At 38.7% G+C, this 72089-nt stretch overlaps 1 protein-coding gene and 1 pseudogene across 1 annotated transcript; both read right to left on the bottom strand.

Moving 5' to 3' along the window:
- Positions 1-20089: 20089 nt before the first annotated feature.
- LOC140552043 (CBY1-interacting BAR domain-containing protein 1-like) lies at positions 20090-29598 on the bottom strand (annotated as a pseudogene).
- A 2747-nt stretch (positions 29599-32345) lies between these two features.
- On the bottom strand, positions 32346-40417 carry LOC140552044 (CBY1-interacting BAR domain-containing protein 1-like). The gene is made up of 9 exons (XM_072675970.1): positions 40275-40417; positions 39280-39514; positions 39098-39166; positions 38190-38291; positions 37698-37736; positions 37434-37538; positions 35532-35645; positions 34327-34446; positions 32346-32857 (listed from the first exon to the last, which is right to left on the bottom strand). The coding sequence occupies exons 1-9, from the start codon at positions 40301-40303 to the stop codon at positions 32732-32734; spliced, it is 939 nt and encodes a 312-aa protein (XP_072532071.1). The 5' UTR covers positions 40304-40417; the 3' UTR covers positions 32346-32731.
- Positions 40418-72089: the final 31672 nt, after the last annotated feature.

Below are 72089 nucleotides of genomic sequence, written 5' to 3'. Positions count from 1 at the left end.
CTAGTCTCAGGGTCTGCCCTGATAAGACCATACTTTTGGAGTCTGTCCAGATGGTGTAAAGCAGACGTTTATTGGCTTCAGATTTGATACTTTGAGAGCTCGACTGTTGAGAATTTATAGTTAAGGCTAAATCAACAGAATGTCTCCATGTCTGTATGCATCAGAATCAGAATCATTTTATTGGCAAAGCACACTCACAAGCATGAGGAATTTGTCTTGGTGGAATTGGTGAACAAATGGACGATATAGGATACAAATAGTAGGAAAAATAACACATACAGAGCCATAGCCACAGTGTATTACAACTAAACCTGCAGAATATCCATAGTACCACTACACAAACTATTTTCATGACGCTTGCAACAGTCTAGATCAGGTGAAGGATATGATATGCACAGTAGGACATCACAAATACCACATGCAAATGAATGCCATTCAAATGTTGAAATGTTATAAGTATAATTAGTATTATAATAAGTATAATGCTAACTTATATTAATAGTATAGATTAATACCAATGAGCCAAAACATTATGATCAACTGATGAAGCAACTAAACTATTGTTGTGGCACCCTGTATAGAGGGTATTTTTGCCTTCTGTCCAGTGTTTCCAGGTTGGAAGCTGGACCCACTGTGATCTGGACCAGGAAGAAGCAAAAAATAAGATGGAGGGATGGATGGATGAACCATTGTTTCCTGTAGCCAAAATATTGAATAAGGAGAAATGGACAGGCATGAAGACTTGAGTGATTCTGGCAAGAACCAATCTTTTTGGCCAGACAACAGAGTCGGATCTAAAACAGCAAGTCTTTGAGGTATTCAAACCAGAGTATACTGTTATTGGATCATATTCCAGGGCAACCAAATGTAATATTTTTGGTACTGACCCCATTCACCTTTTATGATTTACATTTAAATGTGCACCCTTCTCATGGTAATGTGCATGAACTGTACCTTATCTGAGGTGCATTTATGAACCTTATGAGCTACTGTTGAACCTTTGAGGGTGCATATACATTGGGGACAAACTTTCACCTTTCCAGCACTCTTTTTCCAGACAATGTTAAAGCTGTCCTGTTCCAAATTGCTCATGTCTCTACCATGGTCTCTCTTCTAACACATTTTAGTTAAGGGTGTCACTCTTATCTCTAAATCTGGCAAACTTCTACAACTATAGTCACAATTTATCTGTGGTCTTTTGTTAATCTCACAAAAAAAACAGATAGTAATACATCTGGAGATCCCTCGGCAGCGAGCAGCTTCAAAATCAGTGACTTCCTTTCACTCATCTTCACACAAAGGCACTTCAGAGGTTCAGGAGCACAGCAGCAAACAGACCTGATTCCCTCCAGATGTCCCTTCACATCCTGTCCTGCCCAAACAAAGCCTCACACTCAGGCAGGAGGACACAGAGCAGAGCTCTATGCTCTCCATTAGGCTCCTCTGTATCTCTACACTTCTCTCATCTCCTTTAGTGTCGGTGCCAACTGGTCTGTCGTGGCTCCAGCAAGACCATTGCTTGTTGGTAGAGCATGTTCATATATAGCCCTGTTTCCACCTCTCAGATTTATGCTGGGTGATGAAATGATCTCTGTGCTGTAAAGTTGCATTTTAATCATGATGGCTGAGGCCTAGCCAAACTGATAGCTTAAGAAAGGCTGATGCTGGAAGCCTAGTTAATAAACTTCAAGAGGAGGACATTAAGGCTGTTTGAATGAAAGGCTATAAAAGGCTGATGAGATTTGAAGTTCTTAATGTATACAGATACTTGATGTTTATTATGTCTAGTTGGGCTCATTTTTATAAATATAGTTTTACTGTATTTGATAGACTTTTGCATAAAACCACAAACAGAAAGAACAACTTTGAGACTATTACATTACAACCAGATGTAGATGTTTAAATAATAAAAGAAAACTGAGTTAGGAAAGTCAGTAGAATCTGACCACCACTATTCTTTTTCTCCCAACAATAAAATCATAAGCAAAGTTAGGCTTTCTTTCATCATGAATAGGCAATATTCCAAATGCTCAACAACTCAACTACTTTCAAGTATTTTCATCAAAGTATTTTCATTTTAGTCATGGAAACATAGAAAAAGTGTGAGGGCTGAGCGAGGGGTCTTCAGGAAGGGGAAAAAAACAACCAAACAAAAATGGAACACCTCTCTGGAAGAGTAAGGTCTTCCATGGTGTACATTAAGGGTTGGGAACTCCTGGTCTTGGGGTGCCGAATTCCTGCACAATTTGCCAAATTTCACTGCTCAAACACACCTGATTCAACTCAGCAGTAAGTTACCAGGTTTTGATGGTGTGGAACAGAGGAAACCCCCAACTGTGCAGCACTCTGGCCCTGACTCTCCCAGCCCTGGTATGTTATGTGATATAGGATGTTTTTGTTTCCAGTAAGCTACAATAACAACAACCAGGGGTGGAACACACATGTATAATGTTTGCACTATACTACTTACTACACTTAAATACATGTTCCCAGATGTATTACTAGGAAAGATTAGTACTTTTCTACACTAAACACTAAACGTATCACTAAAGCCCAATGTCTATAAGAAAATACATACTTTTTACTATCTCACATTAAGACCTTTAGAGAACTCAAAGTAAAAGTCCGAGGAATCTGGGAAATTCATGCATAGGAACCTATTGCTTTTATTGAAATAGCCGACTAATTTAAAGAGTGTAAACTGAACCTGCCCACAAATATGCTGGGTTGTGTTTGTGAGAGACTAGTCCCGCTGATTAGTCACCACTGACCACTTCATCGCACACCACTGCATCGCACACACTATTAAACAAAGAAAGATTTTATTTATTTGTGTGACCTCTTAAACTTTTTGTATAGTCTGAAGCCATTATTTAAAAATTACATGGAAATTTTCAGTCCTTGGAAAGGCTAGTGTGGAGCCACTGCTGTTTCCATAGAGCCGTGATTCCCAACCCTTAGTTGGGAACCCCTTTTAGTGTTTACCCTGCTCCCAACACACCTGATCCAGCTAATCAGCTCATTAACAAGCCCTTCCTGACTTGGTGTGTTAGTGGAGAAAGTCCCAAAAATGTTCAGGGAAAGGTGTTTTCCAGGACCAGGGTTAGGAACCTCTGCCATAGAGCATGTGTGCTTAAAAATTAAAAAATACATCTTATATTGTAAATATTATATATTTATTATACACTTCAATACGTTTAAATGTGGACATCTGACTTTAACTGAAGTAAACATTGTGCTCATACAGTCCACAGTTTGACACCGTACCACACTTTTACCTAAGTATAATTTACTCCTGTATATATATACATAGAGGCCCAAATCCTTTACTGTAAGTCAGTGTGGTTTGGAAAAGCTCAGACTGTGTAAAAACTACACGTTTGTAATTGTAAAGAAAACTGGAAAATCTCTGTAGTGCAATTCATGAAAAGAAGTTCAAACTGTACTCATTGGGGAAGTGAAAGGAACAAAAGGGCCTAATCATCCCTGGAAGCAACACTTGTGTGCTCTGTAATTTCAGAGGTAAATCCTGTGTGCTCTTTTATCACTGTCAGTTCTACACATGCAACCCTCACATACCCATGTCTGTACCGATAATTACCAGCACCGTAAAAATGAAAAGATAATTGGGTGTATGAGGAAACACTTTTCACTCTAAATCATTAAACGTGAAAGCTTTACTGGCTGTTCACAACACCTTTATTTGCTTTGAAGAAACATCTGTGATGTGAGGTCATGTAGTTTGGCTTCATAGGCAGTTAAACATGAATATGAATGAACTACAGCCTGTTTCGACCTGAGACTCTCATTAGACGGCAACATTCCTGTTCACCCACAGTCTGTGGGGTCTGATGCATTCATCACACAAGCAGCTAAAAGAACATTTTTACATTTCAAATTTCCAGCTTTTCAAAGGCTGCTCTGTTCGAGGGGAACTCTCTCTCAGTTGTGTGTGTTGGTTGTGAGACAAAAGGCAGAAATGGCAACATGACTCACAAGGCAAATGAGTTTAGCGGAATTTCCATCCTAAGTGGATAGTCTTCACTTGGCTCAGTGTCCAGCCAAAACATCATTTCGCTTTCTCAGCTTACAGACCACCCTTTAAATAAGCCTGCATGAGGGGTTTTTGAGGAAAAAAATGATTACAAAGAAAAGACATATTCTAGCACATCCTGAGGACTGACTTTCCATTGATTCATCAAAATGATGCATAAGCAAAGTCATTTAGGCTGGTTTCTGGTGAAATGGTGGAAAGAAACATATTGAGGTAATGATAGAAACCAGAGGTCACAATGCCTGTAACACAGAGATTTACTATCCAAAACCATTTGTAATCCTACACACAAGTTCAATATTTAATGTTGTTGATGATGATAATCGGAATCAGAATTCTGCATTTCAGGCCAAAAATCTGACCAAGTACCATGAATCAATATATCAGGCATAATGGATCAATGTATCATAACCATTTTGTGTAATAACATCCTGTGATGTAGCTTTTAAACACACTAAGGCAGCATTATGTGAGAATTGGTATTCGTGCTCCTGGGCTCCCCCTACAGCTGTTGAGTTGTGTAATTCACTTTTATACCAAAGTCGTAAATACAAATCATGCTTTCAGTTCACCTCATGGGCTGCTATAAACATGCATTTGTTGACAAGCTAAGAGATTTAGATCAAACATCCAAAGTGAAAGGAGAATGTGGACTGACATGGTACGGTAGAGTAATATTAAAGAAATCCTCGTTCATGTGAACTCCCCCATCACTTGCAATGCTCCCAACACTAGGAGGATAAAGACTGACAATGTCTCTACTGACACATGTAAAGCCAGCTATCACATGTAAGGCCAGCCATCATTTCTTTTCGATCTGCAGCACTGCTAGGCAGCCAGCACACTCTGAGGACATTGAGACACTGTTCGAAACACCTGAATTATTTTCAGTGTACCGTGAAAATGATCCTGAAGCTGTTGTTTTAAGGTGAAATTGCTACATAATGTTACCTGTAATGCTACAGTCTGTATCACCACCACTGGTTGGTGGTGAGCTTGTGTAGAATGAATCTTTCACTCTAAAGCACTCTGAATGACTTTGTTTACAGCTTAACCATTTTTTTATGCAGAAGCTTTTGAAAATCAGTGGGACTCCACTTTAACTAGCACGTTCACACAGTGACACAATCTTTGTTTGCTTTGTTATCTCTGTTCACCAGTATATTGGATTTTAAATGAAGCAATGACTATGAGGTTAAATAGCTGAATGTCAACTTAAGAGTATTTACATTAATGCAAACAATTTTGAAATTTCTGTGTTCAACAGGAGTGATGATTGTTGTGTTTCCCTCAATATAGAAGCAAAACACCTTAAATTAAAGCTAATATTCTGCACTTAACATCATAGCTCTCAAACCCAATATGCTACTGTATATAGATTTTTTACAAAGTAACTGTTTCCACAACTAACCTAAAAAAGCTCACAAGAACATGAGCTTAGCTGCTTAGCATTCTGCACTGATATGAACTGATGTTATTTTGTTATTTTCCTGATTTCTGTTAAATAACCTGAAAATCAATACCTAGCCTTGGCACAGCTTTTGAAATAGGCTTTGTGTATCATAGGTTGCTGTAGCAATGTATCAATCTGTTTCACTCCTGCTTTATTTGTGGAAACATTCAGCCCTTTCCAGATAAGCCAGATGCTGTGCAAGCTATCAGCCTGCCCCCATTCAGGCTCTATTTACCATGTTATGAATCATGTGACTGCTGCTCAATGGAACCCACTGGACGGTCAGTAAACGGTCAGTAAACAAGAGATTCTCAGTAGTCTACGTTCACGGTCGGATGCGCTTCTTATCATACACAAGCGGGCAACATCCTCTGGCCTTTGATAACGGTGTGTGTGTGTGGCACCTGTCTGTATGTGTGTGTGTATTTGCTCTCAGACATATTGACAAGAATTCAGCACCCCCCCCCCTTTGGCACTGAGGCCTAGTGTTTGTTCTCAGTAATGAGGTGGTGCGCAGACCATCCTGTGGAAAGCGTTGCGTTTGCCTTTGCATCCCTTGGCAGCTGTTTCCTTTGTCTTTCTTGTCTCCAGACTGTACTCAGTTGTTGTGTCAGCACAGGTGATAATCCCATGCAATTACACTATGTATGAACTTCCTCTAACCTTGCGCCGTAGCACATAGCTGTCATGTCCCGCAGGCCCTTGACACAGCACTGTTATGTACCAAACATAATAATCAAGTATTCTTAGGCTGGCTTCACATGGTGAAACCTCCATTCAACTAGTATCAGATTGCATGTCATTTTAGTACAAACGGACAGTTCTACAAAGCAGTTCAACTATTATCTGTAGTTCATGCAACACATTTGTTTATTGTACACATTGTTCTACAATCAACATGATTAACAGCTAGTATTTTCACATGTACCATTCTTATTTGCCACTGAAAAAAAAAATCAAATTTCTGCATAATTAATTAGTTACGATATGAACAGTCATTCGGAATGACTTCAAATGCTCAATTTGACAGAAATGTGAAGTCAGAATTGTTCATGTAATGGTGATGAACTAAAAACAAAAAAGAGAACAACCTACAATGATAGCCTTTTAAAGTTAACTCAACTTAGTTTGGCCAAAAGTCTAACCTTCCCTTTTTCCTTGTTTTAGCTCAACAAAAAATGTTTAGTTAAGCTAAAGCATTAAAAAAAAAACATGAAATACCCCCTCCTCAATCTGCATGTTAGGACTCCCCCTCCAGATGGGAGGTGGCCTTCCAGTTTTCTGCTGACCATAAAGACCTGTAGTGTTGATGGGATCCAAAATTCTCCTGTTTCTTGATGAGCTGGCAGTTTGACAGTTGTGCCACTCTAGAGCTGTAAAATCTAAGGGACACTTAAGGTAAATTTATTTAGAACTGTTTTTGTGTAGTGTATTTTCACAGCTCTAGAGTGGCACAACAGTCTAACTGTCTGCTTATCATGTGTGAAGAGATCTTAAGTTCAAATCCCAGCAAGGGCTCAGTGCTCCATTGTCAAAAGCCTCCCAGTCTGGTGACATCATGTGATAGGGGAAGTTCTAATCTGCAGGTGGGAATAAACAGCAAACAAACTGAGGGGAAAAGGACACTAATAACACAACTAAAATGTGAGTAAGGACAACTTGTAGCTAAACTAAGTGGAGCTAACTCTCTAATCAGGTAGATTACCATTTGTGATATACATATTTTTTAAGCACTCTTACAGATAGTTGGTAATTTTGTATGTGTGGGAAGTTGTAAGGCAAAACAGTCCCCATAGAAAAACTTGTTTTTGTGTTTTCAAATGTAACACTGTTTTGCTATTATTAACATTAATATTAAACTTTAAAGATGTGAACGTTCACTGGTATACATAATTAAACTGAAACATCTCATTCAATACAGAACAAATCCTGACACAAGGCACCATGTCATATATTAGCTGACTAGCAAAGTAGCTAGTAAAGTTACTTGGTAGACAGCAAGTAGAACACAATCTTTTTTAACCCCTTAAATAGCCTGTGGCCTAACTGGTGGGCTGAGAGTGTTACAACAACAACTTCAATTACCAAAGAACAGCCCCACCAGTTACTGAATAGTACACCTCGGAGTGTTAAGGGGTTAATGTTCTTGTCCATGACATGCAGATCGAAACTAGCTGGTTGAACAATATCATTTGACATGGTCATAGTAGTACGTTATTGGAATTTTGCTCGACCATTTCATAAAATCATAAAGACATTTGCAATGTTAACAGCTGAATGTCAAACAAGTTTCAACTAGAGTTGCAGGAGGATTAGCATTATGCAACACAGGCAAAATTCAGTTTCATGTAAGGTTAAAGTTGCTTGAACTGAAGTTGCTTGAGTTTTTCCCCATGTTAAGCTGGCCTTATACTAAAAAAACACTGTATGTCGCCACTGTTGCGCAAACATTTGGCAGGTGTTCTTTTTATCATATCAAAATTTCATGACGACTGGACCAATAGAAATGCTCTAAAATGACTTGTAATAAAAGCCTTTCACATTTTGCACAGGTTGCGAATTTGGAAATACAATGTTTTTCTGTGACAGCGACCATAGATACATAAAGAGATTTACAAATGTGAATGTTCTTGAAAAACCTACTTCTCCTCCTTCTCATATAAAATATGAAGTCTGACCTTCAGTTGTTCCTGCAAGTCTGCAGCCCTTACAGCAGTTAGCAATAGAGGAATGCATAAATGCACAGTACAGGTCTTTACAAGCCAAAATTCAGCTGCTGAGCGGGACCCATATTTCATATTAAATCCGATCTAGGCTATAAAGGTGGTGACCTTTACACGCCGGCACAGTGCAGCTTGTGATTATTTCGAAGAAGGAACTGGATCGTAAAAGTGGACCCTGTGAGTCAGAGCTAAATAACGAGCTTATAGCTGCAGTGGTTTTGCGAGACACGTCTTTAGTAACTTTCTTCGCCGTATTGCACAATCAGACCTTCAAATGCAAGTCTGTTGTGCAATTCAAGGAGATTTAAAGCAATGACATTAGTGGGAAAAAAGCAGTGACTGTATGCGCTTAACCCCCCCACCAACCCCTCCCCCCCTTCTCAGAAGGCTGCTATTTGCTTTGGGCAAATGGGCCAGTTGCACAACCGTTCTCACAATAACCTGCAGTAAACAGAGGTACAAAAGCAAGCAGAGCTGATTTACCACTCCCTCCTTGCCTCCAGACCCCCCTCAAAATGCTTGCATTACTCTTTCAGACACCAGAAGTCACATACCTCCTTCTAGGATGTAAACAGTACAGTCCTCCAAAAGTTACCTGAAATGTAAAGAGTCTGATTGTAAAACTTTAAAGAGACTGGAGCAACCTCTCAGCATACAGCTGCATTGCATCACTCAAATCCCTTACTTGTATAAGCTGTTTTTCTGTGGTATGATCTTATGATCTAATAAGGGGGATTTTAATGTGAAGGGATTTTACCAGTGAGCAGTTCTTCTACTGTATATTAAGCAGTCACTGTCAAAAAATGAATATCTATTAATATTTGTATATATTTTCAACTATTTTATACTACTATTTTGTGTTTTTTTAATCATTTTAAAAAAAATCATTGCGTAATTAAATAGCCATGATACACACATTTATTTAGATCAGTTTGAAATGCTTCATTCTACAGAAATGTAAAAAGTCAGGACTGTTCATAGTGGTGGTGAAGGGAGTTCATTGGTTGGTGTAAATGGTTACAAACACACTGCATGATGCCTGAGACATTGTTTAACAATAGTTGTGAGTAGTTTTGTGGTATAAAATATATTTTTGAAGTACACTCACAGCAAAGTGGTACACGTGGGAGGGATGCTGTACAGCAAAATAGCCTCCAAATAAATCTATTGTTTCAGATTTACCACATTATTAATAACATTACATATTAAAACTAAGATGACATGCTGGACTACTGGTCTTAGTATTTTAGATATTAAATATAATAGATATACTTATACTGAATTATGTGGGAAATTAGTAAAATATGCTTTGTTAGGCTAACATGGCAGAGCAAATCCTGGCATAATGTAAACATATTTTATTAAAAGTAATTTTGGACTGTTTAAATAGGCCCCTTCATTGTGAAATTTAAAAAATAGATAGATTTATAGATAGATAGAATAGATGTTTTTCTTCTAGTAAAGATATGTATGTAATGGCCAGGTACACCTACTCCTATTTTCATGTGTAAGAATGCTCTTTGTGGATATCAGCTCAGCTTTTAATGCAGTTATTCCCCAAAAACGGCTTCAAAAACTGAGCAACCTGGGCTTAGGCAGTTTATTGTGCACATGGATACAGCACTTCCTGAGCAACAGACCCTAGAATATCAGGATGGGAGATCATCCACATCATTCTCTCTCATCCTGAGCACTGGCACACCACAGGGGTGTGTCCTCAGCCCTCTTTTCTACTACCTCTTCACCCATGACTGCTCCCCCATTCACCCTACCAACACCGTTGTTAAATTTGCAGATGATACCACCATAATAGGACTGATATTGGGCAATAATGAGACAATGTGCATTTGAGAGAATGGTGCTGTCACAACGACCTGGACCTAAACTCTACAAAAAACAAGGAAATGATAGTAGATTTCAGGAAATCAAAGCCCACTGAGAGCTCTCATCAGAGAGGGTAGAGAGCTCCTAAAGTACCTTGGTGTGCACATCTTGGCTGACCTTACCCAGACCACAAACATTTCCCATCAGGTGGGGAAGGCCCAACAGAGGCATTACTTCCTCAAGAAGTTGAGGCACGGCCATGTCCCTCGTCACCTGCTGATCAACTTCAACATTAAAGAGAGCAATAGAGACACTCCTGTCCTAATGCTGCACAGTGTGATTCACCAGCTGCAAAGAAGAGAATAGGAAGGTCTTGCAGTGGGTAGTGATGGTGGCAGAGCATGCCATCAGCATGACACTACCCTACCTCAAAGACATCCACACTGGCTGACTCCAAAAGAAAGCCAGCTGAATTGTAACATCGCCCACTCACCCTGGACATCACCTGTTCTCCCCCTGTCCCCTGGAAAGAGATACTGATCACTGACAGCCGAAACTAACAGATTAAAACACAGCTTCTTCCCCCAGGCAGTCAAATGCATGGCCCCGCCTTCCATCCCACCCCTCCCAAAGACTTAGGTGTAATGAATAAGCCCTACTCCAAGAACTAGAAGTGCATTAAGTTCCTGACACTTTTATTTTTGCACTATATATTATTTTTATTTTGCACTCTTACTTCTGGACATTGTACACACCTATGGCTTTTTGAATTCTCTATTTTTAATTTTGCTGACAACTCTACAGCTGCTAAATTGTAAACTATTTTCAAACAATGACATTAAATATTTATTCTGTTCTCAGACACACTCAAACATGCTTGCAAAATAAGTCAATGTCCAGGTTGGAATCAGTTGATCAGTTCTTTGTTTCTCTCTCTCTCTCTCTCTCTCTCTCTCTCTCTCTTTCTGGAATGGAGCTCATATGTAACTGCCTGCGATTGAAGGGATTTGTGGAATACCTGCTCTAGCTCTGTGTGCTCAGTGTGGCCCCTTGTGAAATTCCTGCAAGTATAAATAGACAGACTCACAGCTTTTCGAATGGCTCACAACGCTGCTGAGAATTTCAGTGATTTTCACAAGAACACAATTGTCGTTTCCCATGAAGCCTGGGAGGCGTGAGGGATCAGTGGCTTCGGCCTTGTCTGTGTGAAAACCTAGAACATTATTAGCCCACAAAAGGCCCTTTATCATTGCTTCTCATGTTGACTGAGCAAGCCATCTAAGGACAGGAACTGCAGAAACCATAAACATAAATAGAGGCATGTTCCGGTTGATGAGGCCACCGCGCAGCCAGTGGGGAAAGTGTTGTGCAATCAATGGGCTTGGCTAATTACATGGGATCAAATAGTGGCTCCATGGCAACCTCTCCACATTTTCCAAAACAGACTGGAGCTGCTGCGTGACTCCCCCATCCGCTGCTCTGACACGGCCACTTCTCCTGTGCCGTCGAGATGATTAGCCTGCTCTGTTTATTTCTGATGACACAACCCAGCGGCCCATGTTTGGAGCCTTGTGCTGCTGGATATCGCTTGGCATGCTCAAAGCAGTTCCAGTATAACCTTGACTGCTGCCAGCATACAGCAGAGCAAAGTCACCAGCTTTTATTGCTAGTTAGGTATGCTGGGAATTCACAACTCAACGCCTGACTATCAGCAAAGAATGAAGAATGATGGCGTAGAAGCGTTTCTTCTTCCTTGGATGGAAAGCGTTGGGCATCCAGGGAAACGGTGAAAGTGCACTTTGGCTGTGCAATGTGTGGCCATAAGAGGTTGAGACACATTCCACGCTGCTCTACAAATCCTGTGGGATTTTCCCAATTAGTGCCCACTTCCTAGCCAGTGGTGAAACCACAGGCCTGTCATAATAAAACCCCAGATGCTGGTTTTATGGATTGCTTTTTCATTGCAAGCTGCACTTGGGCTCGCTGTGTTTTGGCATGTTGGGCGAGTGCACAGTGGGAGGATCACATAATGGACAGTTGGGTTCAGTGCTGAGGTCTGTAAGGTTAGGAGGACTTTGGGAATAGACTTCCTCTCTTCTGCTCTGGCCTCATGAGATGTTCTTGTCTTGTGTATGTGCACACTTAAACACCAGTGATTGAACGAGCATACATTTTCGGAGATACAGCCCATGCAAAAAGCTGTGTCTATTGACTTTCTGTATAAATTGCAAGTGATAAAATAATAAATGATAGATGAAGATTTTAAACACAATGACAACCATTTTAATCTCTAGAAGCTTGTTTTCATCAAGCTGATTTTGCCAATAGAAATATAACTTGTGTGAAGAGCCTTTTTAAAAAAACTTAATGTAAAGATTCTAGACTATTTCTTACAAAACCCTACATACAAGCCAAGAGCTATTAAAGAACTTTTATTTAAAGATGTGAGGCTGCGGGCACAGATTTAGCATGGCGTGTGCACAAGACTTCCTGCACTGCTCAATGTGCATACCTCTTGCAGCACTGTCCATGGTGACCACATGCTTTGATGCCACTTTGATGCCATTTTTGATGACCCATAAAAAAAACTTGCAGGTAGTTGTTGCCAATTGTTGTTGATCAGTGAAGAAGATGAGCTTTTGTTGAAACTGGCTCACTGATTAAAAAGGCAGTGGCCTGCATAAATGTAATCAATAAACAATCAAGGCATGTATGCGTCACCACACAGACTGTCTGCGTTGTTTGAATTTTCGAATGGTATGCGTCCACGCAGTTTTTCTACAATTGCGTCACTGTGGCTGCACTACCTTCTGATCAAGTCCACGTCCTCCGTAGGCGTGAACCAGCCTTTACTTACTTTGAAAACTGAAGGCTAAAGATTTTTCACAAAAAGGCACTGTTAGTATTTGGACAGCTTTTGATGTTTTGCTTCAGTGGCACAGCGTGTCCTTGTTAACGGTACACCCCATAATCATTACCAGTTAATTTCACCCAGTTAACCAGTGAATGGAGAACATTTGATTGAGCATAGATTGAGTACTAGAGAGGAATCCCTGACTGTGTTGCTGGGAATTATCAGATATAGATGGCCTTCCATCACACATTTTACTGCTTCCCCTGCCCTAAGGCACCTGATTCGAAGATCATTAAAATGAGATATGTAAGAGCAGAGCTGTTAAGCACTGTAACCTTTCAGAAATTGAGCGTTCTAATCCTGCAATAAAAACACTGTGACACAGATGCTTGTCAGGACAAGCAGCAGATGCATGGAGAAAAAGTCTGAACACTCTTAAGAATAACACATGCCTAATACTACTGAATTACCACAGCTCATAGTGAGCACCAACTGATGTGAAACCATGACCATGAACCTCCACTTTCAGGTCATCTTGACCAGACTTAAATGAGCCAATAAAAAGACATTGTTAGACTATTGAGCTACAGTTCTGACCAAAATATAAGTGCTAGCTAATTGACACCCTCTCCACAACCCACCCACTTCACAAAAAATTAGCTGCAAAAGGGTTCTCTGAGCAATACCACAGAACAGCCATTCTTGGCTTCATTAAGAACCTTTCAAATGGTAAATTACCAATTTACATTCACTTCTTCAAACCTTTGAAAGGTTCTTTACAAATATATAAAAAATGTTCCTTTATAGAACAGAAAAATCTTCTTCTATGGCATCACTTAAAGAACTTGTTGTAGCATCTTCTTTTTTAGAAGTATAGGTGCTACGTCTACAAATTAAGAACTTCTTGACAAAGTCATGTTACTCATCGTTTACACATTGTTTGTGCTCACTGGGATAGTTCTAGCTAAGGATCATTACTTTTATTTGTATCAGATGTTTTTTTTATATATATATAGGCCTGGGTATTGAACAGCCTGTGTGAATGCACACCTCTTAGACTTTAAAATGCTTGGAAAGAAAGTCTTGTTACATCAGGCTGCAGCTCTTTTATGGATACACATTATGGGTCACCTTGTTTTTACTGTGCAGAGAGATACAAGGACAACCTGCAGGTGTGAGGAGTTTTAGAACGATATATCAAATAAAAAATCCATCACTTTATGGGCTTGTTTTTCTGAGTGGTGTCACGGAGATGAAGCTTATCAGTAAACCAGCCCAAAATAGAAAACAAGTAAACAAGCAAACACAAAACATGTTGTTTTTAGGGGACATTGTTGTTTGAATGTGAAGACTACACTGCAAGGACACTGACCTGAGTGTTATGAAACTGAATCAATTTCTGCTCTTGAAGCATTTCACAAATATACAAAAACGTATCTTACAAAAGTGCTTCTGTTCTACCGAAGCTATACTGAAGTTTTTCAGTCTAAATCAGCTGAACGCTGACACAAGAAATCGTTCGTCCATCGTTAAGACAGAGTTCAGACAGAGTGTCAGTTGAGAGCTTCCTGCATTTTCTCCAGCTGAGGTAATTCTCTCGCAGGTCGTTGCCACCTTTTCGTTTTCTCGTCATTTCTCAGACCTCATGAAACCCTGGTGGGTTCCTGCTGGTTATCCAGCCCTTATTTTGTGGTTTTAGATGTCAGTTTTGGTATTACATTACAGCTCGGGTCTCTCTTTGCTCATGCCCTTCTCTGAGAACCAGAGCCCCTGGCTTTTGCCTCCTAAGTGGGAGCTGCATGCATGTGCTGAATGCCATACATCGTGCTTCTCCAGTGACTTAGTTTGACAAAGATAATCCAGCGTCTTAAGCAGATAAACATGAAAGGATAAGGGGTCTGTGTGTGCCAAGCAAACACTTCACAGCTACGAGTGAAAACTCTCCGGCTGTCTGTCAGACACACGTGCTTCTGAGCTGCTGCTGCTGTACAGCTGGATGGGTCACGGCCAACGCAAGCAGATGCCCAGATCGTCTCGTCTGCCAAGAGCGAGCTTATGACCCCAAGGCCTCACTGACAGATTGTATCAGATAAGCACTTGCGCAACATTCTCTGTGGCGCAGCCGCTCTGCCTTTGGAGGTGAGTGTCGAAACCATTAACAAAAACAACCACTGGGTGACAGAGATTGGCAACTGTGGCATGAGAACTACCCTTATTATAGAATCTGCCTCCTCAGATCATGTCAAATATATTACCATGTAAAACATATATAAAAAAGTAAAATGTAGTAAAACATAGAAAGCATTGTTACCATTTCAAAATATTTAATTCAGTGCATTCACTGTTTCACTGTATTGATTTGGTTAAAAAAGAGTGCATTTACATATGGATAAAAGTATCGGGACGCCTGCTCATTCAATGTTTCTTCTGAATCAGGGATCTTACAAAGCGTCTATCCTGCATTGTGCAATAGGTATATGCATATCTGTTCCAGAGAGTCCTATTCTTTTGGCAATACTTCTCTACAGAGACTAGACAAGTTGTGTGGGTGCATACGCACAATTGTGTCAGCAATGGGTGCTACTTAAAGTAGCTGAATACATTCATTAGAAGGGGTGTCCACAAACATTTGGACATATAAAGTAGTCAGAGGCTTCCAAGATATAATACAATTGAAGGGAATTCCAAAGATTTCGGTCAGAAATGCTTCAGTGTTCACTGTCTTGATTTTCTTTATGGTGGGTACTAATAAGAACAAAATCTGCAACAGAAATTTCGTGACAAGCTAAAGTTTCAGAGAGTCCTATTCTATTGGCAGGACTTCTATACAGGGACTAGACAAGCTGTGTGTGCATTTGTGTGTCAGCAATGGGTGCAAAAGTAGCTGAACGCATCCATTAGAAGTGGTGTCCACGAATGTTTACATACAATAATATATAGTGTATAGTGGGTTCCCAAAGGGTTCTATCCTAGGGTCTATAAAACTGTTATTACAACAGTTATGGTAGTCATGTCTTCCTTGTCTTTTTACAATTGCTTGTTTATGTCCAACATTTTGGGTCACTGAAAGGCCATTTAGGTCAATTCTACTCCTCTGAAACCTGATCTACCCAAAACAAGTACCTCACCTCACATTGCTTTTTATCCCCATGTAATGCAACATGCTGGCATTTTGCTTATGAAGTTACACAACCAGCAGATGGGAGCAGATTTGTTCCTGTAATGACAGTAGTAGCACCCATGTGTCTGCCAGTGAAGAGGAGTGAGCCTGAGTGCAGAGAGTGTGTATAGAGTGTTCTCTCTTTAGTCAGTGACTCAGGGGGACACTCCCCAGCACTTTTTTGTTTTTTTTATATAGAGAGAGAAACCACAGATTAGTTTCTAAGACTGCTTCTGTAAAGATGAGTCACAGGGTGAGAAAGGAATTTCTGCCTTGGACTTTGTTGACCTAACTGAAAACCATTAAGCTGATGGAGTAATATGCATGCAGGTGCATCTGTCACAAAAAGGCTGGTCTAAAAATAGATCTCTAAGACATAAACCCATATAGAGCACTGTCACTCTACCAGAGACCAGAAGGCCTGGTTCACGTATAGCCTACAATTTTATTTCAGCTGCAGATGTTTACAGTCAGAAGTTCTTTTCTAAACCCAGAGGATTGCTAATTCACACAAGAACCCTCTGGATTGTACCCTGCAGTACCCCCACATGATAGGAACGATTCACTGAGAGTACCTCAAGCCAGCAGTTAAGAGCAGTTGGAGAGTTTTGCTCATTTTTGTTGCTTGAGCTTATGCATCAACACACACTGTATGTCCACAGGTTTGAAGACACATGCGCCGCCAGAGTCTTTTGGAGACTTTTGGAATCAAGGGAGTTTGTAATTCACTCTACTGCGAAGGCTTTACATTTACAGGATTTGATGGCATTCAGCCACAGTGTTAAACAATATATGTTCCTCAAGGAACTTTTAAGGGTTTTTCAATTTGAAACTGTGGAAGAACCTTAAAAAAAATGTTTTCTTCTAAAAATGTGTTCTTGATAGCACCTTAAGAGGTACCTTTACAGTTTCTCACTGAAGAACCTCCAAAGGCTTCTCATGGAACTTATACTTTTACCAGCGCATGAGAGCATTAGGAAGGTCAGGTACTGATAATGGATGATTAGTTATAGGTCAAAAATGCCACTCGAGTGTGGTGCTGCAGGGGTTTGCACACCTATATCTTCAGGTGGCATTGGGCATGGTACTTTAGACTCATGTGTGGCTGCTCCAGAGAGTCCTGTTATTTTGGCAAAGCTTTTCTATTGTGTTTTAACAAACTGTGTGTGCTCAACCAAATGCCTGTGTCAGTAATGGTTGCACCGTAAAGTAGCTACTTTTGTACATAAAGTGTACGTAAGCACTCGAAAAAAAAATACAGCCAAGATTTTCATAACATAAAACAGTAACACACTTTAAAATAAAAGAGCCAAAAATGAATTTATTAAAAACGTTATTTGGAATGAATGCCATAGATAAACCAATGCATAGTTCTTTAAGAACCTTTATTTATGCAATTTTGCATGAGGGTAAAGATGCACATAATGTAAAGGTTCAAACACCAAGGTTCTTAAGGTCATCTTTCCATTTAGACCTATGAATATTGAAAGAATCACATGAAAGTAAGTTAATTGTTCTTTGCTTGGTTCATATAACCTTTACAAAGGGTTCTACACAGCCTTTAAAAGGGTTACAGTACAGAACATTACAGTATCTGTCAAATAACCCCCTTTGTTTGGAGTGTATAAAACATTTACATTATGTGAAGGTTCATCGCCCACGCATTCACGCCCATGCATCTCATTCATACAAATAGTTCTTTAGGGAACCAAAAGTGCTTCTTTGGCATCTTTATTTTTTAAGGGTGTGTTTGCTAATGTTTTGGATGTGTTTTGCAACACTTAGCTTCATGGTGCTTCCATGGTATGTAAAGCAGATTTCACCTAATCATGATTTGACAGCACTCCTTTCCAAACCAACATTTACAGCACATATTGAACCGCTTTTGGTCCAAAGGTTGTTTTAAACATTTTAAAGTGTGTTGACGAGTGCTGACATAAAAACTGTGAGGGCTGAGATAATATGTGTGGACTTTGGTGTTATTTCCCAAGGACTGTCACATATTCACACCTGTGATTTTGTTTCTCTTACAATAAATCTCACTGATTTAAAATATAACCACAATACGACAAAGAAAATGCAAATGTGTATTAAACTAAGCATTCCCAATTTCCCAGGTGAGCTTTTGGCAGCAAGGGTTTCCTCTATGCTTACTTCTCATAAAAATCAATCATATGCAGTTTCTTTCTGATTGTAGATGCTGTACTATGACATTAGCTGTGGGTAGAGCTATTTGTAGGTCCCGTGATGAGTTTTTAGGATTGCTGGAGACTTCTTTACTCCTCTTGCGGTCTGCTCTTGGGCTGAATTTGCTACGATTGCCTGACCTGTACATGCTGGCAGTTGTTTTCAATGTTACATACTTGTAAATTATTTTGCAGACAGTGGAACAGCTAATTTTTTGCATCTATGTTTTTTTTTTTGCATCTACAATGCCTTCTTTCTGAAGGCCCCAGAGCTCTTTTTGGATCTTGCTATGGTGATACCCCTCACTTCAACATTTCTTCAGTGTATTTGTTGAGTTGTATTACCTCCATCTTTTAATATTGTTAAGTAGTATGCATTGTGTGAGAAGTGGCATTTCTCCTTCTCCTAGAATCGGGAAGTGTAAATCATGCTTTGAGCTACCCCTAAAAGAATGTGCTTTTCTGAACATGCTGAGAAATACAGAACTGTTACTGAAAGTCAAAGGAGTTCCCTAGCACAATTGATTAGCAGCATGCTGAGCCAGGCATGGCACTAAGAGCAATGTTATTCTCTTAATTACAAGTCAGTGGAGCATCACAATGAAGCATTTTTGGGTAAAATGCTACATAGATTTGCTTCCAAATGAAGATTTTAACTATGTTTAAATATGTTGAAAATGACAAAGGTTCTTATGGGCTGTACCATTTTCCTTATATAACTGTACTGACATTATATACTACAGTATCATCACAGGTGTTAATAACTGTTACCCGAACTGACCAAAATTGAACCCTCTTGCTTGCACCTGTCTGCAACAGCCTGTCCAATCTGACCACCAATCATTCTCTGAAATACCTAATGCAGCCTGTAGGGCAGTATTTGATGGGCAGACTTCAGTGACTCATTCAGTCGATCACTCGCAGCCTCTCACATACACATGTAGTGTGGATGACTCACTGCATCAAAGGTCGGCCTTTCTTTGTCTGTCTTTCCTCCTCTCGCACGCACGTTTCAACATGCATATTTCACTTCACAATAAGCCACTGACATGAAGGACCTTACTACAGCACACAGCGTTACATAGATTAAGCCCAAAGCACAGTGGGAGCAGGGTTACCGCAGCAACTGTAAGGGCTGTGAAAAATACACATATAGGCTATATTAGAAATCAGAATTCTATAGATGTGTAAAGTTTTATCTATAATTCTGCACAGAATTTACAAAACCTCCAATGAATTCTGTGGTTCTGTACATTCTGTGGTTCTGTGTGGTTGTGTCACAGGGAAGGGCATGAAAGGGGAGAGCACATCCTGATTTCACCAGCAGCTCTGGATAGCAGTGCCTGACTAATGCATGACTGACATGAAAGTCATGACACAATGACGCACAGCTCCAGGGGTGGGTCAGGCTCCACTGTGGCGACAGTGAGTATCGTCACTATATTGTTCATGGCTATATTGACATTGAGGCTTTTCTGTGTTACTCATGTTCTGCAGACAAATACATTATCTGTCCCTCTCCCTCTGAGTAATAGATCAGCATGTAGGGCATGCAGGAGCTGATATAAGATGACGAAGCTGTTCTGAAAAAAAAAAATCCATAAAATTCAGTTTCATTAAATAGAATCTCATCAAGACATTTCATACGGCATTAAGTTCACAATAATGAATTTGAACACTGTCCAACATGGCATGGCGAGACATTAACCCTTGTTAACAGCATACAGTGTACAGAAAAAAAATCCAGAACGTTGCTCCCTTTCACACGAGCAGTGTGTAAATGTATGCAGAATTATTTTTAAATGTTTACAAAAACTTTACCAGTATTACCAGTATTACACTGAGTTTATACTAATTGTAATTACTGCTGGTTGTACAAACATACACTGTTTATTGAATCATTTAATTGCAGATCACTGGATAATTTTAAAAATATTAATTACAACACTATTAAACACTGTGGCACAGAGTCTGCTCAGTCTAATTCTCATCATCTGCAACATCCTCTAAATCATCGTCCTCTGCCACATCATCCTCAGTGTCCTTATTCTCATCTTCACCATCCTTTTTCCCCCTGTGACGCTGGTGTCCTTGACAGAAAACAGAAAATATATAGGCATACAGAATAAAATTAGGACACCCATGAAAAACCTGAATTGCATGAAAAAAATGCAATTGTCTTGTGAGAATAAAGTTAGGTCATCCCCACAGTCATCCCCACAGTCATTACACATTTCATTTACACTTATCCAGAGCGGCTTACAAGGTTACTCGTATTACAGATGTGGGCCAATGTAGTGTTAGGAGTCTTGCCCAAGGACATGGCAGCATAGCCACCCAAACCGGAAATTAAACCCCAGTCTCCCACATGGTGTGGTAGCTCACTGGTTAGAAGCACTACACCAACCACATGTCACATCACATCAGCTGGTTAGTGAAGGTTGTGGAGGAGCCTGTCTTCTTTACACCCCAGAGCTTTAGTTTGCTTTAGTTTAGACTGTTGGTTTTGATGGATTGATGATTGGGGCTGCTTATCTGCAGAAGGGCCTGGCAAGCTCTTCATCTTAGAATCCACTATGAATTGGGTGTCCTAATGTTTTATCTTGCAAGAAAATAGCTTTTCTATTTATTAAGTGATTTCTAACAGACATTTCTTTAGTTATACGTGTTTAATTATTATTATATTACTAATAACCTATCTCCATCAAATGTTCAGATGTTTAAATATGTTAAGAAAAACAAAGGATTTCATGAGACCTAACATTTTCGCATGACTGTAAGTATGTTGTTTCAGAGGAACCAGCTTATCACTTGGTTATTCTTAGTGAGTAACCTGCTGTAGTACAAGGTTGGAAGTCCCCATGATAGATGTATTTACTGAGCATCATCAGGCAAACATTCTCTTTGTATTTGGCAGAGCATTTCAGGTCAAACAACTTCACCACCAGCCACACTAAAACATTTTCTCTATGAGGAAACTCACATGAAGAGAACATCCAAAGAGTGGGCCTGCTCTATCTCAGGCTAAATCAGGAACTGCCGTTCTGTACACCTACTGTATGTTCCTGTTGTTACACTGACTACCTGACTCACCTATGACTGATTTTTCTATCCTACTTTAATGAATGGCACATTGATAAGCATGACAACTGAAATCAACCTATAATAAGTCATATCATTATACTACTGACAATTGAACTACTTTTAACACTGACCAAAGCAGCACTCATGGCCACACTGGGCAGGACAGGTGCATTCACCAAGCTCTCTATTAGCAATAACAGTCATATGAGATGTAACTGAACTTCTGGTAATCCTGTATGAATATAAAAGCAGTAACTGCACTGATTACAGGAAGCTTTCCAGCATGAATGCATGAGTACTTTATGAGAAGCAATGGGTCTAAAAGTGTAAACAGCAATAAAACTATGAAATATCTGTTTCATAAAAACAAACAAAAAGTAAAAATACATTGAATAATAAGAAACAGAGTTCCTGCAAAACTTCTATATATGTAAAATATTTGAAATGCACTTACCTGCAACGTCCCTGATTTGGCCATGGATGTTCCAGTTCGATTCAAGGATGTTTTGGAATTAGCACAGACTATGTCTAAGCGGGACTGATAGTCAGGAGGGTGCAGCGAGCTCCTGAATACCTGCAAAGACAATAAAGGCAGTTACAGACTATTGTTCACTTAGAGAAAACTAAAGAAATACTAACATCTCATTTTATAATGAAAAAAAAACAAAGAGGATGTCAGTCTGGGTCAATGGAAAAAATAATGTCTTAAATAAATATATACAGTGCTTTTCAGTCTAATCTATACTTTCCCTATCGGTAGCGTACTATCTTACTTACCACATTAAACACAGACTTCTATTACAAATGTGTTTGGAGTTCTTTTACAAACTACAGGAAAACACATAAACACTAAAGATATAGAGACTTGGCTGAATGGACAATGCTTAGAACCAAACAGTAAACCGATCGAGACGTGATACAGACAGTTTAAGTATTTGGACAGTGAGAAAAGTTCTGTCATTTTGCCATGATGTGACTGAAGTGTAGACTGCAGGCTTTAATGCATGGAGTTTGACAAAAATAGGCTCTTCTACATTTTACTAAAAAGTAACTGGAAAGACTAATGATTATAAATATAAGGAGTATTTTGAAACATCTTGTAAAAGTATATGCTTACTTACATGAGTGTTCTTGACATGAATTTTTTAAACTAAGGAAAGTATTCAGCGATCATCTATTTTAGTGGCATTTAGTGCCCTGCTTCTTTTTCCAAATGTACCAAATAGTTGATTTGGTTACTCCTAAAGTTTGTGCTTTGTCTCTGATTGGCTTGTCCTGTTTTCTTAACCAGATGATCAACCTGTTTATTATTTAATTGTCTGTGCCTGTGAAAACGGCTGTAATATGGTTCATTCAATAGTTTTGATAACCAACTTGAATTAAAGCTGAAAGTCTAAACTTAAATCAGGTCTCGGCTGTTTCACTATTTCCACTGAGATGCTGTACAGAGGCAAAATGACAAAAAAGAACGAGCCAATGTCTAAGTATTTTTAGGCCTCATTAGTGATCCTCTGCAAAGTTCCTAATCAGTTATTTGAGTTATTATAGTCATTGCATTTATAAACCTCCCATGTCACTGTATCAAAATGCCACTTTATTAACTTGCAAAATATTACTGATTAGGGGTGCAACAAGTAATCAGCAAATTAGTCACTACTTTAATAGGAAATTAGTTGGTCATCACACATCAGCACATTTCTTGCGCTAACTAGGAAGGATTCTGGAAGTATGTGGATCTCAGATTAAACGTCAATGTTTTAACATAATATAACAGTGTGAAATAAGTTTCACAGTAATAATTCCCACAATCTGGATGCAGAGATGCAGTGAAAACAGATTTTAATAGAGATTGTGCCTGTGTGTCTGTCATGTGAATGGAGCATTTGGATAAAACGGTTAGAGAGGAATAAGGCAACACATCTGCAGTGACATCACTCAATGTGTCAATGGCGAGTACAGTTATATCTCTGAGGCGTGGGAGTCTCATATGAACACGGGCTAAGAGTAAAAAGGAGAACGTTTCAAGTAAATCAACCCGGTCATTGGTTGAAATATGAATGGGAGTTCTCGTAATGCTCAATGCATCTGTTTACTGATAAAGCCCCGCCAAAAAGAGCTAATTAACGTGGTGGTAATGGATACAGTCACGGCCTTTAACAAAAACAGCCAGTCAGCTTGCTGGTTTCAAGCGGGGGGGGCTTGACGATATTGAGGCTTCAGCCAGACCGTATCAAAATAAAAGTCACTAATACAAATAAAGCAGTAAAAAATTCTTTCAGGATGAAAGCTAAAATTATCATCTCGCATTTGTTCGAGATGATGATGGGAAAACTGATGTCTTTTTTATTGCTCCTACTTTGCACAGCCTCATTTTTAAAATTTTGACAGGAAAAAGATATTGGAGTTTTGTTCATATTTTACATTAACAGGAAAGTTCATTAAAACAGAATATCTTTATCTTTAGCAAATATTAGAAAAACACCTTTAACCTGATTGATAATCTGAATAATTAATTATTAGTTTAAATAATTGAAAGATAATTTGATATAAAATATGGCTATTAAAATTTTCTAATAAAAAGTTGTATATTCTTGCAGGAACCTCATGTTGTCAGAACCAGTCAAACGAGAACAAAGCTTGCTTTTGCAGGTCAGATCAAGAATTCATGAATAAGCCAAAGAGAAAATTCCAGCGCCAACTGTCAAGCCAAGCATGTTTTTCAAGATGCCTCTCAGATTACATAGCAAGGGCTATGAAAGGGACGGCATTCCAGGAAGCAGGACATTCGGTGTTGTAATGACATTTCTATTAGATAGAACCAGAGCAGAACAGAACAGACACGAGACAGTCTGTCAGGTCTGCTGAAGTGGTGAGCAAAGCCTGTGCAGCAGCGTTGAAAGTGAATGAGTGTATACCTCTAGATCGCCCTCCTCATCAACATTCTGGATGTGCTGATAGGCAGAAGTATATCTCCAAAGGTTTGGAGTGGAAGATCATCTCTATAGTCACAAAGTCCTTAAAGATTTTCTGTATATCAGAGAAGAAGGCAGCATGGTAATATTCATCTAGGTGAAACATCCATACAGCCATGCATCTCACTGAATGACCAATCTACCAAACTAAAAAGGATTGCTTTTAGAAAGCAGGCTACCTCCTAAAACTGTGCAATGCTTTCTCCACATATCAAGTAAATTATGTCTCAGAGACCTTGATATCTTGAATGTGCTGTTTTTTAAACACATCAATTGTCTACTCCAGTTGGCGAGTCGTGTGCGTAGCGTCCATTGTGGCTCTCTGGAGTTCACTCTCAGCCTGTCACGACACAAGTGAAACTCATGATGCAGAGAACAAACTGTTCAGAGCAGTCTGTTCATTTACTGTGGTACGTCGTAACGGGAAATCACCCCAGTGAGAAGTGTTAAGCTGCTGTCTTACAGTGATTACACACAACACGACTATCATACAGGCTCACTGTTGTGAATTCAGATGACCCACCTGTGACTTTAGCTATCTGTAAAGAAAGTATTTTTGTCTGCATTTTTATTGTAAATCTCTATTTAGAGAAACGTTTTCCTTCTTGACATTTCAAACCAGTTTCTGTGATTGAGCTGTGAGCAACAGTACAATGCTACTCTTGTATAACATCCTCCAGAACATGGTCTTTAGTGCTCAAACAATGTGTCTATATCTCTAGACTACCAACATTTGCAACCACCTGTGGATGTTTCATAGCTCAAATGTCCTTCCTGAGCTTATTAAAACAATGAAATCATGGAGAAAGTGATCTAAAAAGTCTAAAACAGGCTTAAAATCAACAGTCAAGAACATTCTAAACTATAATCTGTTATTCTTTTCTTCTAGCAATAATGAACAGGTAAGGGAAACCGATCCAAGTTGAAGTTTGTTGGAGAATGCTGGAGAATGGTGGGTCAGTGCAGCACAAGCCTAAACCTGCAAACTTCACAAAGGTGTAAACAAGACAAATTGAAGAAGAACAGAGAGCCGACAGTAAAGATACAATGATCTGCCTGTCTGAGGGGTTTCTCTGTCTCATTCTCTCCAGCTGCTGCATCTGCTTTGCCTCTCGGTTCCTAGCACTCTGGGTCAGCTTCAGGTCCGCCTGTGTGTTGGAGAAAAACATTGGAAGAAAGTTCTCATGTTCATGCACAGGATGAAAAAGCTTTAAACAAAGACAAGACAGTGCTGCTCTCTGTGTACTGAGGTGTACAAAAATAAATAAATAATGGAAACACTAAACAAGTGCATTCTGTACAGCTCTTCACAAAATACACACTGCCTTCACACACATCTACACTGGACATATCGTTAAAAAAATTTAAAATATTGACCAATGTATGATTGTGTGCGTGTCATTAATTGGATTATTGCATTATTGACTGAACACTAGTAAAAAGAACATGAAGAATTTTGGTGAATTTTTAGTTTTAGCATTTGCTTTCACCTTTAAAGACAGAAACTATTGAAGGTTTTAGCTGATAAGGACAGAAAACTGACCACACATAATGAAGAAAAAGTTTAAGGCTTCATTCCCACGGCAGTTGAAGTGGCCCAAATCCGATTTTTTCAGCAATGTTTTTAAATGTGACTTATTGTGAATGTTCATCTGAACAGTTCATGCTCCTAAACTGACGTGCATGCCGAAAAATGTGATGCTTCATGTGAATTTTTGGTTTAATCTTCACCAGCAACACAGGACCTATCGAGCAGTTCCAGTGGCTGACAGCCATTAAAAGGGGCAGGTTATTCGGCTATGGTCATGTTTTTGGTTTGGGTCATTGGTTTCTTTAAACTTCATTTTTAATCTTTTGATTTCCCTTCCACACTGCAGCAGCGCCCTCTTGTGGCAGTGTTCTGACATTTCTTTAGAAAGTTATTTAAACAGGGAGCAGTTTTCTTCATGTGTCTCGATATGTACCTTTTTTTTTTTGTTCGAACAGAGACATCAACCCAAATATTTATGAGCTTGGTTACCTTGCTATCTCGCCACTGAAAACCTTGCTTACTGTTGTCGTTCATTGTCCCTTCTCCTCAGCGGACACTTATAATGATATTGCATGATTTTAATACTGCAGATGAACTGCCACACATATCTGTGTCATATATTTACCTGCTGTAGGAAAGTATCCCAAAACACCTACTGCTGAAAACTACAAAATCCTAAACTCAAAATACTGTTTTCTGACAGTTTGAAATATTCAAAATATTAAAGCAGAATACAAAATGGCACAAAGTTACCATGTTAACACAAACGATTAATCTGAAAACTTTATTGTGTTCATGGTTTCATTCATGGTTTCATTAGAAGAGGTAAGCTTAAAAGAGCAGCAAACTGTGTGATTGATTTTTTTAATCAACTGACAGCCCTAGAAATTTTCTTTAATGGCTTACGGACGAGTATCTCAATGAAAAACCTCTACTATAGTAAAATGAACAGTTAAATGTGGAGAAATAAGAAATGCTGGCATTTAGAAGCATCTCCTCCATCTGAAACCTGCATAAATAGTCTTTAGTGTTACTATTACTGTAACTGCACATATGCAAGACTTTAAAACTGCCTTATGATATAAGATATAATACAGTATTAAAGCAAAAAAGGCCTTCACTAAGTCAGACACATGTTAATGCGTTCTCCTTATATTACAAAACTTATTAGTCAGAATGTATTGCAGTTTTTAAGGCCCAGATCAGATCATTTTCGGGCAAAAGAGAAAAAATAGAAACAAACTTCTGCTCTCCACTGAAACACCAGATATGTGGCCACAATCAACCAATTACCATTGTAAAAAGAATGTGAACAATTGTGAATTTTTGGTTTTAACATTTGCTTTCACCTTTAAAGAAAGAACCTATTAAAGGTCTTAGCTGATAAAGACAGAAAACTGACCACACATAATGAAGGAAAATGTTAAGGCTTCATTCCCACAGCAGTTGAAGTGGCCCAAATCCGATTTTCTCAGCAATGTTTTTAAATGTGACTTATAGTGGACATTCATCTGAACAGTTCATGCTCCTAAACTGACATGCATGCCAAAAAATGTGATGCTTCATGTGAATTTTTGGTTTAATCTTCGCCTGCAACACAAGCATCTCCTCCTTCTGAAACCTGCATAGATAGTCTTTAGTGTTACTAACTGCACATATGCAAGACTTTAAAACTGCCTTACTTATTTGTATGCAAAGATATAATACAGTATTAAGACAAACACAGGCTTCACTAAGTCTATATATATATATATATAAGAGCCTGTAGTCACACATAAACTAAAAGCCACGGTATATGGTTGCAGGTTAGACCTGAAAACCAACAAAGACGATGGAAATATTCTGCTATTATTGGGTTGCAGACTGAATGCACTTCTGTAAAAGACAAATAGTTTTCCTGTAATTTCATTATCTGTCTCAATAGTTATGCTCACCTATACCAACTGATAAAAAATTTTTGGATGATATTGCCCCAGAAGTGATAAACAATACGTTTTGTCATTTGTCATTGTCATATATTGGTAATACAATAACATAATATTGCAATTATACAATTTTAAAGAGCCAAGAGAGAAAAAATAGGAGACGAACTTTGCTCTCCACTGAAACACCAGATATGTGGCCATAATCAATCAATTACCATTGTCATATGAAGTGATGGACCAATCCTTTTATGCTGTTAGTGGTGTTTACTAGCTCTGCTGTGTTCTGATGCTCACTATACTGGGCTGAGTGAAATACTCTGAATGTGTATATCAGGTTAGTGCTGTTAAACGTCTTTACAGCTGCTTCACCAAGAGAAACGTTTGAAAAGAGGCAGTGGTCCTTATCCTCCTGTCGTGGGCATCGCTAGTGTTAGGGGGAGCTACAAATGGGTGAGTTAGATTGGCAGCACTAATGGGAAAATGAAAACCAACCTAAATGGTAAAACCAACTGACAGGCATTGTTTCTATTAGAACGTGCATCGAAATCCAACACAGCTGCTGTGCATGAGGGCAGACACGGCTTTGCGGCCCTGAACCCTTCCGCAACGCTTGATGTTTCACAGTGGACGCAACATATGCTGGTCAGCTATACAATTATTTAAACAACACAGCAGAGCTGCAGGCCACCCAGGACTGTGAGCACATCATGAGTGTGAATATAAAGAAATGCTGCCCTCATGTGATCACTGTGAGTAACACAAGATTATTGACTATCTGTATTTGTTGCCTGTGTATTAAAAAGACATTAAGTGGACACATGCGTAAAATCCCTAAACTTACCCTTTTCATTTTCACAACAGTTCCATAGGCTTTCAACGGTTCAACCACTTTAGCTTCCAGTCTTTCCACCTGTGAGCAATGGTTACATATTAGAAATGTCTGATCTCATATAGAATACGAATTTATCCCACTAAATTGGCAGAACATTAACAGGAATAGTCCTGAATCTTAAAAAGCTGGTCTGCAATTTTTGTGTCCATTTTTTAAGTTTGGTGTTTCAGTGTCTGCATACAGGCTGACCTCTCTAACCAACAGGTCAGCTTTGTCCCTCAGTCGGGCAGTTTTACGCACATATCCCGCAAAGAGTTGAAACAAGTCTCTGAAGTGTTTCTCCACATGGGTGATGCTCTCCTGAATCTGCTTGGTTTGTGTGTCCCTTTACCAAACAGTAAATAAGCAACGAGGAATAGCATGATGTACAGTACGGTACAGTATTTAGAATAAGACACTGCTGTCTGAAATGAAATGTAGTGATAATCCCTTTGGTGTCCTTTTGGAAGAACTAGAAGAAAATAGCCGAATCGCATTGTATTTCATTAGCATATTTAAATATTTAAATAATCTGATACTGTTTCATTTATTGCGCATAGATTGCGCATCCCGTTTTGCACGTTATTTATTTTAGAAAAATATCTGCTATGAGTACCTGTGCTGCAATCCTACTTCCACTACTAAAGAAGAGAAGAGAAGGGGGAAAAGTTCCCTCATCGTGCTGTAGTAATACATGTGTAAAAATTTAATAAATAAATTTGAGGGAAAAAAAAAAAAACAAAAAACAAAAATATATATATATATATATATATATATATATATATATATATATTTTTTTTTTTTTTTTTTTTTTTTCTAAAGCTAACTAAACATGCACACAGTATTTGGTTTGAACGTCAGGTGTTGTTCCCAAACTGCCAAAATAGATAATAAAAATCCTTGACGAACGTATATATATATATATATATATACACTTGTTTTGCACAGAAAAAGGGAGCATGAACAACTTTGAACAACTTTGTAACTTTGTTACATGGACACACTTTCTCATTCAATGCGTTTTCTGTATTTTCATGACTATTTACATTGTAGATTCTCACTGAAGGCATCAAAACTATGAATGAACACATGTGGAGTTATGTACTTAACAAAAAAAGGTGAAAAAACTGAAAAAATCTTTTATATTCTAGTTTCTTCAAAATAGCCACCCTTTGCTCTGATTACTGCTTTGCACACTCTTGGCATTCTCTCAATGAGCTTCAAGAGGTAGTCACCTGAAATGGTTTTCCAACAGTCTTGAAGGAGTTCCCAGAGGTGTTTAGCACTTGTTGGCCCCTTTGCCATCACACTGCGGTCCAGCTCACCCCAAACCATCTCGATTGGGTTCAGGTCCGGTGACTGTGGAGGCCAAGTCATCTGCCGCAGCACTCCATCACTCTCCTTCTTGGTCAAATAGCCCTTACACAGCCTGGAGGTGTGTTTGGGGTCATTGTCCTGTGGAAAAATACGTTCCCTTTTTCTGTGCAAAACAAGTAATTCATGAGTAACTAAAACACTGATAACAGGGAAGAAGTTTTAAGATAGATTGTGCGACATTATGGCATTTAACGTTTATCACCTGTTCCTGTTATTAATGACCGTTTTTATATATCATATTTAACTGAACACATAAGGTTTGAAATGCACATAGGACTCATCCCCTGTGTTTGTGTCTGTTGTTTTAGCTACTGTCTAGATTATAGTCTTTTGAAATCAGCAGTAACATTTATTTTATTTCTGTTTTTTTTCTTTGTTTTATTTATTTGATTATTTTGTTTATGTTCTTAATATTAGCTGTAGACAGGTCTCTTTAGATACATTGGTCAAAGTCTTGAGAATAATGGCCTTTATGTCTTCAATCAAGAAGATCTTCGTACAGGTAAGTCAGGAAAGAATGGTGACAAATGTCGTAATGAGATGCCCAGCACTGTGTATTCAGGCACAGTGAATACACAGTGCATTCAGGAACCTCCTGCATAAAGAAATGCCTGCAACAGCTAATGTCTCTCTGCCAGGATTCCACAGAGATTCTTAATGTTGTGCAATTTTCTTGCACACTGCTTAAAATGCGTTTGTTCACTCTCAAATCTTAGCGTCCATAGACATATGTGAGAGCCCAAGGGGGACAATCAGCTCAGGATAATGACTGAGGTAATGATGCTTGGGTTTCAGTTGGTGTTTAGAAAGTACTTGGCATTGAGAATACAGATCATTCTTGATTACAACTCCTTAATAGGCTACTTGACCAGTACAAATAGCTGGTGCACATATGAGCTCAACAACTTTTAGTCAGAAAACCAGCCTCCATATTTCACTTGGATTACTGATTGTGTCTCTAATCAGGACTGGCAACATCCAAAGCTTACCCCAGTTCTGTACAGCATCCCCCTGCACTAACCTCACTGGGTTTGTTGTTACCATCATTACCCAAGAACTTGAATAGATTTATTTGTTGATTCAGTTCACTATCTGTGAATTGCTTACCCACTGTCCGAGTCAGATGACACAACCCCTTCAAAAAGGTTGTGGCCAAGACAAGATGGTAACCCTGGTTGACAGACATCCAGCTCATTAAACACAGAGTCAAATTTGACGCCACCACTGAAACTGCTTGGTGAGGAAGAAGGGATAACAGGAACAGCTAGGTGGAGGGATAGTGTTCTATTGCAAAGACTGAGGAGCATCGGTTCAGGGATCTGGTCTGTCGCTTCAAAGATCTGTTTGTGGATCTATTCCTGCGCTTCTACACACAAATCCCGAATCAGTTTACTAATAAATTGGTTAGAAACTCACTTCTCATCTTTTACTATTTATGTTTTTTCAGAAGGTGAAACTAAACAGTTACACAAGAACACAAGAACATAGGATGCAGTAGACGAGTCAAAGTTTATAACATAACTATTTCAACTTAAAATGACAAAATCAATTTAATATTGATCATTACTTAAAATCACTTGCTAATGTGAGTAATATTTTCTGGTATGTTATTTTTTTGATTGAGAAAACTGGATTAAAGTGATAGTCTGCAAGTTTAGGAGATTTGGGGATTTAGAGGCCTCTCTGGTAAGAATGTGTAATTGCACCGAACTCGCGGATGAGTACTTTCAGAGTGGATGAGTCTGATTATTAAGAGTTCATGTTCACTCAGTCAGTGGGCTAGTTCAGAGTGGAGTGTATTTTGGTTTTAAAAAATGTTTCACAGACTTGTTGCAACGGTTACTATTACAGGCCGACTGCATGGCTAGGTGCTTGATTTTTATACACCTGTGGCAATGGGATTGAATGAAACACCTGGGGGTGTTTTAGCAGACATTTAATCAATGCAGGTACAATATTTAGCAGCTATTCATACTAAATAAGTTGACCCTGCCTCTGTCCTGTATCAGGACAGGCAGAAGCCCTGTCTATACCCGTCCCCTTGTCACAGCCCTACTGCTGACTGAAGAAGGAGGTGAGCAGCGCTGTGTTGAATGACTTGCCATTTGGAAGCACACCCTTTCATGCTGGTCTAGTGGTGGTGTTCAGCTAGTTTAGGGCATTGCATGCTATCTAGCTAATTGTGAAGTCTCACTGAGATTAGCATGCAAGAGCTGACTTAAGATAACAAAGCAGTTCCATACATCTGTTAACCAAAACAAACAAACAAACAAACAAACAGAACATAAACAGAAATCCATAAAATCACATTCATTAAAAAGAATCTGTTTATTTGGTCACTTGACATTTCATAAGGCATTAAGTTCCCCATATTGAATTTTAACACTGTCCAACATTGCATGGCAAGACATTAACCTTGTTAACACTCCGTTAACAACATACAGTTTACACAATAATAAAAAAAAAATGTTCCAAGCAATTACTCAAATACACTCCCTTTCAAAAGGGCAGTGTGATGTATGCAAAATTATATTCTACAGGTTTCATATTAAAATGTTTACAAAAACAAGCTTTACCAGTATTATACTGCATTAATAACACTTGTAATTACGGCTGGTTGTACAAACATACACTGTTTATTAATTCAGTTGAATTACTGATCACTGGATAATTTAGAAATATTAATTACAACACTGTTAAATACTGTGGCACAGAGTTTAATTCTCGTCATCTGTAACATCCTCTAAATCATCGTCCTCGTCTTCATCATCTTCCTCATCATCATCATCATCGTCGTCTTCATCTTCGTCATGCCTTTTCGCCTGCGACGCTGGAGTCCTTGACTGTTTCAGAAAATGTACAGCCATGTGGGAAAAATTAGGACACCCCATGAAAAAAATCCATTGTTGTTATTTAACATGTCCAAATGTTTGTGGACACCCCTTCTGATGAATGCATTTAGTTATTTCAGGTTGAACCCGCTGCTGACATGGACGTGCAAAAGTACACACACAGCTCACACAGCTATAGAGAGGTATTGCCAACAGAATAGGACTCTCTGGACCAGACAGACATAACCCTATTGGCACCATGCCTAATGCCGGATGTTTTGTGTACCACGCTTTGTGTTTGCTTTATTGATCTTAGACTTGACTTGGTCTTGTATTTTCTGAATGTGAACATCTCTGCACTGAGATACCACTGCAAATGTATTTTATCTAAACAAATAAAATGTAAGACATTTCTTAAAAATTGATCCATTTAGGATCAATTGTTTGATGATTGGGGCTGCTTTTCTGCTGCAGGGCCTGGGAAGCTCTCTATTTTAGAATCCACTAAGAATTCTTTGTTGTATTAATAGGGTTAGAGATGTACAAATGTGAAAATATTTGTTCGAAAAGAAGCTAAAGTGAAGGAGGATCATGCAACATGACAATGACCTAAAACATTTCAGTAAATTCACTAAGGAATGGTTTAAAAGAAAGGAATGTGTTCTGAAATGGCTAAGTTAAAGCTGGATCTTAATCCTATTGAGACGCTGTGGGGTTATCTAAAACTGATTGTGCATGTAAGAAACACTTTACACAGTCGATGTCACAGATGTCGACCAGTCGATGTGGTAGACAGTTATAGGAAATGTCTAATTCAGGTTATTACTATTATTATTCAGCCAAAGGGGGAAATACCAGCTATTAGGACATAGGATGTCCTAACTTCTTACTCAGAAGAAAACTGCATTTCTATTAACTACAAGACAAGACAAGGGTAGTTATGCTATGATGTTATGTATTTATGTTGTTTATACCCACTTATCACTTATTCTTAGTGAGTAACCTGCTGTAGTACAAGGTTGGAAGTCTCTTTGTATTTGGCAGAGCATTTCAGGTAGATCAACTTCACCGCCAGCCACACAAAATCATATAAGGAACCTCGCATAAAGAGAACTTAGACATGAGAAGTGGACCTGCACTCAGGCTAAATCAAGAACTGCCGTTCTGTACACATGCAATATGTTCCTGACTTATTTTGGGATCCTATAGGTTTTATTCAGTTATAATGAAAGGATTCATGACAACTGAAATAAACCTATATACAGTTAATCATTGATTTGATCACTGATTGTTCTGAACTTCTGGTAATACTGTATGAATATGACTATAAAATACACTATACTAAAAGCAGTAACTGCACTGATTACAGGAAGTTAGGAAGGAGTGCTTTATGATAATCAATGGGTCTAAAGGCAATAAAACTATAAAATACCTGTTTTATAAAAAGTGAAAAATATGTGCAAGATTTAAAATGCACTTACCTGCAACGTCCCTGATTTGGCCATGGATGTTCCAGTTCGATTCAAGGATGTTTTGGAATTAGCACGGACTATGTCTAAGCGGGACTGATAGTCAGGAGGGTGCAGCGAGCTCCTGAATACCTGCAGACAATTAAGGCAGTTACAGACTATTGTTCACTTAGAGAAAACTAAAGAAATACTAAAATCTCATTTTATAATTAAAAGAAACAAAGAATTTCTATTACAAGACTTTTCTATTTTCTACTTTTCTATTCAAAGACTTCTATTACAAATGTGTTTAGAGTTCTTTTACAAACTACAGGAAAACACTACAGATATAAAGACCTGGCTGAATGGACAGTGCGAGAACCAAACAGTAAACCGATCGTGACATGATATACAGTTTTTGTCCCTTTCGCCTCTGTTCACCACCACAGTAGATTTTAAAAGAAGCAACCACAACGTGACTGAAGTGTAGACTTTCAGCTTTAATGCATTGGGTTTAACAAAAATAAGCTCTTCCACTTTTTGAATAAAATTAACTGGACAGACTACCAATTATAAATATAAGGAGTATTTTTAATACTTGGATGCAAATTGAAGTCTGGAACCCACAGACATTTCCAAATGCTGAGAATGCTAAGAAACCTCCCTTGTTATGCTTTGCCAGGCCTTTACTGCAGCAGTCTTTAGGTGCTGCTTATTTCAGCCTTCAGTAAGAGATGATATGAAGAACATTCACACATCTCTTATACAAACATATGGTTCTTTGTGGAACCAAAAGTGGTTCTTCTATGGCACTGCTCAATGTATGCATGGTGTAGTATGCATACATACTTAAGTGTTTTTGACTTGTTTAGTTGTGGTTGTCTTTTTAAACAAAGGACAGAATTCAGCAATCATCTATTTTAGTGGTCTTTCAGGCCTTTGGTTTTGCCTAGCTCACCGATGCATTGCTTCTTTTTCTTTTCTTTTTTATTTTTTTCACCATATTGTTTATTTTGTCACTCCTAAATGTTCTGCTATTACATATGATAGGCTTGTTTTGCTTTTTTTTTTACCTGATGATCAATTTGAAACTGCTTATTGTGTAAGCACTTCTGAGCCTTTTAAAATGGAGGGATTATGTGAGAGAACAGCTGTATTACAATATATTTGTTAAACCACTTGAATTACAGCTAAAGATCCAAACTTAAATCAGCAGCGTTAAAACAGAATGTGTGTACCTCTAGATCGCCCTCCTCGTCAACATTCTGGATGTGCTGATAGGCAGTAGTATACATCTCCAAAGCTTTGGAGTGGAAGATCATCTCTATAGTCACAAAGTCCTTAAAGATTTTCTGTATATCAGAGAAGAAGGCAGCAGTGGTAATATTCATCTAGGTGAAACATCCATACAGCCATGCATCTCACTGAATGACCAATCTACCAAACTAATAAGGATTGCTTTTAGAAAGCAGGCTACCTCCTAAAACTGTGCAATGCTTTTTCCACATACAGTGGGGAGAACAAGTATTTGATACACTGCTGATTTTTCAGGTTTTCCCACTTGCAAAGCATGTAGAAGACTGTAATTTTTATCATAGGTACTCTTCAACTGTGAGTGATGGAATCTAAAACAAAAATCCAGAAAAATACATTGTATGATTTTTAAATAATTAATTTCCATTTTATTGTGGGAAATAAGTATTTGATACACCAGAAAAAGAAACTTAATATTTGGTACAGAAACCTTTGTTTGCAATTACAGAGATGAGACGTTTCCTGTAGTTCTTGACAAGGTTTGCACACACTGCAGCAGGGATTTTGGCCCACTCCTCCATACAGATCTCCTCCAGAGCCTTCAGGTTTCGTGGCTGTCGCTGGGCCACACGGACTTTAAGCTCCCTCCAAAGATTTTCTATTGGATTCAGGTCTGGAGACTGGCTAGGCCACTCCAGGACCTTAAGATGTTTCCTACGGAGCCACTCTTTAGTTGCCCTGGCTGTGTGTTTTGGGTCGTTATCATGCTGGAAGACCCAGCCACGACCCATCTTCAGTGCTCTTACTGAGGGAAGGAGGTTGTTGGCCAAAATCTCACGATACATGGCTTCATCCATCCTTCCCACAATACGGTGCAGTCGTCCTGTCCCCTTTGCAGAAAAGCATCCCCAAAGAATGATGTTTCCACCGCCATGCTTCACGGTTGGGATGGTGTTCTTGGGGTTGTACTCATCATTCTTCTTCCTCCAAACATGACGAGTGGAGTTTAAACCAAAAAGTTCTATTTTTGTCTCATCAGACCACATGACCTTCTCCCATTCCTCCTCTGGATCATTCAGATGGTCATTTGCAAACTTCAGATGGGCTTTGACATGCGATGGCTTGAGGAAGGGCACCTTGCGTGCACTGCAGGATTTTAATCCTTGACGGCGTAGAGTGTTACTGATTGTTTTCTTTGAGACTGTGGTCCCAGCTCTATTCAGGTCATTGACCAGGTCCTGCCGTGTAATTCTGGGCTCATTCCTCACCTTCCTCAAGATCATTGATGCTCCACGAGGTGAGATCTTGCATGGCGCCCCAGACCGAGGGAGATTATCCGTTATTTTGCATTTCTTCCATTTTCTAATAATTGCACCAACAGTTGTTGCCTTCTCACCAAGCTGCTTGCCTATTGTCCTGTAGCCCATCCCAGCCTTGTGCAGGTCTACAATTTTATCCCTGATGTCCTTACAAAGCTCTCTGGTCTTGGGCATTGTGGAGATGCTGGAGTCTGACTGATTGAGTGTGTGGACAGGTGTCTTTTATACAGGTAACGAGTTCAAACAGGTGCAGTTAATACAGGTAATGAGTGGAGAACAGGAGGGCTTCTTAAAGAAGAAGTAACATGTCTTTGAGAGCCAAAATTCTTACTGGTTGATAGATGATCAAATACTTATTTCCCACAATAAAATGGAAATTAATTATTTAAAAATCATACAATGTATTTTTCTGGATTTTTGTTTTAGATTCCATTACTCACAGTTGAAGAGTACCTATGATAAAAATTACAGTCTTCTACATGCTTTGCAAGTGGGAAAACCTGAAAAATCAGCAGTGTATCAAATACTTGTTCTCCCCACTGTATCTAGTAAATTACACTCAGAGACCTTGATATCTTGAATTTTCTGCCTTTCAAACACGTCAATTGTCTCCTCCAGTTGGCGAGTCGTGCGCGTAGCGTCCATTGTGGCTCTCTGGAGTTCACTCTCAGCCTGTCACGATACAAGTGAAACTCATGATGCAGAGAACAAACTGTTCAGAGCAGTCTGTTCATTTACTGTGGTACGTCGTAATGGGAAATCACCCCAGTGAGAAGTGTTAAGCTGCTGTCTTACAGTGATTACACACAACGGATTGTCATACAGACTCACTGTTCTGAAGAAATGTAGATTTGGATGACCCACCTGTGACTGTAACTAACTGTTAAGGAAGTATTTTTGTCTGCATTTTCACTGTGAATCTCTATTTACAGAAACATTTACAAAACTACTGTAGTGCAAACACAGCAGACACTTAAAACCAGTTTCTGTAACTGAGCTGTGAGTATCGGTACAATGCTACTCTTGGCCTTCAGAGCTCAAACAATAAGTCCATATTTCTAGTTTGTAAGGAAACTGTTATGCAAAACCGAACTAAAGCCCTACAAATGTCTCGCCTACCAACATTTCATACCACCTGCAAATGTTTCATAGCTCAAATGTCCTTCCTGAGCTCATTAAAACATTATGGAGAAAAAAAATCATGGAGAAACTGATCCAAGTCTAAAAGAGGCTTAAAATCAACAGTCAAGAACATTCTAAACTATAATCGGACATTGCTATTCTTTTCTTCTAGCAATAACAGAAAACTGACAGTAAGGATACAATGATCTGCCTGTCTGAGGGGTTTCTCTGTCTCATTTTCTCCAGCTGCTGCATCTGCTTTGCCTCTCGGTTCCTAGCACTCTGGGTCAGCTTCAGGTCCGCCTGTGAGTTGAAGGAAAACATTGGAAGTTTTTTTTTTTTTACTTTTTTTTTTAAGCTTTTCATTTTCTTATGACACTGCAGCAGCGCCATCCTGTGGCCACATTCGGACAATTATTTAGAAAGTTCTTCAAACAGGGAGTGCCTGCCTGTGTGTCTCGATATGCAAGACTTTAAAACTGTCTTACTTATTTGTATGTCTTACTTATTTGTACCTTGAGTGCTCAGTTATAATGAAATGGGTGGAATATGCTGCATATGGTTGCAGGTTAGGTCTGAAAAAACATGACATGAAATATTCTGTTATTATTTAGGGAAACTATGATAATTTTCCTAAAGTTTATGTTATCTTTATTTTATTTATTTATTTTTTTTACAACATTAGTAGCCCTGTATTGTGATACACATTGTATTACCAGGTTCTTGCCAATACACAGCCCTAGAAGAGTGGGCATCACAGTAGTCTCTTCCGGTTTAAATTATCTTAGCATTGTTAGCAATGTGAAAACCATTTTGGTAATACAATCTCTAGAAGCAAACACCCTATGTCAGCAACACGCCAGAACAGGCCTTAAGTCTTTGATTTATTAAATGTATATTGTATAATACAATTATACAACTACTTCCATCATTTGAACAGAGAAAATAACACAGCAGAGCTGCAGGCCACCCAGGACTGTGAGCACATCATGAGAATGAATATAAAGAAATGCTGCCCTCATGTGATCACTGTGAGTAACACAAGATTATTGTTGCCTGTGTATTAAAAAGACATTAAGTGGACACATGCGTAAAATCCCTAAACTTACCCTTTTCATTTTCACAACAGTTCCATAGGCTTTCAACGGTTCAACCACTTTAGCTTCCAGTCTTTCCACCTGTGAGCAATGGTTACATATTAGAAATGTTCGCATTCCCATTTCCAAATAAGTTATTCTAACGTACAAAGAAAATTAACATTAACAAGCTCAAAGATCTAACTAAACATTACCTCTGCTTGGCGATAGTCCTGAATCTTGGCAAGCTGGTCTGCAAAATTCTTCAGTCCTCTTTTCAAGTTTGGTGTTTCGGTGTCTGCATACAGGCTGACCTCTCGAACCAACAGGTCAGCTTTGTCCCTCAGACGGGCAGTTTTTCGCACATATCCCGCAAAGAGTTGACACAAGTCTCCGAAGTGTTTCTCCACATGGGTGATGCTCTCCTGAATCTGCTTGGTCTGTGTGTCCCTTTACCAAACAGTAAATGAAAAAGAAGCAGCATGAGGAACATCTGTAAGAATTAGACACTGCTGTAGTCATGCACTGAGGGAAGTACCAGAAGAAAATGTAATCTGTACGGGTTTAGGCAGGTTTGTAGGACATTCTTTAAGCATAGAGTAGCACTGAATTTCATAAACATGGCCCATAACTACTTATAAACTTTTAAGCCTCATAACGTTACTGAAATTTAGGAGACTACTAAAGTTAACATGCTTTATCGTTGGTTAGCTAGATGGTTTTGTAAACATTCTTCATCTTAAATTGTTAAACGAATAGCTAACTACTATCAGTACATTTACTATAAAGAATAGGTTTAGCAAGCTTTTTAAGTAGCACGGCTTTCTCAAATCACTACAATATTAATAGCTCATTTTAAGAGTCTTAAGAGTAAGAGTAGCTAAAGAACTCAGCAGCTGCTAAACACAGGTCTGGAAGTGTTAGAAAACCCTGACAGCCTTTATTTCAGCTTGGCGCAATCATCTAACTGCGTGCTTCATTTGTTTCTGGTTATTCTGTCAGTATGAAAATGTGTGTTAATTTAAGTGAGATTTGATACTGCTGTAGTTAAAGTCACAGGTCGTTTAGCGTGTAGTGTAGTTCTCGCTGTGATTTGCCCGCTGGCTGCTGCGGCTTCTTAGCTAGCAAGAACACTAGCACTAGCTAGCTAGCTAACATTAGCATCGCTCACTTCGCTTTTCACTGCTTTGACTTCCTTACAAAACATTACCTTGCTCTTACGTCGGGTGTGCGACTCATGGTCACTCCTCGCAGATCACCAGCTGGCTGTGTATTTCTATTTTTCTTGCCGGTGCGTCTCTGTGTGATGCTTTAGCTTTGAGGGAAGTGAACGCTGCCTGCCGTTTCCATGGAATTGGAGGTACGACCACTTCCGGTGGTGCAAAATAAATAAATAAATAAATAAATAAATAAATAAATAAATAAATACCCTTTTGTAAAATTCCTTGCAAAATGACACATGTTGTAAATAAAATAAGTTCTCGTTATCAACAGAGACACATTTTGAAACATCATTGCTTAACTGAACATATTTTGAAATAAATAAATAGAATAATTAAGTTAGTTGATGTGGTGTGTGCAAAAGAAATGCCACGTTAAATTATTAAATACGTTATGTTTTATTGTGTCCCCAATATTGAATTGATATATATATATATTTTTCCAATTCAATTCATATTGGGGACACAATAAAACATAACGTATTTAATAATTTAACGTGGCATATATATATATACACACACACACACACACACACACACACACACACACACACATATATATATATATATATATATATATATATATATATATATACACACACACATACACACACACACACACACACTCAATATTAGGCAGGTGGTACCAATGTTATGGCTTACATTGGTGGAATCTGGCAGTTTTCTTTTTATCTCTATTTTATTTATTTAAAACCATTCATAAAACTATGAATTTATTTTTCTATACAGTTTTAGATGTAATTTTCAGGTAAGTGAGATTAACCTGCACCATTCCCATTCTCATAAATATACTGGCGCACTTATATTACTTTTGTAACGTTGCCAAAAGCCATCGTGATCATTGACATTAATGGGAATTCATTGTGATGCACTATGTTTCAAATGCATGAATGTCACCAGCTGTTCTGTCTGTCTCTGTGGAGAATGTCCAAAAACCTTAATTATCATGCTTAATCAGCCATGGAATTGAAACAGGGGAGATTCCACTGTAACAGATTGTGTAAAACACGGCCATTGCATTTAGTTTTCTGGAATCTCGTCTAGGGTGCCAGTATCTGCCCCGGGTACAGGAGAGGAGGACAGCATTCAGGTCATTGTGTTTTAGTTGTTGCCTGAGAGCTGCTTGATATTATTATTGCTCATTATTATTGCTTATTGTTATTGCTCTTTTAATTCTTATTTATATTGTGTATATAGTGTAAATTATTTATCCAAATCTTTGTAACTGAGTGTCTTGCTATCCCTTTCTGCTGTTACACTGGGAATTTCCCCACTGCGGGACTAATAAAGGACTATCTTATCTTATCTTATCTTAATACAAATTTTATTGAATAATGAAGGACATATTCATATATTTAAATGGATGCTTAATAATATTATTATTAAGGACTAATGAATACGGCTGTGTTGGAATATTTACACTGTGCAAAAGTACTACATGTTCTCCAGTGTGTTGTGGAGTGGAGTAAAATGTGTACCACTGGGTGGCAAACTACCTCTTTCCTTTGCCCCTTCAGCTTCAAACTGTTCACTGATCCTACTCTCATAAAATATGTGAAGTTTGTATTGTCTGTGGTTTTAGGAAGATTGTATTTCAAAGATCACAAAGACACAGATGTTTGCAAGGTTTATTTTTTTAAGATTTCATCTGCTCGAAATATTTCTTCAGATTTTAGTCTTCAAACTGCAGTTGAAGCTTAGCCTTTTTGAGAAATTATCCATCTGCAACTTCCAAATATTCACCAGTAGATTCTTTCATGGTGTGAGAACAGACATGGTGCATTTGATTGCATTCATGCTGCAGCAGGATAGTGCATTTCCTCTACGGCTTGGCTTTGTAGATCTCAGTCTGTTTTGCTGTGCAGCAGCTAAGGAGTGATGCATTGTTCGTTTGGTGCATAAATTTATTCTGTAAGAGTGTGTCTTCCTGGAGACAGAGTCTGACTTTCTTAAAGAACAGATGGTGTTATTACAAAAACACCAATTAGCAGGAAGTGGGTTGCATCCTCGCAGCTCGCAGAGCTTTGTGTTGGTGGCCGTCTGCGCATGACTGACAGGTTATGTCAGAGAGAAGCGCTCCTGCTGAACAGATTGGGAGTGACATATGTCAGGAGCCGGGGCGGCGGGCCCGATGAGAGCACCGCTGAGGCCTGTGAGCATCGCTCTCTCGCCTGCAGGTGAAAGACCTCATCAGTACCGGGGCCCACGAGGGCCCTCAAGCCATATCCTCCACATCCTCCATCTCCCAAAGCCCACCAATCACCAGTGGCCTCCTTCCCTATCCGTCTGTCTGTCTGCCTGCTGCTGTCTTTATACGCTCTGTGGCGCCTGTCAGCGGGTGCACACAATAAAGATTCCTTAATGCCTCTTGGCTCGGGTGTACCATTCAGACAGCATATATTTTAACTGACCTGTCCATGCCCTGACCACAAATACAGTTTTGCTTGGTTTGGACAAGTGGCAAAAATCCTATTTGTCTAAATAAAGAGTTAGAGTTTGGATTTGCTGCAGTGTGTTGAGATTTGTTGTCACTGTGCTCAACAAAAAAAGCTACAGCAGATCTGTGCTAAATGTGCAACTCTTACACACACAAGCACACAAATAATACACTTAATGGTTTTATATTTTGACATAGAATATTTTAAATGTTGTGCTCTAGAATTATTATTATTTTTATTGGGCTGAGCTAGAATTTTCCCAAAATTGTCTTTACACTCTATAAAACATTGTAATTTTCCTAATGAACCATGTTTATTAAAGTATAAAGTATAGAGTATAAAGTAAATAGTATAAAGAATGTTTTTAAAGTTTAACCCATTCCACCTAGAAGACCTGGACTGAGTTGCAATGACAAGAAAAAGTATGTGAACCCTTTGGAATTTTATGTTTTTCTGGATTAATTTGTGTTTTAACAAATATAATGTGCATAAAATAATAATACAAAAAATTATATATAGTGGACTTTTTTATTTGCTTAACGGCAGCATTAGCTAAGAAAATGGACAGAAATTGTCACAGCCTGAACAGTATGTCTTTGTGGATAATAAATTAATTTGTCATAAAATATCTTTGTATAATCAGAAATAGGGTTAGGCTAAAAAAATAAAACTGGGGCAAACACGTGACAAAAAATTTAATATTAGCAGTCAATTTCTGTATGGACTTTTGCGTCTTATATATAACAGGTTATGTCTGATATAGTGTTATGCCTTTTGGATTATACAGAAAAACAGAAACACATACTTTATATATATTTGCCTAAAGTTACCTATAATTGCTCTTATGTACATTTCTTAGGACCTCAAGTGTGGCAAACATATTTCTCAAACCTGTTCCTTTTCTGGAAGATGATTCAGGGCAGTTAAAACTGTAACCAGCAAATTATTAATGTAAAGTCACTATCTAGATGTACATTTTTTTCTTTTAATGTGTTTAATATATGTTTTGCTAAAGGATGATTTTGATTCTGATATGCCAATAAAAAATGACACTTCAGTTTTAGTCTTACACTTTATTATATGCCCAACTAAATTAGCCTAGCCTGAATTAGCCTACAGTTAGTGATTGCAACTGGTTTTGCCCCTTTTCAAGACTTTTAACCCCCCCCCCCCACGTTCTCCCATCCAATTCCATTCTTATGTGTAATCTACCTTAAAGCTCTCTTCACTGAAGTGTTATGGATTCTTCAATTATTTATCAGCGATTTAATATTAATAGGAATCTTAACTGCAATTGACCATTCTTTTCACCATATTTGTGCATTAACCCTTAATGCATCTCTGAGCTCTGTTATGCTGCCAGACAACTATTAGCCAGCACAAATAGCCGAGTGCATCTTTAATGCCCATTAACCTCCACACTATAAAAGGCTGCCCTCCTAAGCACACAATATCTATGCCTTCCCTGGAGAGGCCATTCTGGACGTGCTCCAGCATTGCTGATCATATGGCCTAATTGAAGATGACTTCAGACTACAGAAGCATGTGTAGTTTAAAGGCACATGTGAACTGGTGAAGCTGTGTAACAGAGCACAGGAACGATGGAGGAGTGAGCATGAGTAAACGTGTTTTTGTGAGATGAACTGCAAGACACAATTTGCAAGATATTTCACCATAGCCCCGCAAGAACTGTCCTTGTGTCATCAATATGCAAATGGCTGAAACCGCTAAGAGTGCAGCCGTGGATCCCCGAAGTGCATTCATTAGAAACTGTTAGCATAATTGATTCCCAGCACTGCAGTAAAACTGGTCACTTTGTGAGCGGCTTGGGTCCCAAGGGATGCAGAGAGAGGTCACGGACTAACTTCCAGAATAAATCACTGAGCAGTGCCATTGGCCGATGGATGGTGTTCTTTCCCCTGAGGCATGCAGCAGTATTCCTGTCACTGATGTCTGTGTCATAGTGGTGTTATGGAGAGAAACTGGCTCCAATCAAAAGTCTTGAGTCTGGCTTTACAACTGCTAAAAAGTGGCAAATATTATACATAGCATATTTGAATACACTGAGCAATATGAATTTTAATACTTTTGTAAGATTACCTGACAATGATAACACAAACAGCATTATGCCAATATTGGTATATTTGCTCCCCCTAGAGGTGTGAAGAGTAACTCCCTCTTTAGCTTCCTCTTATGGACAGCTGTAAACGTGCATTTGTTGACAAGCTAAATAATACAGAACCAATATCTGGTTAATATAAAGCCCACTTCACTGAAGTGTTATGGATTGTTCAATTATTCATCGTCAATTTAAAATTAATAGGAATTTTAACTGTAAATTATTACTCTGATGTGGTAGAGCCATATTTAGGATTCCACACAAATATGACTCAGGTCTCACAAAAGATCTCTTGCAGCTCCACCAAAGTCATATAGTGCAGTATGTAAGTTGCAGTTGCAGGCCCTGAATGGCATTGACAGAGATGCTATTCTCCCTATTACAATACAGTGTCCCAACGAAATGATTTCAAAGATGTTATTTTAAGGTAAAATTGCCATACAGTGCTACTTTTTTAAGGTTCTTCTCTATGATGGTAAACCACTGTCAGTTTCGTAATGGTGTAATGCCTTTTGTATGTCTAGAAATCCAACAAGTAACTTCCAGTAAAAGGCATCACTGTGTTGTGAAATCCTTTTTAGATCAAAGCAGTAGATGCAACCACTTAAAACATCCATACATAACCACTTATTGCTCAGTAAACCCACTATACCTTATCATACACTTAAAAGGAATACTCAAAATATTTTCTTTGCTTTCCTAACATACATGACGGTTCTAAATGAATATGTGTGTGTTTTACATATTATGTGTTGTAGAATCAGACAAATGTGATATAGTAGGGTATAACCCTTTCATTAATGGGTAATACACATTATACATTATAAATAATTAATCAAAGAAGGATTTTAATGGGCACAAATCCTAAACCTGCAGAATCCAATTGGCTTTTTAAGGTATTTATAACAAGTGCACCCTTAGAAATACAGGCGCTACAAAGGGTTTCTTGAGTGATGCCACAGAAAAAAAATTGATTCCATGAAGAACCCTTTTTGTAAAAGAAATGTCAGTCTAAATAACCTTTCAATTAGTAAAGCCAGTCAACTACACTGACTTCTTTAGACCTTTAAAAGGTTCTTCACACATGCATTTAAAGAACCAAAACGGCTCCTTCCCGGCATCACTCAAAGAACCCTTTGTAGCAGCTTTATTTTAAGACTTATTTACATTTAGAGGGCTTAAGCAGATGAAAGCAAAGTCAAAAAGTCAGTGTGTGTGTATTGTTTTTTTCCCTACTGCCCACAACTGAGAACAAGTGTGGGGAGATGGGGGGTCCCACCAAAGCCCATCCTTTATTTTCTAATTAAAACCCTCCAGTTTGTGTGCGGGCGCTTGGAAGCACCTCGGCGCAGACTGGAGAGGGAAATTCATGATGTATTGCCACCTCACAAATAAAAACGGATCCATCACCTCCACCAGCCATAACCCAGATGGCCAGAAAATTGGCTTTGTGTAGAGACGTGGATTCAGGCATGAATATTAATAGAAGACAGATGTAAACGCATATTAATACCCTTTCACTTTTAGCACTGCCTGAAATTATAATGCACCCACTTAGGAGAGCGACGGAGTTGTGCCCGATAAAGCCATTCACCTCTAATGAGATGACAGCTTAGTGGCTTGTGTGTACTTGTCTGTGTGTGTGTGTATGTGCGTGTGCATGCATGCATGTGTGTATATGTGAAATTGTGTATTGACGTGTGTGTGTGTGTGTGTGCGTGTGTGGATGTGTGTAGAGTGTTAAGTGCTCTCAGAGAGCCACAGGGCTTATCTGCATTTGTAACACAGGTTATATTCATCCTATTTATCAGGTGTGGCTGCAGATAAAAGCTGACATATCACTGCACCACGGAAGAGGGACCAGCAGTGCAGGCTTCATGTGTTCCTGGTTGATTTCAGTTGCACATTTCTGAGTCATTTGAACATTTCCAAATGACCAGCAAAACAACCAAACACAATAGTGATCTTACAACAGTGTAACAATAATAAATATCAGACAATATTTAGACAATATTAGTTATTTTTATTTCACTTGACAAGATATCATTGCAGCATAAATCACTCAAAATAACAAAGTGCTGTAAAATAACAATAACCATTTTCAACAGTATTATCCTGAAATAGCCCTTTTTTGTTAACAGTAGTATCCTGAGATAGCCCTTTTAAAAGTATTATCCTGAAATCTCCATTTATCAACAATATTATACTGAAATCTCCATTTATCAACAGTATTATACTGAAATCTCCATTTATCAACAGTATTATACTGAAATTGACATTTTTCAACAGAATTATACTGAAATCTCCATTCATCAACAGTATTATACTGAAATAGTCATTTATCAACAGTATCATACTGTTGTTCCTAAAAACAGCTCTCTCTGGGAAAATTCATTTTGGCACTATCAAGTCCTGTTAAGGAATTAGCTCTACCCTTTACATGCTGTGTAGCCCTGGAGGGGTGTGTTTAAGAGGTCTGCAGCAGCAAAAGACTCTGGGAAGGTGGATTTACTTACACTCAGTCCTGTGGTATGCTAGTTATTGTAATTTGTAAGTGACTGTAATGTGTGCTGCGTGTTTTTGTATCTGTAGGTGCCACTGAGCACAGAGTTTACAGATACTTTTGTAATCAAGGGACTTTCACAATAAGGGTTGTGAACAATTACCAGCACCTTTGGTTTAATACAGTTAAAAGGAATCTTTGGCAGGGTGGCAGGGTGGCCCAGCTCTGGGACCTGGGGTTGTGAGTTCAGTCCATGCTCTGGTTTCTGCCTGTGAGGAGTTTGTGGTTGGAGTGGGTTCCATGTGCTCTGGGGATTCTTCCAGGTTCTCTGGTTTCCTCCCACCTTTTAAAAACCTATGGTAGGTGAATTGTCTATGCTAAATGGATGTGTTTGGCATCCTATTATGAAATGGTGACCTGTCCAGGGAGTAATTCTGCCTGTCCATCTGATGAATCTTGGTAGACTTGGTGGAGGAAGCAGAGAAAGAACATGGAGGAAATCTTGGATGCCTGAAGTACTTCTCATTTCTGACTATACTGATCATTTGGGTCATGGGAGTCCATAAGATCTGATCAGCAATCAGAGCAATAATTTGTCAGGGTTTACTGAGCACTTTACTTATGTGTATGTTAATTTTTAAACAATTACAATATTTGTATGTAATCTACATGCATAAGAATAAATGTGTTTCGAATGGTTAGTTCTTAGAGCAATGCTATAAAAATAACCACTGTTGGTTCTATGAAGAACCATGTTTGTAATAGACATGTATGAGTGCCTCTAAAGGTCTAACGAACACTTGATGTAAAGGTGGAAAAACTTTTTCACTTTTTTTTTTTTTACCAATGGCATTGCTCAAATAACCAATTAAAGTACCTTAGTATCTTAGTTTGAAGAGTGTATGGGGGCTTCCATAGTGTGACTGGAATATCTACACTGAAAAGAGCATTTACATGATTTGTAATGTGTCAGTCGGTTACATGTTCATATGAATATAATTGTTTTAGTGTGGTTAATATAAAATTGGTTGATCTATCTATGCCCCATCCCCTAACTCTGCAAAGTATTTGAATTAGTAAAACAAAGCTGCTGCAATCTGCTTCTTTAGAAGAAACTAAGCAGGGTATGTGTGTTTACTGTAGGGCGTACAGTTTTGTTTTTTACCTAACTTCAGAAACACACCTGAGAGTGAAGAGACTAAGACAGAGGAACACCATTTCTCTATTGTGAAGAAAAGTCAGGATATAGAATTAGTTCAATGTCACAACTCAGTGCTGTTCAGAATTCCACAAGATGGCAGTAGTGCTCCCTTCTTAAGAATGGTCCAACTCTCTGCTAGATGATTTTTGTGCTTTTTTGATTGCTTTTATGAGAAGCATATGTTTCAGTTTCATTTAATGGCACAGAATTATGACAGTCATCGCTTATCATAAGGAGTCATCCATTTGTCTGTAGGTTCCCTTCACATTCTGATAACTGTAGGCCAGACTCGTTACGATGCTTAGCAGGCATGCTAGCTAGGGTGTTTGCTGTGCGTGTGTGCATGTGCATCAAAGCCATTCTTCATCGATGTTACACTGCTGTCGTTAAAACAGCCCTGTAATGCCCGTAAATACAGAGCGTGCCTATGAACTGCTCAGCTGGAATATGGCCCTCTTTGCGCTGGCGTGCCAATATGATGAACTAAAGGGCCTTAATAAAGAACGGTGCTAAATCAAGCCCCATAAATGTCGGAGGGCTCTATGAGAATAGGGGGTGGTGGCGGGTTGAACACGAGAGGACTGAATTATCATGTTAATTTAATTCCCACCCTCAAATGAACCAGAAGGCCCAATAAAGGTCAATTAAGCGGCTAGCCTCCCATTTCCTTAGTGGTTTTATGACCATATCTACATCACAGCTCTGATGGGATGAGTGCGATACAGATAAAATCCTTTAGAAATGTTCTGATATTAGGCCTCTCCAGCTTATCTGAAGTAATGATAAACAATCATGCTTTATTGTTCATGCCCTTCTTTTCTGAACAGTGATCAGTTTCCCTTATGGTAAAAAACCCTGTTTTTATTGATTAAGCATTTTAAATCAGAGGAATATCCTGCAGTAGTCTGATGCAATTTTGTTTATCCCAGTTCCTGAAAAGATGTATTTCTAGATGACCGAAGAGCTTCACCCTGTTCATTCCAATTCATGTTAATCATAACATGAAAATTAGTGGTTTACTCTCTGCAAAGCAGGAATACCCTGTGCACAGGGCACCAGTACATCACAGGATACTGCACATGACCATTCACTTACAACTCATAATTGCGTTGTAATTAATAACAGTAATAGTGCAGTTTTGGTGGGTTAGTACACACAATAGTAACTTACTCATCTGTTTTGTTAATACAGGAAGAGATGAAGCATTGCCATGCCAACATTCATTGGTGCATGTTCTCCTGCTGCCTTCACTGCTGCACTTGCATAATTGTCTCCCATTTTTAATTCCAGATGAGAGTAGTTCCTCTCTTTCTTATTACCTTATTAGTGTGCAGTACAGAATTGGAAAGCAGTCTTAGAATGTGTTCTGGCTATGTTGTACTTGGAGACATAGTTATAGATTCTATGATTTTCTATTTCTATTATTCAGCGTCTATGATATGATGGTGTTTTTTAAATGAATTGGTTCAAATGTAGTCTGTAATAAAACAATACCCCAAATTTCAGCATCAGATCTCTTAGGCAGTGCCCTTGAGGGCAGACTGGATATGTATTGATTTAGTATTATTGTCACTTGTGTTGAACTTGTGGATTGGCGCAGCATGATTCAAGGCAGGTTCATGAATAAGCGATGGTGTCTCAGTCATTGCAATCGAGATAAATGAATTTAAAGGTTTAATTAGGGGTGACCCTTTGTCCACTGCCAATCTATATAGTGCAGTCTCATTGTCATTCAAGGAACCGGTCTCATTCTTTATAATCCATACTTGGTTCGTGTGGCATCTGCTTGTGCTTAGCAGAATTTCACTCAGAGCAATAAAAACATAATGCTGGAATTTTAGCAATAAATGTATGCGTACCTAAATCAGTGAGAAGCCTTAGTCCTTAGGAGGCTCGTTTTTCTTAGCTGTAACAAAACATCCCTATATAGTTCACTGGAATTAATGATGACACTTCTTCTGATGGTCAATTTAATGTTCTGCGTCTAATCTACTCTGTAGTCTATGTGTAGGCTATGCATAGCTGAGTACCCTATATTGTAGCCTGATGCGCAACTTCCCCTAAATGTAACTACGCGTTGCAGCAATGAAAATGGCAGAAACTATAATAGGTGCACTTGGTAGCTTTGTATTTCCACCTTCATCACCATTTTTAAATTGAGTTGGACGAACATGGGGAATAAATTGTGTGTAAACTGATATGGGATAAATGATTGCAAATAATAAACCAAATCATCAACTTTACCTGCATTTCTTCATCATTGCTCTCAGTGGCCACACAAGCACAGAATATTCATCCTCCTCAACAGCCATCAATGGACCATCTCCTCTGACGTCTTCACCCTCTTTCATTTCAGATATTTTAGTAAAAGTAAAGAGAGTAAACACAATGGCAAGAACCCCCCTCGCTAGACTAGTTGTTTGGCTGCAGAGCGATGCAGACACATCTATGCACAAGTATACATGCTCACAATAGTGTGGGCCACCACAGACTCTGCGCTGATTCAACGCAGAAGTATAAATCGGCCATAAGAGCTAAATACTGAAGATAAGACTAGTGCCAACTGCACATTTGGGTTTGAGTCATAGGCCCTCCATATTGCTTCCATATGCTTCAGCCTAGCTCTAAACCAGACCGTTACTTGTAAGAGTCAATGATAATGGCATGATTGTTGCTCTGAAGCTCTTCAGCCTTCTTAGGATGCCATCTTTGATATAAGCACATGACACAAAAATGGGTGTGCACTGATTCAATATGCATCACTTTCCGTCAGGCAAACAGCTCTGGTGGTGAGACTGCATTCTAGACCTTAAAACATGCCACAGCTGGACAACGTCTGGGTAAATTACATGACTGAATGGGTCAGTGACCCACATTTTCTCATGAGTTTTTTATATCTGTTTTTTTGGAAAGAAAAAGTGGTGGAACACAATGAAACAGATGCTTGAGAAAGCAGATGTTCCAGAGCCAGACTGATTTTAAAGGAAAGCCTGTAAATACAGAAGCTGACAACACGTAACACACCCCAGATATTATTACCACCCTCTTAAAACCTTTCCAAACGTCCCAAACTGCCACTGTCATTTAGTTTTTCGCACCATATGAAAACAGTAGTTTCCCGTTTGCACTGTGTGAACATTTTAGATGTGAGTTTTTGTTGCGACAAACTGCATGAACATTGATGCAATACACACTCACTAACATTGCACAAAGGCCTCTGGTGTTTGGGCTTCCAGATTGCAGACATTAATGACTGAATGGCCTGCCATGCCACTGCCCCAAGACTGGGCACACACACAGTGAGCTAGCCAGTCACCAGCCTGGCACACACACCGCTGAAGATGGCTGGCTCACGAGCCGTGCTCATAAAGGCGATCTGTCTCAGCCTCCCATAATGACCATCTGTCATTCCCCTGAATCAATAGAAATGACAAATGAGGAGCAGGAGCCCTGCTGACAGGCGCAGAGTGTGAACCCCTGGATGGGACTCTCTTGGGCCGGCGTGCAAGACAGAGAGTGTGTGTGTGTGTGTGTGTGTGGAAAGAAGGCCTAGCAGCATAGCTGTCCTCTTGAGCCTGCAGGTTTGCTGAACCATGGCCTCTCTTGACCCCTCAAGCACTGTGATCAATGTAATGAGCTTGCTGAGGAGGAGTAGGGGTGATGTGTGGTTTTGAGTAATCATATTATGTTTGACTCTGAGTTATAATTGATCATTTCATGCTCCACCCAGAAATATGCTTTTGCCTTTTATACTGTTGTGTTGTTGGATACGCTTTACAGAAAGTTAATGTTCTGTAAATATTAACTTAAGAAATCATTTTACATAGCTCAGTTTTTGACAAAATACCAGTCTTTACAACATGCTGAAGAAGCAGAAAGGGGTAGTAATGCGCGTTGTGTACTTTGTTATATTTGCATAGAGCAGTATTATATAGTATGTTTATCTTCAAAATCATGTTGATGCACCATTGACCTGTCTGGGCTTGAGATGCTGCTAACTGCACTATGTAACATTGGCAAAGCGGACAGGAAAATACTTGTGACAACTGCATAATGCTTTGAGTCATTTTCATGTGTAAAATTCTGTAATATCACAGAATTACTCTACCACATCACTGCACAGGGACTAGACAAGCTGTGTGTGTGTGTGTGTGTGTGTGTGTGTGTGTGTGCATTTGCACATCTGTGTCAGCAATAGGTGCAACTTAAAACAGCTGAGTGCATTCACCAGAAGGAGTGTCGACAAACATTTGGACATATTGTGTATTTATTTTGGTGGTCTAATCACTGTGCTTTGTAACCAGGTATAGCTTTGCTAGCTTTCTGGCCTTGGTTGCTGGTACCTTGAGACAATTTGGTGTCTGGACATTTTTGGTCAAGTATCTCAGTTATATCAAACTGGATGTTCACATTTAATTGATTCCAGTTAATTAACTGAGTAATAGGCATTATGACACCATCAGATATTTAATATTTGCCCTGGTTATGCATCAAGTTCAGGAGCACCTAAGAATTGTTGTGGGCAGAGCCTGGACAGGTCACTTGATTGGCCTAGATGCTGTCCAGTCATGGTGAGCAACACTAATTTCCTCATTTGCTTCAACTTGGTTTGTGAGAGGTGAATATTTTAGTAATATTTGAGCTGGATTGTGTGTATCAGTACTGGGTTGATGATTAAAGCAAATGTTTTATAAATTATAGACAAAAAATAGATTAATTATAGACAAACGCATGATTTGCTTTGTACATTTTATAGATACTGATATCTATTACACTGTTATGCAGTGTAATACAAGTCTATTTGAGATTACACAATAGATTAACACAGGCAGTGTGCAAATGATATATTGGTACTAATTGGGAGGTTATAAGATCCCATTACTTGTTCGCTACATTAACCTCAAGGTTGTGAAACTAAGGAAGCAAAATAAACAGTAAAAAAGTCTTGTCTAATCAACCCAATATACATTTACCTTTGCTTATCACCAGTTTATCACTTTTTGGATAACAGTTATTTGTAGCGTAATTAATTGATCCATTTTTTCAAGTTTTTTCCACATGTAATAATTTAATAAATGACGTCTGGTGTCTGAATGTGGAGAGAAAATCAGGTTTCTCCACTAGTTATTGGTGGACTTCAAAGACAAGAACTTATACATTTTGTATGTGTGAGTAAAATCAATTGTGATTGATCTGTCTAAACTAAGCCCTAACCTTGATTTCGAAATCATGAAAGGATTTCTGAGGGGTTAGGGCTGCTTGCGTGCTCAGAGATCATAACACTCCAGAATGTCCACTGATGAGAGATGAGGGGGTTTTCTCCTATACATCAAAGCAATGTCGAGTGGCAGAGTAATGTTAGCTCCGTGCCCTAGCTGCTCTGTCTCTGAGCGCTGGAGATTGGATCTGCTATTGCAGAGCCTTACAGAAGGATAGATGGCTCAGAGCATAGACTTATATTAGGACATAAAGCCTATGATATCATCATGTAAAGGACTGTAGACATGCTTATACACCCATACATAGACATGTAAACACCAATTTACATGTGAATATCAATAAATGCATGTGCACACATACATTTTAATAGTGACACACCAGGGTTGGCCAGGTAGCCAGGAAATAATGGTATTCAATTTATTGCTCCCAGTTTTGTATGTGGATGAGACCCCTTCTGAACTGTATGAAGCGCTACACTCAAGTTAAAATTGCTACCACTTTCAGCCATGCCAGAGGCCGCAAGAGCATGGCCGCGCTCTCTCCGGGTAGGTAGATGGTGCTCTCTAACCTGATCACTCTTAAACAATATTGGCTGGCTGGAAATAGTTTGAAAAAAGGTGGGTAATGGCTTTGCAGGTATGGCAGAAGACATGTGCTAGGTCATTACCCTCCTGTTTGGAGTACTGCGAGTGCTAGGGGGAGTTCCAAACAAGTGGGTTAATTTACCAAATTCCAAATCTGCACACTGAAATATTGAATACAAATGAATCTGGTTAGTTTATTTGGGCCTTTTCTCAGCTAACATCACATTTCCACAACACTATCCATCAGAAAGGCAGGCCTTTAGTGATAAATTAAAAATATGCTGATGGAAACTTTTTTTAATGTATGCCTTGACAATGAAGCTAACCGCTACACTGGGTTTGTAAAAGTTTCGGGAGGCTTGGACAGTCTTATGCTAAATGTTAAGGCAATCCTATGCAAATGACAATTTTTAGTGAATTTCTAAATGGTAATAAGTGAACAAATTCTATGCAGAAAATTTTTATTAAATATGGCATGTTCTATGCATTCTTGGTTCGAGACGGCGCAGATGGCTGCCTCGGTGTGTTGCTCCTACCTGCTTTGCTTTCTAATGTCTCCAATTGTGTGTCAAACTCAATTAATTTGAACAGAGAACAGTCACAGCAATGTATGAACAAGGTTTTACCAGAAACAATTCCAGAGTTCATTCCAAAACCATCAGATGTTTTTGGAAATTCTCACAATAAATGCTCTGGCCCTCCTTAACCTGGTGAGAAGGCATAGGAGAAGCCATGGGTTTTGCACTCCTCTTCCATCTTTATTCCTCTCTGATCTGCGATCTCTACATAACATAATAGAACTTCTATTCAACAGAACCAGCAAGGACGTTACAACTTCATCTGCCCCCTGACAGGCAAAGGGAAATGTGAGTGAAGCTGCCCTTTGAACAAGGAATGCTGGGACAATGCAGTCATATTACTGTTAAAATCATGTGTTCCTCACCTCGAGAGACTTTTTATCCTATGCAAGCCTGTTCTACTTCCCCAGAGAGTTTTCATCTTTCATTCTGGCCAACCCAAGGGTATGCACAAAGAGCTGAAAGATAATGAAAGGAGAAAGAGTGAACCCGGACTCTCTACTCATAATTTTAGGAGACTTTAACAGTGCTAGTGTAATGAAGGAAATTCAAGGAAATAGTTGGACCAGTGGTGAGACTGAAACCTACATGGGTGCTTTGAATCCACAGGCTGGACTGTTTTTGAAGAGGTAACAGACAGACTAGATGAGTCTTAAATGAGTCCAACAGTAATGGCAAACCATGGCATTCAGCTAAACTAAGACCACTTCATAGGGAAAAGGAGGAGTAGTATTCAGGAGTGGGGATGAAATTCTCTACAAAGAGACCAACTACAGCCCGGAGAAAGACACTAAAGCAACAATGAGAAAAATACTTTGACAAGCAGAAAAGCCACATTGCTGCTAATGACCCAACCTCAGTTTTGATGCCAGGAGATTGCCAACTGTGGGCAGTGGTGGCTCAGCGGCCCTTTACCCTCTCTGCTCCCCGGGCGCTGGAGTTGGCTGCTGGAGGACACATTTTGCTGTACAGTGACAAATACGTGCACCTTTACCTTTAACTAGGAAAAACTTCTCCTGAATGACTGGCAGATTTACTGCATGTTTGAAAGCGCAAAGACCAATCTACGGTCTTTCTCCTGAACCCTGGTGTCCTCACCTCTGCCACTACTCATCTCACAATAATTATGCAGGATGTTAAGGTCTTTTCAGAAGGCAAAAAAAAAATAAAATAGAAAAGCTCATAAGAAAAGGCCCAGATTTGTCTTACCATTTACTCACCGTTGTTGTGAGTGAAGTTTGTGTACAGAAAAAATAGGTCTGTCACTGATGCAGTAAACTTGGTCTTCCACTTGACAGTCCAGAGACCTGCACTGGAGTTCTGTTTGTGGACTTGTTCCAGGGGTCTTTCAGGTCAAACTGTCCAAGCAGTCAGTGCCAGATCCCATCTGCCAGTAGATCATGGATTTTCTGGCCAACAGGAGGCAGCAGGTGCAGGTAGGAAAACATGTGTCAGACACCCAGACCCTGAGTACTGGAGTACCGCAAGGCTATGTGCTCTTGCCCCTTCAGTATTTACATCAATGACTGCATATTCAATGACTGCACATCCCATCTGTGAAGCTCCTGCAGTTTATGAATGACATCACCATGGTGGGCCTCATAACCAGCAGTGAGGAGTCTGCCTTTAGACAGGAAGTTGGTGTTGTGGTTGTGAAGTTCAAATGCACCCCCCTTTCTGTCCACTCAATGCCATTAACACACCTAGACATAACTGTACCAATGGTTATATTTTATTCTGTTACATACACTATATGTCCAAATGTGATAAATGCACACATGCACAGATGCACAGCTGACACAGATGTTTAAATGCACACACACAGTTTGTCTAGTCCATGTAGAGAAGTATTGTCAATAGAATAGGACTCTCTGGAACAGATTAAAATGAGCCTATTGGCACCATGTCTAATGCCAGGCGTGGGCAAGAGTATAAAGGAGTACAAAGCTCCCCACCATTGAGATTGTACACTCATACACATACACACATACCCATACATGCTCACACACCATTGCACTTACACAAAATAAACATTGGCACTCCTTCTGACACCTAAAAATAGACACCATTCCCAGTGCCTCCCCACCCCCCCACCCCCCAAAAAAGCACAAACACACAGACACATAAAACCCAACACATATGCAGACACACATAAACACACACACATCCATATCCCTACAGATGTATCACGCATATGCACACACACACACACCTGTGCACAATACACACCCGCACCCTTTGCCACAGACACCTACAAAACACCCGCAGAAACACACAAACATACACGCACACACACACATGCGGAGCGATTGTGATTGCTTGAAAACAGCACCTGCTCCTCCATTTGAAAACTATTTAGGGAGGCATCAGACTCTATCAGAGCGGGGCTGATTGCGGCCGGCTCTTCACAGTCCTCCAATCACTCAGTGAGTCAATTAGCCCTCGCCCCAGCCTGCACCCTCCTCAGCTGTGCGCTCCCACCCCAAGAGGGAATCCATTCAGTGCTGCCGAGCAACACCTGAGGCCCCCTGGCCTTCACTCCCCTCCCATCCTCACCCCCCAAGCCACTAATAGTAGAGTTTCAAGGGCAAACAGTGCAGACTGGCATTCAATTCACCCCCATTGTCCCCCTTTACTCCTCAGGAGCCAGTCCACCAGGCCCGGCTCTGTGAAAAAGCTGTTTAGTCATAAAACGCACACCAGTAATGTAGCTCTAACCTAATTTAAGCAATGGAGTGCTGCAAATGTCCTGCCTAAGTCATCTCACACTTGCCCAAAATCAGCTTGCGTTGTTAAATCATCTCCAACAGGGTTTCTTGTGTGGTTTTATGACAGCAAATGACATATTACTGTAACACTGGATGACTATTGTGACAATATATGACATATTACTGTACATGTTATTGTAAGACTACATGGCATGTTACTGTAACAATGCATGACATATTGCTGTAACATTGTCTAATATATAATACCATAACACTGCATGCAAGTAATGTAACACTGTATATCATGTAACTGCAGCATTGCATGACATGCAGCTGTGACACTATGATATACCTTTTTAACACTGCATGACATTATTGTAACACTATTTAATATATACTTCTGTAACGCTGCATGACATATTACTGTGATGCTGCATGACTTTAGTGTTACAGTGCATTACATATCAAAATAACACTGCAGGACATGTTACTGTAAGACTACATGACCATAACATTGTATATTATATCATGCTTCATGACTATGTATGCAGCATTACATCATGATGAAGTAATGCTGCATAGCATATTACTGTAACACTGCATGACATGTTAATGTAACATTTCATGGCATTGCTGTAACATTGCATGGCATGCTACTGTGACACTGCATGACATGTTGCTGTAATATTGCATGACATTACTGTTACATTGCATGACATGTTAATGTAACATTTCATGGCATTGCTGTAACATTGCATGGCATGCTACTGTGACACTGCATGACATGTTGCTGTAATATTGCATGACATTACTGTTACATTGCATGACATGATGTAACATTGCAGGACATTACTGTAACATTGCATGCTATTACTGTTACACTACATGACATTACTGTAACACTACATGGCATGTTGGTGTAACACAGCATGACATTACTGTAACACTTCATGACATATTGCTGTAATATTGCATGATATTACTGTAACACTGCATGGCATGTTGCTGTAATATTGCATGACATTACTGTAACATTGCATGGCATTACTGTTACACTACATGACATCACTGTAACACTGCATGACATTACTGTAATGCTACATGACATTACAGTAACACTGCACAACTTACTTTTGTCTGTTTGTAGATAACAGCACAATATTTCAAACAATGTATTTTTTTAAGTTTCAATTCCTAACTCAAGAATTTTACCAAAAACCTCTTCTCATACTTCTCATAGATAGAGAGAAGTTAGATAGAGACAGTTGTTTATTGGACTTCTCACACTGTGAAAAACCCATTTAGTCATAAAATATACATTAGTTGAATGGGATAGAATACCTCTGAACCTGTCATGTATTACTGTTAATGTATTCCTTCGTTTGCAGCCTTTTTCCTAATGTTCCTAATGCCCCCTGTGAGAGTATGCGTGCCTGCATATAAGGGTGTGTGAGAGTAAGAGGGAGAAAGAGAGAGGGAGAGAGAGTGAGAGAGAGTGAGAGAGATGCCACAATTTGCCATTGCTTTAGGTGAGCCTGTGCTCACAATCAGTTATTTATTCAGGGCCTCTTTTGAAATAATCGAGTTGACACATCTGTCAGATGGCGAGAGGAGGAATGCTAAAAGGTCATGGGGAAAGATACCAGCTGCTCCAGACGAACCTTTCCTGCCTCCAAATAGCACAGTCATTACACTGGAACAGATGGGGTCCCAGGGCTTTTATTTCTGTCTCCAGGTACAACAACACGCCTGCAAGGTCAGCTTAAGTCGCCTGGAGGCGCAGCTCTCTCATGGGCAACGGATAGCACAAAGCGGAACGGGACAGGGAAGCTGCTTTGTACCGTGCCTCCAGCTTTGTTCATTAGCACAATATTTCTGCCTCCTTAACAGCCAAGGTTTCATCCAGCTTTGATTCGAGAAGCAGAAATGGAGGTGATTGGGAAATAGGGGTGTAACAATGTATTAGTTAATTTTGAGGTATCATTCTGAATACTATTTATACTATTATAGTATATACTAGTATATATATATATATATATATATATATATATATATATATATATATATACTATAATAGTTTTCTGCTTTCTTAAATTACAAGGATTTATAATTGCAAAAATGATCTGTAATATATATATATATATATATATATATATATATATACTAGTATATACTATAATAGTTTTCTGCTTTCTTAAATTACAAGGATTTATAATTGCAAAAATGATCTGTAATTTAACATGCTGATAATAATATAAAGATTTATTGTTCTTACTGTCAATGTAGGGTTTCTGTAATTTCAGGGCAACTTTCATTATTTTTATATTTATGTGTGAACTATAAAAATTGGTGCTGCCAAACAAAAATCATAAAATGAAACTAAAATTGTAACAAAAAATCAGTGGAAAAACAATACATTTTCAAAATGTATTGTGTTCAAATGTGTCTTTCAGTAATGGTTGACTGCCTGGCATCAGTGTTGTAGACTGTAAGAGCAAGTTACCTTTTTTCTGAATTGCTGAGTGTGACTGTGGGGCTGTGTGCTATTGTATTCACTTTGTTGATGGCCATTTTATTAAAGATGTTTGTAATAATTCAAGAAAAAATGTGACGTAATGGTATTATTAAGTAACTGGTATTAATGACATGTTTTGTATAAAGTTATAATGTTTTACAAATGTTCAGATGTAATAATTTAGGAACAATCTGTAAAATAACATTTCTTTACAGAAAGGTAGTGGATTTAGTGGATTAGTGGATTTAAATTCACCCACTGCTGCCATTTTTTTTTTTTTTTGGGGAAGAATGGTGTGTATTGTTCATAATAAATAAAACGATTGCAGCTATTGGACAGTGCTTTATCATATTTTGTTTTGTTGCTGTTGTGTTAAACCAATAGACTTGGAGGCTTGCAGACATGTGTGTTGCAGACATCATGACCTCTGGTTTCTATCACCACCACAACTTGGAGTTTGTATGTTTCTTTACATTCCAGCAATTCACATCAAACTTCTCTGAATGACTTGTTCACACTCCAGCAACTGAATTATTAAAGAAACAGTGAATGTGATGTTTTAATAAAGGAATAAAGCACTGGAGTGTCAGAGCTGGTAGTATATGGACGATTGGCTCTAGGAGGACCTTTAAAGATCACACAGACATAGTAAAGACCAATGGAAAGAAGGGAATTTTTGATTGATACCTTACCAATGCTTCTGCTCTAATCAATAAGAACATATGGCAGTCTTCATCACTTTGAGTCTGGGTTTGAAAAATTATATTCAGAGATATCTTCAGAGAGAAGGCTGGTCTTTAAGCTTGAACTGGCCAAAGGTCTGGAGTTTTTTCATGTATATATCTTTTGAATATAATAAACTACGTTTTTGGGTTAGCAGCAAAGGCTGTTGCTGTCTTAAGGTAATGTCTGCGTTTGAGTCAAAGTTATTATGAGCTTTGACTATGCTGAACGTCTGAAGGCTTTATACTGAGTTAGTGTCCAATGAGAGAAGACAATAAAAAGAAAGCTATCAGACTATAATTTAACTCATTCCTTCCAGCAGATTTGTTTGAACAGTTTCACCAGCTCTGACTAAACAATCTTAAATCCAATCATCCAACATCACTACTTGACCTCACTAATGCTCTTATGACTAAATGAAATACACTTAACAAGGTCCCAACTTAGATGTAATGCCTTACCAGAAGATAAAATGTGGTGCATGGGTCAAACTCACTATTATTACCCTTACTTAAAAAAAACAAAACAAAACAAAAAAATCAGCAGGTGTCTACAAACCTATGGACAAATAAAGCCAGTTAATATAAAGAAAGTTTTGCAATTTAAATGACAGCTTTAAAATCATTGTGATGCTCCACTGACTTAATAAGAAGAATAACGCCTCCACTTTTGGTATTTCAGGCTCAACATGTAGCAAACTGCACTTTGTAACTTTGCAGTTTGCAGTGAGGACAGCCCACTACAACAGCCCACATGCTACTTCCACTTTTAGTGACGGTTCTGTATCTCCCAGCTTGTCCAGAAATGCATGTGTCCTTTAGCGGTGGCTCAAAGCCCAAATTATACTTCCCTCCTGTAGAGGGAAAAATACTAATTCTCTAAAAAAGAAAATTCTCTAATTACTAAAAAATACAAATTCTCGCATAATGCTGCTTTTTATTTCATAAGTTTGTTACTTCTGAAAAGAAATCCCTGTGTTTCCTACAAAGTCACACACACACACACACACACACACATTCATATTGATCTTTTTGGTGTAATCCTTAGAAATGCTGGTACTCTTCTCTCATGCCGGCCTCTCTGTTCTGCTTTAAAGACTTCTGTGTGGTTTCTCTCTCCCGGGAGGTCGACAGGAGCTAATGCATATTTTAGTGTTAACACAGGCTCAAGATGCTCGTGTATCTTTGTAAGCTGACAAAACCGACTGCTGCTGTAAATTTCCCTGGCTTTGGGGGGAGGTCAGAGGTGGAATGTGGATCTGAGGTGCAGGGTTATGTTTACTGGTGAGGAAAGTTCTCAGGTACAAAACTGAGAGCAAGAAAACAAAGTTCTGAGTGTAATATTAGACTCTGCAACACACTCTGAGAATTTTTTATGTTATCTTAACTAAAATGTTGAGTGTTTGTTAGTTGCAACACAAATCCGGTCTAAGTTAATTAATTTACATAAGGTTAATGTCTTGAACAACAATCTGTTTCTTTTGTTCTGTTACATGTAATCTTGTTATCTGATGCCAAATGAACATATTTTTAAAAAATGTTAGCCCTGTTAATACAACAAACCTTTTTGCAGTGCAACTTCATTATTGGTAGATGATAATGTGTATACACATTAATTAGTTAGGGAAGTTAGGAAAAACATTTAACTAAGCATTTTAATTGAATAAAACCTGATGCCATGTGAACAAAAAGGTGTTGAGTTGAGTTTATTTTTATAGTGTACAGTTTTACTACTTATTTACCATAGAAATAAATAGTTTTACATTCTTATTCAATTCTATGGACCTGCTGGTGGTTGCAGACATGCATTTCTCACTGTTACAAAAGTTAGTTTCTATTGCTGTTGACACAGATACTGTTACTGAATAATGGTCTTTAGGATGTACTACAGTTTAAAAAGCTACACAATGGTTTTACACCATATTCTATTCATTTATTTATGTTGAATTGTTTATACATCTATCCATTTAAAAAATGCCATAATATATTTAGTTACTATGTCTCTTTATTTCTTAAGGATGATTTCTTATTTTATTTTTAACCATGTTTGCAGTGGTACATATGACACAGAAGGTAAATTAGATAAAGCAAGTTAAAACTGGTATCAGTCACAGCCTACACGCTCTTCCCACTATGCCATCTGATACATCTGTGAATATTTTTTCTTCCACAAATGTACATTATGTTACACAAGGAGGATTACTGATAGACAAAGTCTATAGCCTCCTTCACTGCAGTGCTAACTTTTAAACATGCATTTTAGCTGTGCTCAGTGCTGGTCATTACATATTGAAGTCATATATATATATAAGCCCATAAATAAATAAGGAATTAAATATGTTTATCTAAGGATAGGAATAAAAATAAACAATTACAATGAACTCTTTTTCATTCATTGAGATGGAGTTGTTTTGCCAAGCTGGATGCTTGTGCATTTGAACTACACATGCATAAGTAAACCTGGATAGCAGTAAAAATCCTAATGAGCAAAAGCATATTAATGTCAAAAACAATTTATGGGTCAATAAAACATCAGCCTTAATAATCCTTAATGGAAGGAGGGCAAACGGTGATGAATTATTCATGATGCTTGATACATATTTTAAAATGTCCCGAACAACATCACTGCTGCCACTGACATGTAATATATCACATCCTTGTTGAAAAAAAAAGGAATCTGTGTTTGGCCTGATTTCAGACTTCATTTGTCACACATATGTGATTCATTAAGTTAAACAGTGCAGTGTTAGAGTTGTGGATGCCTGCAAGGTGTTTTCTGTCTGACTGCGGAGCTTCAGATGCACCCTGTCAACCGGTGGAGGATAATAGCATTCATATTTAAAGCTGATTTGACAGACGATGATGCTGGGTCTGTTTACTCAGTGGTGATAATGGGCAGCGGTCAGGATTAATATCCATTCATTTCTCTGCCCCACTGTCCTGGTACTGTGTGTGTGCAGACATACACACACACACACACACATGGCTGTTGTACTGAATCTTCCCTTCACACTGGCCTACCCACTCAAAGCAATGGTTTGGTCAGTTTCCTTTCCATTCTTTATTTTTGCGCTCACAACTAACAGAAGGTTAAAGCCAGCAGTTAACAGTTTTGTAAGTGGTGCAGTCATCACACACTTGCCTCAAATCAAGTTATTAAGTGATTTTAAGGAGACTTCTTCATGTGGTTTGTGGCTCGATACTTTTTTTGATACTGTTACCTAAAAAAAGGACCAAAATGTGCACCCTTTGACCTCATAACATTTAGACAACGGTAAACACAGTGAATTCTAATGACCCCCCCTGTAAAACACATGCTTTAAAACAGTAGTGTAACCAGGTTTGGATGAACCAGTTCCTGCATTAAGTAAATGCCTACAATCAGGTGGTCATAATTATATACCTAGTTGAAAAGTGAAATGCTGAGAATATCCCTACAGTCTACAAATGAAAACATTCACATACATTCAGTTTATTTATGTATAGCTTCAGTGAGGATATATACATATCACTCGCACGTTTCTTATGTCTGGCTGGTACAATGTCTTTGTTTGTGTATTGCTTAAATAAACTTTTTGTTGACTAAGAGGTATACCGTGTATATGGTGTATATGTTGTGGTGTTCTTTGGCCTAGATTGTACATTTAACAAGAAAAGTGCACTTTTAAAATGTTGCAAATGCTGCATTTTATCCAGCTTGTGCCTTGAAACCACTAGAATAAAAAAAGGCATTTTGGCACCGAGCTTATTACCACTCTTTATCTCTGCTCTTCGTTTTCCTCTTTTAAAACTTCTACCTCTGCTCTCAGTACATCCTTTCTCCTCCTCTGTCTGAAGTAGTGTGAGTGTGTGTGTGTGTGTGTGTGTGTGTGTGTGTTTTGTCTGCTTTACATAGAGACCTTGGGTATTATAAAGGAACTATTTAAATGCAACATTATTATTATTATTATTATTATTATTTTATTTTTTTTTTTTTGCTATTAATGTGACAAGGCTAATCTCTAAATGAAACATAGTCTCCTGAGACATCAAAAATAAACTTTTGAGTAAAACAGGAGCATTTTGCTTGCGGTGGAGTGCATTTACCACACCAGGTGTGATATGGGCTTTGTTAGTGTGTTGGCAGATGTCATTTTTCACCAACCCAGGTGAAAAAAAAAATCCAGCTTAAGACCAGCATTTGCTGGTAGCTGGTTTCAGATGGTCTAAGCGGCACTTTGATGGTCAAAGTGGTTGAACCCCTGGTCACCCATGTGAAAACGTGGTTACGTGTGTAAAGCGTATGTGATGTATGCATGATGAAAGCTAGCAGTTTATTACTGGCAGCTTGTTAGATACCTGCTACATTAACCTCGCAGCACCAAAGCAAAACTTCAGAAGTAAACTTTCACACACAGGTGTTGAAGTTAGGAGAGAGTTGTAGAAATCAGATTTTTGGCACAATCAAGAAAGAGCACCCGGTATCCTCCAGCTCTTCACACACAAGCAGTAAACATAAAGCAGCCAATCTACTTTACAGCCCCTGCTGCTGTAAAGTGCTCAGATTTATGATACTTTATGTATTAGCCGCTAGTTGAAAGTAGCTGTGATAATGAATGTGACGGACAAGCAGCTGGTGTCAGAGAGAGAAAAGCGCTGTGTGTGCAACATTAATGGAATTAACAGACCAGAAAATGTTCCCAGAATTCAATTCACAGCTATTTCGCGAGCACTTTTACTATCAGCTGACAGACAGCGGACAGAGCAGGAGCTCTATCTTATTTAAGACTGCACAGGATGGCTGCATGTCCATTTGCCATTATGATTAGAATTCCCCTGAAGATCAGAACAAGAACTCCTTGGTGAAGATTAGTAAGAACGTCAGGATGCACTTATAGCATCTCTACAGTTGCCTCAATATTAAAATTGATATTTTATAAACAAAAAGAGCCTGCAAATGCTAACTTTACTTAAAACAGTTGGGAAACAAGTGCTATTGTACCTTAAAAAATGCCCTAAAATGAAAACCTATTGGCATAGTTTTATAAGAGTTAGCTACATGTGGAAGTGACAAACCATAAACCATGTAAAATAGGCCAATTTCAAAATCCCAAAGCTGTCAATTCTTGGCTCATTTCATTTACGTCCCCAAAATGTACAAACACCCAGCTCACTAGCAGCAGTCTTTCAAGGTTAAATGCACCAGATATGGAAGCGAAGCTGAAAAGGTTGAAAGCTATTACTAGGTTGACGAGAGAAGGGAAAATGGCTGATCAGAGCAAGTGATGCTGCAGTTATATTCCCCGGAGGACTGAATAGTGGCACACTGCAGTGGCTGAAAAGGCTAAAAGCTAACCCAGCACTAATACTATCTGAATTACTACAAAAATATGTTTCTGTTAATTCTCCTTACAGTGCTAAGCTATGCTAAAGCTATGCTGTGTGGCCGTGGCCTGTCTCATAAACCAGCCAATAAAAGCAGAGCTCATCATTTTCTTCACAAGCCCACCATAAAAGAAGAAAACAGCATGTACAATTCTCGGGAAAAATAACAGGGTTGTAAAACTGCATATGAGCATTTTACATTCCAACCAAAGTCACACACTTACTATTCACACCTGAAAGAACAACTTACAGTACTCAATAAATGCATTCTGTGGCAGCCATTAAAAAGTCCCCGGTAACTGTGTGGCCTTCTGTTTAACATGTCTGTGTTCTCTGATTGTTAAGCGGCCTTGAGCATGAGAAAGTATGGTGATGAGGATATGTTTGTAGCCTTCTCCATTTATTTCTATCACAGTGTGTTACAGAGATGATTATTTTCTAAAATGTTTTATGAAACATTATCCGGTCTTAATTATTTAAGCTAAAGACACCAAATTATTTAAAAAATGAACAAATGTAAAGGGTGGCAAACAGCTAGGTGTAGACTAAAGCCACACTCTAAAACTAGCTCCTCTCTACATGTCACTCAGTGTCTTGCCTGGCTGCAGATGAGTAAATGCGCTTTGGCAGATATGATATCTGTGTGCCCTCAGTCATAGCCAGTCATCACTACTGTTTAAAGTTTATTCGCTACAGTTTTCAGCTTGTCACCACTCCAGTCCCCTAAATCAGTCTTTCAGTTCTGCCCAACTGCAGGGGTGTCCATCCTTCCCGTCTCTGACCATGGAAAAAGATCTTCTCTGATGTTATGTGACAGTGCCATATAACTCCTGACATTAGCTTTTAGGGCTCTTCTTTTCAGGTCTTTACAGCTGGATCAGTCGAGTGTTAGTGGTCCTGGCTTCCTGCAGATCAGTTAATATAAGCGGCATGTTTTAGCTCAATGGGACAAAACCTGTGTTCCATGTGGATATTTCCATATCGTCACGATCAGAAAAAAAACTGCAATTTTACAGGAGAGGGGAAAGAAATCTTAACTTTCAATGGCTGCCCTAAAATGGAAACCTATTGGCATAGTTTTATAATGAGAATTAGCTACATGTGGAAGTGACAAACTACGAACCTAAAAGCTGTTGTGTCATCCTGTAGAAGCAAAACCATGTAACTAAAGCAAAGCTGTAAAATATGACGATTTCAAAATCCCAAAGCTGTCAATTCTTGGCTCCTGTCAGAAAAACAGCAATTTTACAGGAGAAGGGAAGGAAATCTTAACTTTCAATGGATGTTAAGGTAAAATAATTTTACTCCTAGTCATTTTGGAGCATTTCTTTTGGTCCATTCATCATAAACTTCTGACACAATGTAAAAAAACAACTGCCATATCAAAAAGTGAACACTGGAAAGAATGCTTTTGGGACAGGGACCAGCTATATTATACATGTGGGACATATTATTATTACATAAAGACCTCTAAATGTACTGACACTGTCTAAAAATAAACTGGGTTTTATGTATTTGTGTCGGTGTGTGCGTGACGTGGGTGTGACTGAGTGATTGAGAAGGTCTCTGGCCCCTATCTCACACTTTATTACAGTTTGGCCTGTATTGTTTATAGCTTTGCTCCTGTGCTCTCCCTGCTGGCTCTTCCCTGACAGGATCCTCACTGCTCTGGCACTTCCACTGGACACACTCATAAATCTTTCTATGAAATAGTGGCGAGTCTGCAGCAAAACAGTGCTTGTGAGCGAGTTAAACTGTGTGTGTGTGTGTACTTGTGTGTTTGTGGATTTCCTCACAGATTTAAATTTACCAGACGTTTAAATGGGATGCTGTGAAAGCAGATGCTTGGCCAAAGAGAATGTTCATCATTTCTCCTTACCCCTCATGTAGTCTATCAGCCTACGTTGGTTTAGTATCCAGAGTTTCTATAGTGCAGCTAGCAAATGCTAACAAATGCTAACAAATGATTGATGTTTATGTAGGTTAATGATAAGTTATCACTGGGCAAACTGCATGCTTTATGATTTCACATACACCAAAAGTATTCAGACCATTCATTGTTTGTTCTGAAATCAAGGATTAAAAAAAAAAGATTGTATTCTGCTTTTGTTGGGGTAACTGTCTCTACTGTCCAGGGAAGGCTTTCTACAAGGTATGGGAGCATTGCTGAGAGGATCTGATTTGATTAATCAACAAGAGCGTTAGTGAGGTCAGGATGTTGGATGATCAACACCCCACCTCATCCCTAACTCCCCAACTTATCCCGAAAGTTTTGGATGCAGCACCATTATTCTCAAATCTGCTGTTAGGCATGGTGCCAGTAGGTTCATGTTTATCTGCTCCAAATCCTATTCCCATCCTATTCTATTGGCAATACTTCTCTAATTCAGTGCTCTAATACTTTTCTAATACAGAATTCATTTATTAGAAGGGGTTTTCTCAAATATTTGGACATATAGTGTGTGTTGCATAGCTTTTGCATAGGTCTTGCTTATAGTTATCAATATGTCATATAGTTAATATGATTCCTATAGCCTGAGGTTAAATGATTGCTCCATGCATAATGCTGCTTTAGTTAAAATATTAGCTCATTAAATCAGAATTTATTGCAGAATTATGTGAAAATTGGATTTTCTTGCTCTTGGGCTATCCCTACAGTTGAAGGGTATTGTTGACTTTTATACCACTGTTGTAAATACAAACCGCACTTTGAGCTCCCCCTCAAGAACACGTTTTACACATGCATTTTTGGACAAGTTAAAAGATACAGAACCAGCATTGAATGTGAAAGAAGCATATTACGGGATTATACAAAAATAGGACAGTTACACAGTTCTTGCAAGAGGTCTTATGCAGCCCCACTGAAGTTACTTAGTGCAGTAACAGCATTCCAGGCTGGCAATGTTCTTTATTTTCTGATTTATTTTGCTTAAATGGCAATGAAGCACTGTAGCACTGTAACACAGGCAGCAAGAGAGAGAGAGTGACTAGAGGCAGGGAGGAAGAGAAAACAGGGGTATGAAGAAAGGAAAACAATACGACACAGATTTGCAAAGAGCGTATGGGGGTGTGGGGTGTCTTTCACAAGGGGGTGGAGATTTGTCTTAGTGTGTTTCTCAGCAGGGTGGGTTAGGGTTAAGGGCCGGGAGCTGCCATATGGACCCTGCCAGTATTGGGGTAGGGGCAGACATGGTGAGAGTGAGGGGGATACAGACTTCGAGAGGACAAGGCAGTGAAGAACAGATTCACAGATTTACTTGTAATACGTCTGAATCCTTTACAGTCAATGTCTTCTAACTTCACTCCCTCACAATGCTTTGCCAGGGCTTGTTAAAGCCATAACAGTGCTGTCACCACGTTTGACAGATGATGGGGTAAGCGTTGAGTCCTAAAAAATTCCTTTCCTTCATCATACTCTAGTAAATATTGGTTTTCTTTGTCCAAAGAATCTAGTTCCAGACCTGTTCAGGCATGACAACTCTGTTCTTAAGAGTTACCAGTAGTTTGAATCCAAAAGTAAAGCCATGTGTTTACATTCATGAAGATGTCCCTTGATTGTGGATTGATAATAATAGGCCTACTTCCATAGACTTCCTTGTTTTTAAAAATGTTCTAATGATTCTGCTATCTCTCTGATATGTTATTTTGTTTTTCAGCGTAATCCTGATCTTCTGTACTTGCATCATAATTTCATGTTCCCATGAACAGTTATCAATTGCAAATTCAGCAATTGGAATCAACTCTATACTTTTTGTATCCTTAATGAAATTAAATGATTAAATGCCACACCTGGCCATTAAACTTACTTTTGGGTCTCCGAACATGGGGAGACTATGGAAAACATTGGCTCAAATTCCTAAACATGCCATATTCTTGTTAAAACCTTTGAGTTAAATCTGAAAGATTACACTTTAATCATATTTTGATTGCTTCATTTAAAATCCATTGAGGTAAAATTACAAAGAAATGTGTCACTTTCCAAATACTATGGACATGACTGTATATGGTGCAAGAATTAGCATTTTGGCAAGTGCTAGTAAACAACGGTTACTGGAAGAACTATAAAATCACAATTTATAGCTTGAGAAAAGCGAAGTACATACTTCACAGTTAATGACTGTTTGAAGTCTGTAAAGTCTGCAACGCTTAGACATCACCCAGATGCTGAGTATCTTCACTGACAAAGGTCTGCCAGGCCTGCAATTTGGCCATTTTTCCTGCTTGTTAAAAAGTTTTTTCTGTCCTTAAAAGGCTTTCAGTCTTTTCCTCACCAAATGAAATTCATACAAAATATGGTTTAGATTGGATGACTGTCCTGGTCAATCAGGAATTCTACTTTTTAGCCCTTAACACTCTTTAAGCTGTCATTGGGTCATTGGGTCATTGGCTTGCTACAAAGTGAAGCTTTTTTCAGCATAACTAAAGCATCAGTTATTACCTCATTCATGCAGAAAAGTAGTTCCACCGGTTCCACTGGCAGCCAAACATGCCCATGTACAATGTACAGATGAGGTGGAATGGTTCCTGCAGCTAATTTTCTCTACTCTATAATTCAAGTAGAGATTAATCTTTATCCAGAAGTCATTGTACCAGAACTACATAGACTTTTTATCCATTTCTGTCAGTACTGACTTTTTTTCTTTGTCCATACACCTGTTTACCACATTTTCTCCAGAAGTGAAAGTATTCTTTATCATGTACTACTGTGGTCTCCCACTGGGTCTGACAGGCCGTCTATTTCCTTAACAATAGGGTTCTTCTGCCATCAGCAGTGGAGGTCATCCTTGGCCCGCAAGTCCCTGTGATTAATGAGCTAGACTGATGTCTTTAATGGTTTTAATCTTGCTTTTCAGCCTCATAATAACTTATTCAACTTTCATTTGCACAGCTCATGTCCCCATGTTGAGCAATGACAAATACAGACTCAAGCTTAGAAGCAAGTCTATGTATCTTACAAAAACTTATGAAGCCAAATGTCCCAAACATTATGGTGCCCTGAAATGAGGGTCACTGTAATCAATCAATTTCTGTGTGTAAGTGTAGGAGCAGTCAGCATCCTTGAAGAAATGTAGAAGTAGTCAACATGTAAAAGCGTAGAAGTAGTATGTGAGCATAGTAATCAGCATGTGTGTACCATATTAAATGCCACCTTTAACTACCCTTTAGTATTTCTTACATACGTATCCACAAATCAATGTATATAAACCAATATGTGGTCCATAATTCCTCGTTGACATTGTGCATTGTACATTGATAATAAAGGGGGATCAACGGTAATTGAATTCAGGGGTTCACTTACTTTTTCTAGCCTGCACTGTGGATGTTTACTCAATGTGCTTAATGCAAGACAAACAGTACAACAGTTTCTTATTAATTTAGTTAGATTGTGTTCATCCATAATTGTGAAGGTCATTTCAAAGGGTTTTGCAATTGTATATTTTCACAATCCGTAAAAGTGGTGGTATTATTAGTGGTAATAGTAGTAGTAATAGTAAGTAATAGTAAGTGGTAGTATTGGTAGTAGTAGAAGTGGTAAATAGTAGTAGTAATAATAATGGTAGTAATAGTAGTAGAAGCAATAGTGGTAAGTAGATATAATAGTGTTAGTACTCGTAGTAGTAGTGGTGGTGGTGTTAGTGGTAAGAGTAATAGTAGTAATAGTGATAGTAGTGGTGGTAGTAGTTATAGTAGTAGTGGTAATAGTAATAGAGGTAGCAGTAGTAATTGTGGTAGTGGAGGATTTATATCGGTTGTCATGAAAGACTTATGTAGGAGTCATGTAGTCTTATGAACACAGTTGTTCAGTCAAGCTTTATCAAAACACCTTATCTT

The sequence above is a fragment of the Salminus brasiliensis genome, chromosome 3 (assembly GCF_030463535.1).
Source record: "Salminus brasiliensis chromosome 3, fSalBra1.hap2, whole genome shotgun sequence".
Classification (NCBI taxonomy): Eukaryota; Metazoa; Chordata; class Actinopteri; order Characiformes; family Bryconidae; genus Salminus; species Salminus brasiliensis.
Note: the sequence above shows the minus strand (reverse complement) of the source record. Positions and strands in the feature narration are given on the sequence as shown.

Excerpts from the sequence above, each read along its gene's own strand:
- LOC140552044 (XM_072675970.1), bottom strand. The coding sequence starts at position 40,303 with ATGAGTCGCACACCCGACGTAAGAGCAAG. Across the intron at positions 39,167-39,279 it reads AGGACTATCGCCAAGCAGAG|GTGGAAAGACTGGAAGCTAA; the intron begins GTAATGTTTAGT and ends CATTGCTCACAG. Across the intron at positions 35,646-37,433 it reads AGAAAATTCAAGATATCAAG|AAAATCTTTAAGGACTTTGT; the intron begins GTCTCTGAGTGT and ends TCTGATATACAG.